The sequence below is a fragment of the Dasypus novemcinctus genome, chromosome 12 (genome assembly GCF_030445035.2).
Source record: "Dasypus novemcinctus isolate mDasNov1 chromosome 12, mDasNov1.1.hap2, whole genome shotgun sequence".
Taxonomy (NCBI): Eukaryota; Metazoa; Chordata; class Mammalia; order Cingulata; family Dasypodidae; genus Dasypus; species Dasypus novemcinctus.
Genome location: NC_080684.1, coordinates 34,013,684 through 34,077,705, shown reverse-complemented (window position 1 = coordinate 34,077,705; position 64,022 = coordinate 34,013,684). Strand labels below are relative to the sequence as shown.

At 51.4% G+C, this 64,022-nt stretch overlaps 3 protein-coding genes across 3 annotated transcripts; 1 reads left to right on the top strand and 2 right to left on the bottom strand.

Annotated features, from left to right (window-relative positions):
* Window positions 1–15,895: 15,895 nt before the first annotated feature.
* Window positions 15,896–21,144, bottom strand: LOC101417294 (keratin, type II cuticular Hb1). The gene is made up of 9 exons (XM_004460949.1): window positions 20,776–21,144; window positions 19,532–19,740; window positions 18,794–18,854; window positions 17,954–18,049; window positions 17,597–17,761; window positions 17,177–17,302; window positions 16,684–16,904; window positions 16,393–16,424; window positions 15,896–16,098 (listed from the first exon to the last, which is right to left on the bottom strand). Exons 1-9 carry the CDS (start codon window positions 21,142–21,144, stop codon window positions 15,896–15,898), a joined length of 1,482 nt encoding a protein of 493 aa, XP_004461006.1.
* A 12,494-nt stretch (window positions 21,145–33,638) lies between these two features.
* LOC101426858 (keratin, type II cuticular Hb6) lies at window positions 33,639–40,303 on the top strand. Its single transcript, XM_023589513.1, has 9 exons — window positions 33,639–34,007; window positions 35,055–35,263; window positions 35,952–36,012; window positions 36,757–36,852; window positions 37,054–37,218; window positions 37,511–37,636; window positions 37,903–38,123; window positions 39,951–39,982; window positions 40,122–40,303. Exons 1-9 carry the CDS (start codon window positions 33,639–33,641, stop codon window positions 40,301–40,303), a joined length of 1,461 nt encoding a protein of 486 aa, XP_023445281.1.
* Window positions 40,304–50,284: 9,981 nt separating this feature from the next.
* On the bottom strand, window positions 50,285–57,584 carry LOC101417720 (keratin, type II cuticular Hb1-like). The gene is made up of 9 exons (XM_004460950.1): window positions 57,216–57,584; window positions 54,889–55,097; window positions 54,200–54,260; window positions 52,998–53,093; window positions 52,525–52,689; window positions 52,107–52,232; window positions 51,619–51,839; window positions 50,942–50,973; window positions 50,285–50,466 (listed from the first exon to the last, which is right to left on the bottom strand). Exons 1-9 carry the CDS (start codon window positions 57,582–57,584, stop codon window positions 50,285–50,287), a joined length of 1,461 nt encoding a protein of 486 aa, XP_004461007.1.
* Between the last annotated feature and the right edge of the window lie 6,438 nt (window positions 57,585–64,022).

Genomic DNA, 64,022 nt, shown 5'->3' with positions numbered 1-64,022 from the left:
CAATGTTAACTCTAAATAGACTTTGATAAATTAAGGATGCATATTGTTAGTTCCACAGTAACCCCTAAAAATATAACAAAAGGAGGTAATATGAGAAAGCCAATAGAATAAATTAAATGAAATATTAAAAGAACAACAAAGAACGAAATACAAGAAAGGATGAATGGGAAACCAAGAGCAAGGTAGTTTGTTTAAACCCAACCATACCAATAATTGCATTAAATGTAAATGTAAAGAACTCTTATTCCTCAATAAGACAACTGGATTTTGCCCATTTTAGGGCAAAATACTTGAATAGACTTCTTACAAAATAAGATATACAAAGGCAAAAAAAGCACATGAAAAGTCAGTCATCATTATTAGTCACTGGGGAAATCCAAATTAAAACCACAATGAAAAAATACCTGACACCCACAAGAACGCTAAAATTTAAGAGACCCAGTGTGGAACAGCTGAAACTTTCATGGAGTGTAAAATGGTATAACCACTTTGAAAAGTAATTTGGCAAATTCTTATAAAGTTAAATATATGCTTATTATATGACACATCAATTCCACACTTAGATAACAAGAAAAACGAAAGCAGGCCTATACAAAGACTTGTACATGAATAGTCATAGTGGCTTTATTCATAATAGTTCCAAATGTTTATCGACAGGTTAATGGATAAACAAACTGAGGTGTATTCACTTAATAATAAAAAAAGAATGAACTAGTGATTCATGAACAAAAATGGATGGATCTCAAAAACATTATGCTAAGTGAAAAAAGTCAGACACAAAAGAATATATACTGTATTTTCCATTCATAAGAAGTTCTAGAACTGGCAATACTCATCTGCACTGACAGAAGTCAGAGCAGTGATTGCCTGGGATTGCAGGGGGGTGTTGACTGCAAAGGGGCATGAGAGAACTTTCTGAGGTGATGGAAATGTTCCAGAGCTTCTGATTTGGTGGCGTTTAAATGGGAACATACATCCTGTTGAACTGTACACTCAAAATATTTTAATGTATGTATGTTATACCTCAATGAAGTTGATAAAATAATGATTAAAAACCCAAGGGATACCTATAAATAGGTCAAACAAATATATGAAAGACCTATACCTAGGGAACTCTAAATATTACATGTAATTTGACAGGCAATGAAAAACAATAAAGAAGGCCTAGCTAAATGAAGAAATATACCATGTTCATCAATAGGAAGTTTTATCTGATAATGCTATTAATTCTCCTTGAAATGTTAAACAGAGTCAGGCAATCAAATTCCAAACAAGGATTTATATAAATCTCAACAAGTTGATTCTAAAATTTATGAGGAAGGACAAAGGTTAAGAATAGCCATGTTACCTATGAGAAATAAAAAGTGGATACTTGCCCTTTCAGAAATTAAAACTTATTATAAAGCTATAGTAAATAAGAAGGTATAGTAACCACAGAAGATTAGACAAACTGACCAATGGAAGAAAATAGATAGTCCCTACACTGCCGTGCATGTGTGTGTATGACTTTGATATAAAATAGCAGTGGTTTTGCAGACCAGCAGGGAAAGAAGGGACTATACATTGATTTCCACCCGGGAAAAGATGAAATTGGATCCCTGCCTTCTATTATACATAAAATCAACTCCAATCGGATTAAAAACAAATACATCAAGAGGAAAACTTTAAAACTTTCAGAAGGAAAGAGTAGGAGAATGTTTTTCTGACATCAGAGTAGGTAGGGAATTTTAAACAAGGCATAAAAAATACTAAATATAAAAGATTAATAAATTAGACTACATTAAAATTATGAACTTTTATTTATCAAAATATGCCATAAAGCAAGTTAAAAGACAAGCTATAAACTTGAAGATGATATTTGTGATACATATAAATGACAAAGTAGTAATATCCAGAAATATAAAGAACACTTACTACCTAATAGGAATAAGGCAAATAACCTAATGGAAAAAGTGGAACAAAAGACACCAACAGACATTTCCCAGGAAGGAAAAACATATGCGTAAAAATCATTTAAGGAGCTATTCACCTTCAATAGTAATCATGGCAAGGCAAAGCAAAACAAGACAAAAAAATGAGACTATTCAGACTATCTGATTGTTGAAAATTAAGATATGTTGGAAAGGATATGTGTCAGTGAGGTCTTTTGCTGATTCAAGTGTACATTGTTATAATGACTTTGGAAAATAATTTTGCATGATCCTGTAAAGTTGAACATTTTACTTTCCTATGACCCAGCAATTCCACTCTTAGAAATATACCAAAGAGACAGTTGCACACATGTGCATCAGTGGATATGCTGAAATAATGTTCCTAACATCACCTTTCTAATAGAAAAAACAAAACAATAATAGAACTATGGAAAGTATGATCTATTTGCACCATAGAATACTTTGGGGAAGCAGATGTGACTTAAGTGATAAGACCTCCACTTACTGTATGGGAGGACCCAGGTTTGATCCCTGGGGCCTCCTGGTTTAAAAGAAGAGAAAGCATGCCTGGGTGGTGAGCCAGTGCCCGCATGGCGAGCCGAGAGTCTGTGCTGTGAGCCGAGTGCCTGCATGGAGAGCCAGGTGCCCGTGTGGTGGCCAAGTGCTCGTGTGAGTGCCCGTGTGGTGAGCTGAGTGTCCACGTGGTGAACTAGTGCCCCTGCAAGTAAGTCACGCAGCAAGATGATGACACAGCAAAAGAGAGATGAAGGGGAGAGTCACGGTGAAGCACAGCAGAGACCAGGACTGAGGTGGCACAAGTGACAGGGAACCTCTCTCCACATCAGATCCCGGTGAATCCTAGAGGAGAAAGACAAGAAGAGAGGACAAAAAGAGAAATAGATACAAAAGATCACACAGTGAATGGACACAGACAGCAAAAACAGCAGGGAGGGGGAGGGGAAAAGGAGGGGGAAGGGGAGGAGTAGGGAGGGAAAAAAAGAATACTGTGAATGCTAGTGGGTGCCTCCTTGTTATATAATGTTGAATTATAAAAATAGGTCCTTTGTAAAAAAATACCCTTTATAAAGGAAAAAAGAACAAGAAAAACGAAACAATAAAAATGCAAGTTAAAACAAAAAAAACATACAAAGAAATGATAACATGATTCGGGGAAGTGGCTACTTCTGTAGGGAGAAGAAGAGCCAGGATGGGGAAGGAGAGTATAAATAGATGTAAATTATTAACAGTGTTTTTGTTCTCGGGGTTCATGGGTATTTCATTTTCATTATATAGTTAAATAAGTAACACAGGTGATGTACTATGTATAAGAAATGAACCTAACGCATAAGGACATAAATTGAAAGTGAACGATTGTATTAAGGTAGTTGGTTAGAAGATCACTGTAAGGGAAGCAGACTTGGCCCAGTGGTTAGGGCGTCCATCTACCACATGGGAGGTCCGCGGTTCAAGCCCCGGGCCTCCTTGACCCGTGTGAAGCTGGCCCATGCGCAGTGCTGATGCGTGCAAGGAGTACTATGCCACGCAGGGGTGTCCTTCGTGTAGGGGAGCCCCATGTGCAAGGAGTGCGCCCATAAGAAGAGCCACCCAGTGCAAAAGAAAGTGCAGCCTGCCCAGGAATGGCGCCGCACTCATGGAGAGCTGATGCAACAAGATGACACAACAAAACGAGACACAGATTCCTAGTGCCGCTGAGGAGGATGGGAGTGGTCACAGAGGAGCACACAGTGAATGGACACAGCAGACGACTGGGGTAGGGGGTAAGGGGAGAGAACTAAATAAAAAATAAATCTTTAAAAAAAAAAAGATCATTTGTAAATAGTAGGGGTGAGTCATTTTTCATGAAACTTATCACGGTTTATGTGTGTGAATGAATGATTCACACTGACTAATGTGATTGCGTTAATCAGTACCGATTAATGATATAAAATATATTTCCGATTTTGAGTTGTGGTTAAAAAGAAAAAAAAGACAACCACATCATCCAAAAAACCTGCTGCATATACCAACAGATAGGTACAAAAACGTTCATAGCAGTGCCATCGTAACAAAAACAAAATACAAATATAAATTACACAAAGGAGAATGGATATTCATATGCAGGAATACCACGCTGCACTGAGAAATAAACAAAGCTACGTGCATCGAAATGGATGAGTCTCATGACTAGAATGTTGAAGAAAAAGCAACTCATAGAAGTGCCATTCTATTTGTATAAACTTAAAGGCAGCCAAAACTAAACAATCGTGTGGGGGTATATACATACATGATGAAATTATTAAAAAATGTGAAGGAATGATTAACACAAACACTCAGGATATGGTTACTTTGGGAATTGGAGGGGTCAGTCGTGGAGGGTGCTGTAATCAGAGTAAGGAAGGGTCCAAGCAGGGGCTTCTAACGTATTGGTGGAAACATAAGGCTTTGTTTTATTATTCTATTTAAATTACTAAGCGTATGCTACGTATCCTCTTTTGCTAGCTTGAGAAATACATAAAACAAAAAGAAAATGCTGACAGTAGGTTGTGTTCTCCAGTCCCTTGGTCACTTGTCCAGTTTAGGATCAGCACCTCACCTCAGATTTCCTCCCAAGATTCGGAACCGGCATTCCCAACCCCGGTCTCCCGCTCTTGGCCATCGTCTGCACTTCCTAAATCACACCTCTTCTCAGGCCACTCACCTGCTCAAGAACCTTCTGTGGTTCCCGAGTGCCTACTCCCTAAGCCCCAACTCCTCAGCTCCACACAGACCCTGCCCCCTCAAACACGCTCCTGCTTCCTCCACTTTCCTTTACGGCCCACCCCAGCCCATCTGGGCTCACGGACCCCCCTCCCACTCGCTGCCTTTGCAGCCTTCTCGTCAGAACTCTGCGATGGTGACGGGGTGAAGTCACAAAGCCCTCGGGAAGGACAGGGCCTTGTGCTCAGAGACGAGGATTCTAGTTCTTGGACAGGAGCCCGGTCTTGATGCTCGGGCGAGGCTTGGAGAGCCTGCAGGCCTTCATCATGGTGAGCCTTGCACGCGGGGCTCCCCGGCTCCCACGGGGTGGGGGTCTTGGGCTCCGTGCAGACCTTGGGCCTGGCCGGGCCCAAGCTGGCCTGCCGGGTCTATAGCTTTAGGGAATAAGAGCAGGAAACGATGGGGCGGTGGAAATAGGGCAGAGATATGTGGGAGATGATGTTCTTTCCACACCCCATCTGCCCTGGAGAGAAATTTGCCCTGGACTGGGTCCTCCTGTCTGGGATGAGGGGCAGGGTGGCCTTATCTGCCCCTCAGGGTGTAGAGCGAAGAGCAGGGGCTCAAAGTGCCAACTGACGAGCTCACTGGCGGCCCGGTCTGTCTCTTGGTCACCCCGGGGTCCTTCCTTCCTTGCGCGGGGTGGATGTAAGAAGATAACAGAGACAGTAGCTTCTACCTGGCCTGCTGCACAGGTGGTCGTGAGATCCCAGGGACATAACGAGGGTGAAAGGCTTTGAAAAGTACCAGGCACTGCGCAGCCTGGGTGACTGTTTCCAGGCTTATCGCGCATCGGCCCGCGGAGGCAGGGCGAAGAAACGGACAAGGTCCACGGGTTTCCTTCCTTGTGGGCAGCGCTGCCCACGGTGCCTGTGGTTTGGGAACTGGGAAGCTGGAATTCTTTTTTTAAAAAAAAAATTGTAGTAAAACGCATATGACCTAAGACTCGCCATTTTAACCATTTTTAAGTGCGCCATTACTTTCAGAAGGTTGCACTACCATGCCACTGATTTCTGGTTAACGGCATTTCTCAAGTTTAAGGGATTGCGTTATGTTCCCAGATTCTTTAAAAGCATTTTTAAAAATAAGAAATGATTGCTGAATTTTATCGAACGCTTTTTGTAGTTATTTTGGGGCAAACTACGTCAGTCACTCTAGCTCTGCCTGAGATAAATGCTACGGGGCTTCCAGTCCAGTGGCTCAACTCAACAGCTCGCTGGCCTTCGTGCCCGAGCTCGCGCCACCCACGGCCGCCCAGGCCTGGTGGCATCTCGATTCGTTCTCCCAGTCACCCATGGAATTAGGAAAGACTATCATGGCCATGTGACAGACAGGTAACGAACACCCAGAGAAGTGAAATGGCTTTCCGCTCCAGCAGATGGCTGGCCGGCTCCTGGAAATGCTTTCCGGGTTGCCCTCGCCTGCTCTCCTCACTTCCCTAATCGCCCACCCCCCTGTGCTGCCCCCACCCCACAGTGTGAAGAGATAGGGGCGAGCACGCGGAAACAGGCACGCAGCCTGGGCGCCAGCAAGGAGGAGCTGAACAGGCTCAATCAGGCCATCCAGAGACTGAGCGTGGAGACGGACGGCGCTGCGGCCCAGGTGGGTGGGTGCGGCCGAGCGGTGTGGCGGGAGGGGTCCCGTATTATCAATTAGACCCCCGCAATCTTTCAGAATAGGTGGATAGAGGAGTGGGGCTGTATAGGTGTATCATGCTTGTACTTGCCTAGGACTAAGCATTTCATGGATGTAGGTAATTAACATGTAGGTAGATACGTATGAACAGATGCTTGTCCGCAGGTCACTATCTTCTATATGCATATGTCATTTTTATGTATGTGTGCTTTGTTGGTCCTACATAGCATTAAATATGAGCCTATCTTCAGAAACGGCAAAATTTTACTTAGAAATTCAGTTTTCTGAGTTCTCTTTTAAAAAACCTGCAGCTCTGGCAATATAAGTATGATTCCCACATGGTAACACTTTGGCCAGAGAAGAGAGGCCTCTATCTTCTTCACACAGGGTATACACTCCCTGGTGTGCCACAGTCCCGCTACTCCCAATTGCATCCTTTGACACCAAGGCAGAGGGTCCTTGGCCATATATCATCACCCTGGCTAGCACTGTCATTCTTCTTGTAGAAGAGAGAAATCTCTGAACTTTGTCTCTTTCTAGAGTAGAAAAATGGGAGACTGAAAAAAAAAATGAAAGTGGTCCTGATGATTTCAGGAAAAAGGGAGAGAGCATATTTCTCTGTGGAAGTGAATACTATTGATAAATGCTTAACATATGGCCTGCCCCTGTCTGGACTTCCATGTGAGTTGGGGACTCTTGGGCCTAGCCTTGGAAAGGAGAGGTTTCCACATGATGCTTTCTTTCTCCCAAGCCCTCTCCCTCTCAACCTCCCCTCCTTTCCCCTGCAGGTCTCTCTTTCAAGCCTCCTGGCTCATGCCCCACCCCAAGGGGGGAAGCTCCCTGGTCTTTTCTTGCTTTCTGCAGGTGCAAGTGCCTCAGACTCTAGGGACATGCAGGGGGCTCTCGCTCGCCCAGCACGGAGGGCTCTGAGGAGGGCTGAGCAGTTCAGTTCCAGGGGCAGCGGAGGGGGTGGGCGGTGCCAGTCTGGTTCAATCTCCCACCAGCCCCAGCTGCTCTGATGCCCCCCACTGGCCCCCTAAGCGGCCAGCACCCCTCACCAAGGCAAGCGTTTATTTTTCTCCAGAGACTACAAACTCTAGTTTCCTATGGGAAAGAATATTCTTCCTTTCAGCACGACTTTGGCCTCGTCCTTAAGAAGCAAGAACCCCGGCGTTACACGATAGAGAATTTGCGGTCTCCCGCATGCTGGCTCGTATCTGAAGCGGCCCTGTACTAGACAGAAAAGGGTCTCTCTCTGTATTCCCAGCCGGCTGGCTCCAAATCCCCACCCTGAGAGCCGGGGGCTGGGAGGTTTCATTTCATCTTGCAGTATAGACACGCCAACTTGTTTCTGAGCAGACGTGCTCATTCTTCCCAACCACGGACCATCTCCAGTCCCTCCTCCTGGGCTCTCCGGCCTCTGAGAAATGCCTGGGGCCTTGAGGGTGGAGGGGTGGGGGGGTCAAGAACGCCCTTCCACCTTTCGTCTTCCCGTCACCCCAGTCCTGTGAACTAGAGAGAGCCAAGGACCCACCAGCTCTGCTGCCTGAGGCCGCCCCTGACAGTGCCAAGGCCAAGTTGGCCCGGCTGGAGGCCGCGCTGCAGCAGGCCAAGCAGGACATGGCGCGGCAGCTGCGCGAGTACCAGGAGCTGATGATCGTCAAGCTGGGCCTGGACTTTGAGATCGCCACCTACCGCAGGCTGCTGGAGGAGAACAGGTGAGGGCTGGGCAGTGCTTCGGGACGGCCCCGGGGTGAGAGTGCGGGTTCCGGTCGGCCTCCGGGTTGGTCCTCATCAGCCTGGGAGGAGTGGGAAAGATGATCCGGCTCTCCAGAAACCTGTCCTGGAGCCGGATTTGCAGCCCTTGACACCTAGGAGGGCGTGTCTCAGGAATCCGTTTGCCCCCAGGATCAGGGAGCAGGGGTCAGTTTGTCCACCAAGACAGCTGCGGGAGTGAGGTCCCCGGCGTGGAGTAAACAGGGAGGGCTGGCTTTTCCCTTTAGACAGTGAGAGCCAAGGGGGGCCGGCAGGAGCTGGGAATACCAGGCTGCGGGGGGGGGGGGGGGGGGTAGTGGGAACCGGGCACCGCCATGCGACAGGCAAGCTGCATTTACTTCTGTCTCCAAACCCCACAAAAAGCCTATGAGGGAGGTATTATTATGCCCATTTTGCAGATGGGGAAACTGAGTCTTCGAGAGGGTCAGTGACAACCTCGAAGACACACAGGTAAACAGTGACCGGGTGAGACTTGAACAATATTCTTGAGATAACTGAGCTATCCCTCAGGGATCGCTTTAAGGTTTAAAATGCCTGTATCAGGACTCTCTTTCCAAGGTAAGCATATGTTACCGGATTTCGTTTAGGTTCTTTGACTATGTTGGAGAAATGAATTTCAAGAGCACGTCGGGTGAGTTAGGCCAGTAATTTATTCAGGTGGCCAGTAATTTATTCAGGTAGGGAGAGAAGAGAAATGGGAGAAAATAACAGCTCAGGGGTCCCAGGTAGAGAGGAAGGGGCTGAAAAGTGATAAAGAGGGCTGATTTACAGACTACCATTCCCCATTATAGGTTATAAATGCCCAGGTTTTATTGCGTGGCCACATGGCAGAGGAAAAATGGCGAGAGCAGTGCGCAGAGGGTAGAAACGGGTCCAGAGGCAAGAGAGCAGGGCAAGAGCCTTCAAGCCTCACCATCTGCTTTATACACTCTTAATTATTCCACCCCTTTGCTAAGGGCAGGGGAGGGGTTCTGGCTGTTTGCTGTTTTGATTGATCACCCCACCCATCAATCCCCTGGCGAGGACCCAATGATAAAATTTTTGGGGGACTATCTGGGGCTTTTCCCTGCTTCCAGAAAAAGTCTTTGTTCTGGATAGCAGAATCTTGGGGGAGGGGGTCTTCTAGCAGCCGTCTTGGGGGTCCGATGTCCGCATGGATGCTCTGCCAGGTTCCAGATCCGTCTATTAACTCCCTATCTTACTAGCCTGCGTCACATAGGCCAAAGAAAGTATAGATCTTTTGCCTTTTCCCTCCTCCAAGAAGTCACCAACACAAGTGTTATCTGAACTTAAGGCAGGAGGGACTGAGTTTAAAGATCCCGAAGGACTAATCGACTCAGCCAGCTGCATGGACTCCAGGGAACCAAGGGGCCAGCAGAACGGAAAGCTTTCTGCCTGTCTGCAGAGGGCCAGGCTTGTTTGCTTGAACGGAGAATACTACATCCAGTCGGCAGCTTCACTCACCTGCTTCCTTCTTTTCCCTCCCCCAGGCTCGGTCTGGGATTTGGGGCAGGGAGCAGCAGTAAGTGAACAATAGGTCTCACCTGGGGATAGGGACCAGGTTTCCCACCCCCCGCCCCACCCCCTTCTGCTGTGAGTGGCCTTCACTCCTGAGGAGGGGCAAGGGGCTGTTTCTGTGCGGAAGGGATGCCTGTGACTGCTTCCTCTTTGTGCCTCCCCTTTGCCCGGACTGTCTCTTCTCTTGGGGTCTGCGTGTGTGTTAGGGGTGGGAGATCCTGCGGGCTATTCTTTGGGGGGGGGGGGGGTTTGTGGGTCTGTCCTAGTGGGAGAGACTTTTTCAGGGGCGCGTGGGGGGGGGGCACCTCTGTATGTCTGTTTCCAGGAAGGGGGATTTCTAGAGTCTGTCTTTGGGAGGGGGCGCCGGCGCATCTATTCCTTTGAGGAGTTTTGCGCCTTGTCTCCTGCCGAGGGTGGGGTGCTCTGTGTGTGCGTGGGGGGATCTGTATGTTTGTCTTCTGGGCCCGGGTAGCGGGGTGCTTCCTCCCTCCACCAGCCTCTCTCCCTAGGCCTGGGCGGCTCCGCCTCGCGCCCCGCGCCCCCGCTCGCGCCCGGAGCCGGCTCCCGCGCCCCGCAGACGAGCGCCCCTGGCGGCGGCTCCCCGCGCGGTGTGGGCAGCGGCAGCGGCAGCGGCCTCGGCGGGTGTTGAACCCTTCCTGCCCGACCCTGGACAAGTCGAGGACCCCCAACTTCCGCCCCAGACACGTGGCCCTCTGTTTCGGACGCCCTGTCCCCGCCTCTCCCTCCTCCTCGCAGGAAGCTGGCCCTCCCCTCCCCGTCTTGTTCCTCACCCCGGAGCTTCAGGTCTTGGAGCACTGATCACCGAATGGTGACAGACCCGTGCCCAGTGCGGAGGTAGCCTGGTCGCTGGTGCCATTAGGCAGGCATGGCCTGAGCCTGATTTGGACCCGGCACCCTGCCCCTCTGAACTGCCCCCACCCTTTTTCCTAGGACTCCTCGTTTGCAATAAAAAGTCTGTTGGTGGACTGAGCTGTCCCAGGACGTAGGGTGTGTGTTTGTGCGTGTGTTTGTGTGTGTGTGTGTTTCCCTTTCCAGAGCAAAGACAAAGGAGCTAGTACATGTGGAGGAGGGGGAGGGAAGGGAGGGAGCTACAGGGAAAGAGCCAGGAAGCAACCCTTCCCTTGTGGTGTGCGGGTCTTTGTGACTTAAATTTATAGTGATTTGATATTACAGAATCAGGTTCCCTAGGGGGCCGGTGGGGTGGTGGTGGTCAGAGGGCCCCTTGGAATGTGAGAGAAAGGGTTAATCCTTGGGACGGTCTGACTCTTGCTTAGGCCGGGGTCCTCCAATCAGCTCTCTTCTCGTCCAGGAGCTGGGACCTCTGTTCATGCCCTCGCTAATACTTACTGCATGGCCCCCTGGGGTCAGACATCTGGAGATGATGTTCTAGGCGGTGACTCAGACCATAAACAAGGAATCAGAGCAGAAAGAGAACAGAGTGGGATGAGGAGAAGGGATAAGCCGTCTTCTACTGCCCTGGCAGTGGCACTGGAGGAGCTCGAGCTCGGGGAAGACGGTCCTCACAGATTGGGGCTGGTGGGATCTGAGCACGGCTGGTGACCCAGGCCCCGGGTTCTAGTTTAAAAAATCGTCTTGTAGCTGGAAACAACAGACTGGGGACGGGGCGGGGGGGGGGGGGGGGCAGAGAAGCATGGGCTTTGGAATCAAAACTCTGCCTGCCTCTACTTCCAGATGTATAGTGTGATTTGGTCCAAGTTTTCTCAAGGCAATCTGACTTTGGGGGGCAGAAGACAGACCGGTTTGGGGAATGGGGTGCCAGAGAAGAACTGAGTTTCTTGGCTCTTTCCTTGCCACATAGACGAAAGAGCAGACTCACATTCAGTGTGCTCACATTCTTTTCTACTGCACGAAGGATTACTCCATCACTACTTGGGAACAATGGTTCCTGCTTTCTGTGTCCCTGGGTGGGGCTAAGATGCGTCATTGGCCAAAGGCCCTGGCTTTGCCTTTTAAGGTGCTCTAGTGCCAGGGTGTCTGCTGCCTTCTCCTGGGTCCCTGCCCAGAGAACAGGCATCTAAAAGGCCCCTTCCTGGACAAACAGAACAGTCTCATGCAATAGGAATGGGACCTACTTTTGACTGGCAGGTTGCCACCCACCGGAGGGCTAGAAGAAAGCGCCCACTGGGCTCATGCATCAACTCCATTTGGTCACTACTGAACACCACCACAATATAAACAAACATTCTCACTGACATTCCCAGTGCTGCCAGAAACAGCTGCCGGAAAGCAGAGCTGCCCTTCTCCGAGATTCTTTAGTTGTTCCCTGCCTTTTTCTAGGAAGCAATAATGCGCTGCGATTTTCAAGGTCAGGTTTTTCCAGCTCCTGCTGGGTTGATCGTGTCAATTAAGGAACTTTGTGGGAAGTGCACAGAGAAATCTCACCCAGGGCTTGTAAGCAGGATTTGTGATGTGCATTCTGCAGCACACATCACTGAGGACTGGCTGCCCATGCCTTCCCTTTCCAGATCCCAAGCCTGACCTTGCCCCCTATCAGTTCGGGAGATCCCAAGTGCTTTGAGGTCAAGTTGGAGTCTCTTCCTGGGCCAGAGCCGCGTGGGCCACCAGCAATGGCTGTGGTTTAGGGAGGCTTCTCTGAGAGTCTCCCCTGGTTGTGGGCCACATTCCAGCCTGGGGTGGGAGAGAACCGCCTGGTGCGTTTATGGCGAGTCGTGGGCCATGCGTTTACGAGCTTTGTGAGTCGGGTGGCTTCTGCGGGGAGGCGGGTCGTCACTGGTTCAGTCATCGCTTCTCAGCCGAAGGGGACCACAAAGAGCATGCCTACCTCCCGCCCAATAGCACTTAAACATGCCTGATGCTAACGTAGCTGTGTTCGTGTCTCTGTTTGGGTCCCGGAGGGCAGGGCCTGCTTCCTCCATCTCCAAGGCCTGCCACGTAGTGGAGTGAGTGGGCTGGGGCTCTCCGGGGCTGGTTGGTTTGTTCTATCCCTAGAGGTCTCGGGACCTGCCTCTCCATCATTAATGTGATTCACCCTACGGAACCCCTTGAAAGTCTCTTGAGTCCAAAGGCAGTCCTTCCTGTGCGCGTTCAGCTGCGATATGCTGACCAGAGCAGCCTGGCCTAAGGAAGGACGGGCCTGAATTCTGTTCCCAATACTGCTACTACCTTGGCCAAAGTCTCCTTCTGTGGGTCTCAGACTCCCTTCCCCAGATCTATATGGTAAAGAGTCCCTTATCCCTTTTACTTTTCCTTCCTAACAACTCTGTGCCACGGTTTTTCTTTAAACTAAAGAATAGTTCCTATCATAGAGTTGTTTGAGAATCACATGTATTACCATTCGCAAAATGCTTAAAACACGGTAAGAGATAAACGCAACCACTCATTTCTTGATGCTCTTGGGAAGTGTTTTGAGCACACCTAAAGGTCTACTCCCAAATCCAAGGCCAGCTGACCCCCACCTGCCCCAGCCGGAACTAGTGTGACCACTGGGCAGGAGGAGGCGGCGGGAGGGAACCCCAAGGGATAGAGCCGGGGCTCCCTAGCCAGAGGGTGCCTCGCCAGTCTGGCTCCCAGCGGCACCTGCCCATCACTCCTCCTCGGCCATTCCTGCCTCGCCAGCACACAAAGGTCCACCTGCACGCGCACACCAAACCCACGGGCAGCCGCACTCACAGAAGCCCACTCTGTGGCGCACGTACACGTCCATTCAGAAATTCACACATCTAACCACATCCAGCTGCAGAAACCATCACAGTCGCATGCACGAACACACACCTGTTGCCGCACAGGTGCCGGCAGGTGTGCCTGTACCCGGATGCAGTCATGCTGCTCCATTTAAGGACTGCTCCATGTGACAAGAAGCTTTGTGGAATGAGTGTGCAGACAGCTCACATATACACAGCACGGCTGGGGTGCCCTATTTCCCTCTAGCCATTCACACCCTTGGTTTCCCCAGCAGCTGCCTTCTGTCTCTAGTTAGTTGCCTTGGGTCTTTTTTTTTTTTTTTATCCCCACAGGCTCCTTTTTTCTTTTGGGACACCTCACCAAGTTGTCTTCCTTCTCTCCTAAGGAATAACAGGGCTTTAGATTGATAAGGGACCTTGGCAGCCATTGAGCCCAAATGTTTTATTTCACATGTGAGCATACTGAGGGCGAGAGAGGGGAGGTGACTGGCTCGGGGCAGCTCAGTGAGTAATACTATTTTCTCCACATTCTGCATCATGGATATTACTTAACCTGTGTTGCCTGAGTCTGTACAGAAGCGGGAACCTAGACAGAAGGTCTCCGGGAGACAAGGCTGGAGTGGGAAGGAGGAAGGGGCCAGAGACGGGGTGGGCAGGTGACAGAGTGAAGCTCAGCAGGCCACCGGGGTCCAGCTGGGTTGCTGAGAGCAGTGAGAAGGGGAGGGAGGAGCCGTGGCTGGGGTGAGAAGCCACCTGGCCTGCAGGAGCTGTGGGTTTCTGCACTGGGGAAGGAAGGCGGCATGGCACTGGATTTCTGACAGGGTCTTCTTTTGAGCTGTGTGATGTCAACAGTGTAGAGGGCTGGTGAAAACAATCACCCTCTGGAACTCTCCCAGGGCTCTGTCCTGCTCCAAATTCCATGAGGGAGGTGGAGGGGCCATGTCGGGGACAGGGAGACCGCTGCGGCTTGTTCCTGTCCCGTACAAGAGCCTTTTTCTTTTCAGACTCTGAACACCTGTGGCCCTTGCCACCCCCTGCTTTGAGTCTCTCAATTTGCTCAATTATTTCGACTGTCCTGAGGGGTGGTGGAGTGTAGGGACTTCCATTTCTGCTATTGTTTTCTGGGCCGTGAGGCGGACGCCTAGAGATTCACCCTGTTGTAAACCTGTGGGCTCAGGGCCTCACCTTGGTCCCTGGTGAAATGGAGCTCCTGTGTTCTTTCCCTGCTCTCGCTTGTAAGACTCCACCCATGTCAGGGGGCCGCTTCCCTGAAGGAGTTGCTAAGGAGTCCTTGCTGACGTGGAACTTTCTCTCTATACTTGCAACCTCTGATCACAGAGGTAAGTGTTATGGGACGCTGACCCTGGCCCCAGTCCCTGGAGGTTCTTCCACTCTACCTTCTGCAAGAGAATAATACGAATCATAAACATGCACAATGACTATTTTGTGGCAGGTACTGTCTAAGGATCTTATGTTATACTAAGCCACTTCTCCTAACAACTCCATGAGGGAGGTGGTCTTTTAAAGAGTCGTCCTCTGTTTAGACTGGAAACTGAGGCACAGAGAGGGTTAGTAAATTGCCCAAGGCCACTCCACCAGGAAAGCCCAGGGCGCAGTTTTGGACCCAGGCAGTCTGGCTCCAGACTCTATGCTCTCACCTCTTATCCACATCCTTTTCTTTCTCTGTGCTGTTTTCTGCCTTGGAAGCAATGTATCGACTCTGACAGATCTCCAAACTCAAAAGTGACTCCATTTAGAAAAATAGCCATGTCAAAGGCTTTTTGGAAGCTTAAATCATGTTCATGTAGTTCCCCTTTAAAAATTCCAATAAATTACTCAGGCATGAGTCTCCTTAGGTTGAAGAATCCAATTTTCATCATCCATTTCTAGACATGCTCGGGATGTTTTCTGGGAGGCAACAGTGGCTTAGGGAAATGAGCAGAGAGTCATGGAGGCTCAAACCCCAGGTGTACCCTAGAAGTAAGTGTGGGCCCCTGCCCAAGTTACTGTGTCTGAGCTTCGGTTTTGTCATCTGCAAGGTAGAAGCTGATCATCATTAAGGCTGTGTGGATAAAATTACACTGTGTTGGGCCTAGCACAACTCCCGGCTAAATCTGAGACTGCTGTGAGCCCAGGGATAGGGGACTGTACTTGGGGCACCAGGCCTGGGCCTTTCTCTGTTCCATGGGACTTTGGGGACCCTCCATTTCCCTGACCCCTGAGGAGGTTAACAGAGATGAGACAAGGTCCGAGGTTAGCTACATTGATTTATTGGACACACAGATCAAGACAGAGGGACAGGGCAGAGGAGAAAGGAGAGAGGCTGGGGGGTGGGGCGGGACTGAGCCTGGCTCTGCCTGCCCCGAGTCCCCTCTGTGGGTACCCAGGGGACGTCTCTCTTTGGTAGCCTTTCTCAGTACAGTGTGGCAGAGCCAAAGAGGAGGGGCTCACCCAGAGCAGTGAGAAGTGGGGAGTGGAACAGACGTTTCAAAGTGCAAGACAAGCCACTGAGTGCTCACCCCAGTCCTGGGAGCTGGGTGGGGCCTGGCGGGCCAGGCAGGAAAAGAAGCCTGGGGCCCTGGGCTTGGATTGGGGCGCTTAACATTTCCGGCAGCTGATGCTACAGGAGCTCATGCCGACGGTTCTCATGCTACAAGACGTGGAATTGCAGGGGGCACACATGCCAGTGCTCACAGCCAGGTTCCCGCTGTAGGGGGCGCTGCAGACGCTGCCCGTCACAGGCCGGGAGCCGGACACGCAGAGGTCACCACAGGCCACCCCGCCGCGGGAGCTGCTGACGCCTGTAAACCACAAAGGCCAAGTCAAAATTCTGGGGTGGGGGGCGTCATCCTGCCTCCCCCGCTACTATCCCTCCCCAAGCAATGAGCTCTGGGGATTTAAGTCAGGAGCTTGTTTAATTGACAACTTCAGGTCCTTTCATCCCCAAACTGTGGTCTCTCCTCTGTGTGACCAGGAATCTCTCCAGCTGTATGGGCAGCCCACTCTTTTCTAGAAGTAACTCTAGAGAATGGCCTCTTCCAGGCTCTGCCTTCCCTCCCAGCTCTGCCTTCCCTCCATAGGCCCTAGTTACTTACTGACATTCACGGCCCCAACGCCTTCGCACAACCTGGAAAGGGAGGAAGAGAAGGGCAGCATGAGTGGCTGGGCTGGGGTTCCTGGTGGAGCTCCTGAAGTCTTGTCCACAGTGGTCAGGGAGGTGGGGGCAGAGGGCCTGCGGGGAAGGGCAGCCCCAGCCACTACCTCCCGCACTTGGCTCCTCTTGAAGAGAGAAATGACTAGATTCCTTCGGGAGCCCTGGCCATTGCCCAGCTGAGGACAAATGTAGGGCTTGTTCTAGGCATGGGAGTGGGCAGTGCTGGACGCACCTGTGCTCCTCGCCCTCCAGCAGGCGCCGGTAGGTGGCGATCTCGATGTCCAGGCCCAGCTTGGAGTTCATCACCTCCTGGTACTCCCTGAGCAGGCAGGCCATGTCCTGCTTGGCCTTCTGCAGGGCGCCCTCCAGCCCCGCCAGCTTGGCCTTGGCGTCGGCGAGGGCCGCCTCGCCCTGCTGCTCAGACTGGGCCACCGCGGCCTCCAGCTTGGCATTCTGGGAACCCGGAAAGAATAAAGAAGGTAATGGTCTTAGGGCTTCTATCTGGCCTCTGGACTTGTCCAGTCTCTCCCACCTGGCTGGGAAGACCCCAGCAAAAGGGTCTACTTGCCTATGTCTCCTGGGTTGCCCGGAGTTACCAGAACCAGGGACTCAAGTTAGGTAAATGGGCTGGAGAATGAATGGGATTTCCAGATTGTGCACACACTGGTTGTGTGGCCCTGGGTAAGCCCCCAGCCACTCTGGTCGTGGACACAACAGACCCATACCTGGCACTTGGCATTCTCCACCTCGGCCGTCAGCCTCTGGATCATGCGGTTCAGCTCGTTGATCTCCTCCTTGGTGCGGCGCAGGGTCTCCCCGTGGCGGATCACCGTGGCCTTCATCTCCTCGCACTGGAGAGAAGCAGAGATGCTCATGGGGCACAGGATGGGACATCCTACCCATGCAGGACACCACACATAATTGTGCAGGTTGTGCAGTGCTCAGCTTGCTCAACCACGCGTAGCAGCCCTGCTCAGGCCAACCCACCCTGCTGTCTGCCTTTACCTACACATCCCTAGGGAAGGACACTCCACAATCGTCTTTGGCATCAGTATCTCCAGACTACAGAAGCCCTTCCTAGTACATACCCTGCCTCCCTCCCAGTGCCGTGTTTAGAAAGCAGGTGTCTCGGGCCACTCACTCACCTTGCTGCGGTACCAGGACTCGGCCTCAGCCCGGCTGCGGCTGGCAATGTCGTCATAATGAGCCTTGATCTCGGCCACGATAGAGTCCATGTTCAGGTCCCGGCTGTTGTCCATCTTGACGATGACCGAGGTGTCTGAGATGTGGGAGTTGAGAACACGGATCTCCTGCAGGAGGAGGAAGTTGGCAGAAGCCTGGTCAGACCACAGGCTGGCCTACAGAGCCTTTACCCCTTCCTGGGCCCTTCCTGAGCCCAGACCCTGCCCCCATAGACAGCCTGCAGCCCCAGCCAGAGTGAAGCATCGCAGCTCTGAGCTGGAGCCCTCTCTGCCTCCAGCCGCTGCATCATGCCCTCTCACCTCCTCATACAATTGCCGCAGGAAGCTGATCTCCTGGGTCAGAGCCTCCACGTTGGCCTCCAAGTCAGACTTGCGGATGTAGGCACAGTCCACGTCCTGTGAAAGAACAACCTCAGAAGGCCGTTTCCTCCATCCCTCGTGCTGCGCAGGATTGTCCCTGACCAGCTCAGACAACCACGAGACCCGTGTCCTGACATGCCACGGCCCCGTCCACCCACCCACCACGTGGGGCTCACTTTCCTGACAGCACCTTCGGATGAGTTTGCCTCCACTTTGCCATGACCTAGCCAGTCAGAAAAGGCCAGAAAAGGAGAACCTGAATCCTCCCTAAACCCTCCTCTTCTCCAGGGCCTGGATGCCCTCTTCACAGGTCCCCAGGAGTCCACTCAACGTGGAAGTTGAGTTCACAAGAAACATGCCCTTGTTCTCCAGGTGCTGGTCCTCTGCTCTCCAGTGGTACCCTTAGGCTCCCTTGTTTGTGCTTCCTGTTTGGAGGTCCAGCTCAGGCCTTTGTGGCTCCACTCTGAGCCACACATTGGGCATCTGTGCCTTGGGATATCCTCTCCTCTTGCCCACCAGCTCATTCCCTCACTCATGACCGGCCCTCTCCTGATCTCCAGGAAGCCTGTCCAACTCAGGCTCGGCTCTGCTACCCACTCTCCCACATCTTGTTGCTTCTCCTAGCTCTGCCCTTGGCTCCACAGCTCTGTGTCCTGGGCCCAAGTGCCCCTTCAGCCTGGGAGCACCTGCGAGCAAAGCCCTGTCCGCTTCCCTTGGGGACTTTCCCCTCCCATGGTGCCCAGCTCAGCCTCCAAACCAGAATCAAAGGTGGACACCCACCTTCTTGAGAACCACAAATTCATTCTCAGCAGTCGCCCTCAGGGCCACCTCCTCCTCGTACCTGAGATTGGGGGCAAGGGAAGAAGGTGGCATTAGGAGACGGCAGGGACATGGTCCTGAGTGAGAGCCCTGCCCCAGAGCAGGATGGGTCCTGCCCCAGGAGGGATCCTCTCCATGTTGTGCTCCCTGGAAGGAGCCCAGGGAGCACATTTCACAGCCTCAGGGAAACCTCCAAGCCCTGCAGCCTTGGGTCCACGTGGGGGATCAGCCTGGATTAGACCATATGCTTCTGAAGGCCGCGTGCGCGTGACATGCTCCCTAAATATTGGTGCAATTGCCCAGACCTTGTCCAGTCTCTCTGGGGTGTGCTTGCAAGGATTCCTGATCATTCAAGCTCACCCTCACTCATCTCACCCCTCCAGTTACCAGGGTTTAAATTTCAGCACCGTAAATGCTTTCAATCATAGAAATCCACACCGGAGGAAAGGCCAAAAAGATGAGTTTGGGGGAGGTCTGGATAATCCAAATGATGGCCTTTACCCCAGGAAGCTGTCTGTTCACACCCAAATTCCTCACCTGCTTACTAGATACGGCTCTGGGAAATTAACCAAGCCCCATTATTTCTGCACTCAGTCTCTCTGTTTCTACTGGTCTTAATGGGCAAGAGGTATTTGCAGAGTGGCTTAGCTGGCCCTGAGGACAGATGCCAAAGCAGAGCCGCCATCCTCCTTCACTCACCTCTTCTTGTAGCCCTCCAGGGTCTCTTGCACGTGGTTCAGCTCGGAGGCCAGCCTCCCGCTGTCAGCCTCTACGCACTCGGCCTCGCGCCTCAGCGTCTCGATGTAGCCATTGAAGAGCGGCTCCAGGTTGCTCTCGCAGCACTTGCGGTTCTGGTAGAACTGCCACTTGGTCTCCAGGAGCTTGTTCTGCTGCTCCAGGAAGCGCACCTGCCATGGGAAGGGGGCACAGGGTCAGGAGGCCTGGGCAGTTTCCAGTGGTGGCAGCTTGCACGTGCTGGTAAGTCACAGCCCAGGGGCTCAGTGGCAGATGGGAAGTGGGTGGAAGCTGATCATGTGGGCGCTGGATGTGACCCTGGTTTTCTCATTAAGAAGAACTCAGTCCACTAGTGAGTAGCATCTGGTCTCAAATTCAGAAATTCTCCCACGAGCCATGGTGCAGGATGGACTTCCCAGGAAGGATAGTGGACAACGTACATATGAGAGCCAGATCGCAGTGCCGAGCCACTAGAGCATACTCCGATTTTCAAGGAAAGAGGAGCCTCTCAGTGTTGCTCTGTGCAGCTGATTCGGCCGGACCTTGGGTTCTCGGTGCCCAGATAACGTTGGGTCTGAGACCCGCCCCAGCTCCCTGAGGCCAGGACAAGTCAGGGCTTCTGCTCCGGCTTAACCGTTCCCCTTGGGCCAGACCGCGTCCCTCCAGCTGGGGAGAGACGATTGTCCTAGGCGGTGGGACCAGACAAAGGGAAGGCGGTGCCCCTGCTTCTCCCCTCCCTGCTGGGGGTCTCACAGGAGAGCCACCTTCCCGGGGCCCTGCTTGCTCCCTTGGGGCTGAAGCCACCCTGTCCTGACTCAGCCCCTAGAACCACACGCTCAGCTTCAGGGCGGCCTGCGGGAGAATCAGGGCTGGCGCGGGGCTGTCCTGGTCTGGGGACCGTGCGCTGCGTGGGTAAATGACACTCTTATCGCCCCGGCATCTCTCGGCTGGCCCTGGCTCTGTCTGTCCATCAGCCTGGGCAGCGAGAGGTGGCGGGGTCAGGCCTCTCTGACATTCTCTCTGTGCTGTCTGCCTGCCGGCTGCTCTGCCCCAGCTTGGTAATCATGCCTCCACGCTCAGAATCGGCGTTTCTGGAGTTTGTTTCTTCTACCTCCGTCTCCTCCATCCGACTGGGAGCTGTGTGGGCAGTTTCCAGCCTCCGACCCTCCCCTCAGCACCCAGCTGGTCCCCGCGCAGGGGCCACCCACCTTGTCGATGAAGGCAGCAAACCTGCTGTTGAGGCCCTTGATCTGCTCCTTCTCCTGGTGCTTCACGCTCTGTGCGCTGGGGTCGATCTCCAGGTTGAGGGGCGTCAGCAGGCTCTCGTTGACCGACACGCTGGTGATGCAGGGCGCGCTGGGCCCGCACACGCCGCCCGAGCGGTAGCCGAAGCTGCGGCCGCACGAGCCGGCGCGGAAGCCCCCGCAGACGCTGCGGCTGCCGAAGGCCCCGGTGAGGCCGCGGTAGCAGGAGACGCCGCGGTAGGGGGCGGCGGTGACGCAGCAGCGGCCAGGCCGGGGCCCGCAGGCCGAGGCGCAGGTGAACGTGCGGCCGCAGAATCCTGATCCACAGGTCATGGTGCTTCTGGTTGGCTGGGATGCGGAGTGGAGGATAGGTGGTCTGGATCCTGGTGAAGAGCCCAATGTGCATGCCCAGGTGCCCCGGCCCTATTTATGCTCGGAGCCTAAGGGGCTTGGCTATGCAGATGGAGTTTGGACAATTTTCTGCTTTATGGGCTTGGGCAGTTAGTCGGGCCCAACGCGTCTCCAGAATATGCTTTCATGGTGGAGTGGCCCGCGCCCGCCTCTGTGTAAAGGCTGCCAGCTCCTGGGCCCTAGGGGCCCCAGCACGTTTCATCTACAAAGTGCCTCGCCAGCAGGACACGCACTTGTGCGCAAGGGGGAGGAGAGAGATCAGGAAGGGAAGAGAAGGGTACTGCTGAGGGCAGGTGCCAGGAGAAGGGGGTGCAGGGAAGAAGGAAGCTCTGTGAGTGTGAGTGTGTGTGAGTGTGAGTGTGTGTGTGTGTGTGTGTGTAGGGGATGGCACCCAAGGAAGACGGAGGGTTTAGCCAATTACGTCCAGGTGTTTCCATTTCAGATGTGGCTAAGGTACTACTAAAACACAATCTGGGTTTTCACCAAACACCTGAGTTTTCCTACCACAGCAGCGTTCAGCAGACTATTTAAAGTTTATCTTTTACCCCTTTTTCAACTTTAATATGAGAGTTTTCTAACATAATGAAAACTTGAAAATATGGTCCAGCAAACCTCCATAGATCCTCCACCTCTAGATACTTAGATTTAACAATTATTAGTATTATGACATTTGCTTTCACCATTTGCCCAACCATTTACCAGCTAAGTGGCAGAAAGCGTGGCATGTCACCCTAAATTCTTCAGCATGCGTTTCTTAATAGTGGGAACAGTACCCTTTTCATGTGCAAGAAGATGAAGAATTCCAAAGAGTCATTTACCATCCATTCTATAACTCAGTTTTCCCCAAATGTCCCAAGACTGTTTTATAGGTTTTGTGATTTAACTTGCTGCTTTATCCCTTCTATTTTCTGTAAACTGGAATTTACATCTAGAGCTGGGCTCTCCAATATGGTAGCTAATTGGCATGTTTGCCTATTTAAGTTAATTAAAAGTAACTATATTAAAAATCTAGTTCCTCAGTTGCTTGAGAAATCTTTTAAGTTCAATAGTCACATGTATCCAGTGGTTACCTTATTGGACATAGAAGATACAGAAAGCCTAGAGGCTTGATTAGGTTAATTTTTTATTTTTTTTTTGAACTCTTAAAAAAATCATTTATTGATCCTTTACTATACAGAGTTTATTCAAATTACATCCATTTGAAGTGAACTAGAGAACAGGTCATCCTGTAACAAATCTATTTACAAAATCCATCATAAAAGCTTTTTATTTTTTACATTATATTACATATTGTCTTTTTTTTTTTAAGATTTATTTATTATTTATTTAATTCCCCCCCTCCCCTGGTTGTCTGTTCTCTGTGTCTATTTGCTGCGTCTTGTTTCTTTGTCCGCTTCTGTTGTTGTCAGCGGCATGGGAAGTGTGGGCGGCGCCATTCCTGGGCAGGCTGCACTTTCTTTCGCGCTGGGCGGCTCTCCTCCCGGGAGCACTCCTTGCGCGTGGGGCTCCCCTACGCGGGGGACACCCCTGCGGGGCGCGGCACTCCTTGCACGCATCAGCACTGCGCATGGGCCAGCTCCACACGGATCAAGGAGGCCCGGAGCTTGAACTGCGGACCTCCCATGTGGTAAACGGACGCCCTAACCACTGGGCCAAGTCCGTTTCCCTACATATTTTCTTTTTTAAACTAGCATATAACACAAAGCTAAATTTTTTTCATTAGCAGTTGTATTTATTTTTTTACACTTTTTTTGTTTAAAGTTAATAGATCACACAGAATGTTACATTAAAAAACATAAGTTACCATATAACCCACTCCCCACCCACCCCCATCATTTTTGTAAATTATATTTTTTGAAGATATATACATCACAAAAAAAGTTACATTAAAAAACACGAGGTTCCTGTATACCCCCATCCCTCCACCCCACTCCTCCCCCACCAACAACCTCCTCCATCATTGTGGCACACTCATCGCACTTGGCGAACATATTTTGGAGCACTGCTGCACCACATGGATAATAGTTTACCCTGTAGTTCACACTCTCCCCCAGTACATTCAATGGGCTATGGCAGGATATATAAAGTATAGCATCTTACCCTGCAATATCATTTAGGACAACTCCAAGTCCCAAAAATGCCCCCGTATCATATCTCTTCTTCCCTCTCCCTGCCCTCAGCAACTACTGCGGCCACTTTTTCCACCTCAATGCTACATCTTCTATTACTAGTCCCAATAGTTTTATAGTAGAATATCAGTAAGTCCAATCTAATCCACATTTTATTCCTCCATTCTGTAGACCCTGGGATGGTGATGTCCACTCCACCTCTATATCAAGAGGGGGCTTAGATTCCATATGGATGATGGAAGCTATTCTTCTGTTCACAGTCGCAAGCACTCTTTTTTTTTTATTTTTATTTTTTACGGGAATCTGTGTTTCTTTTGTGGCGTCATCTTGTGTCAGCTCTCTGTACATGCGGTGCCATTCCTGGGCAGGCTGCACTTTCTTTCATGCTGGGTGGCTCTCCTTACGGGTGCACTCCTTGCGCATGGGGCTCCCTTATGCGGGGGACACCCCTGCGTGGCAGGGCACTCCTTGCGTGCATCAGCACTGCGCATGGGCCAGCTCCACCCGGGTCAAGGTGGCCTGGGGTTTGAACTGCGGACCTCCCATGTGGTAAGCGGATGCCCTAACCACTGGGCCAATTCCACTTCCCTGCAGGCACTCTTGATTCCCTGGTGTGATGGTTGACCATCTTTACCTCCCTGTTAGCTGACATGGATAAGTCCAACAAACCAGAGAGTAGGAGTTGCAACTCTACTGAGGCTCAGGGCCCAACTGGCACATGGTCAGTCCAGAGATTCAAGTCCCCTGAGTGTACACCATCCCTAGCACCAATCACAGGTTCAGTAAAAGTAACAGAAGAGGCATGTATAGAAAGGTCATATTCACACTCAAGAACACAAATTCCAAAATAGGGCCCACTGACATTGCACAGAACTCCAAATCCATCTGCCGTGACCATATACCCTGTGGATCTCCGTAGCCTTCAGGAGAACCAGTACCTAGGTTTTATCTACCTTGGCTTTTTCTGGGGTCCGGCTGAGGCGTGCATAAGCGTGACCTCTCTGATGACCTCCTGACTCCTTTTGAAAACTTGTAGCTATATAAACTCATTTGTCTTTGCCATTTCCCCCATTTATTCAAGGTCAAAAAGCAGTTTTATCACATGATCCTACATGTAGTCTGAGATATTCTGCTGGTCATAGTTGACTCAGGTAATGCATTTATATGGTGAGTTTGGCTTAGAGAGTGGCCACATTTGAGCAATGTGGAGGCTCTCACTTAGGAGGTAACTCTTAGGCACCTTGTAGCTCTAGGCCTAGTTCAAATTTCAGGCACACAGGCTCATAAGCATAGTCATCAGTATCAAGGGCTCATCATTGAGCTACGCTTCCTTGTTGGTCTTTGCCTTTGCATTTGGGAGATTATTGCTGCTCATTGAGGAACGTGACAGAGCTCTCCTTGGTAGGAACTCAGCACTCTCTCAGTTGTTGTTTGTAACTGTAACTACTAGGAAAATACCCAACATATATCAGAACACTTTTATGTCCCCTAATACATGCTCTGGAGAACTCCCAACCATGTGTCCCCCATCAATAACACCCCATACCAGTGTTCCTCCCCAACCATAGTGGAACCTCTCTGTGGTCCAAAACTTCAACATTTATTGGTGATGAAATACTTCATAAGGGGATATTGCATGTCTTATTTATTTATTTAATTAATTGGGGGAGTTGTAGATTTACAGAACAATCATGTATAAAAGACAGGGTTCTCCTGTACCACCCTATTATTAACACCTTGCATTGGTGTGGAACATTTGTTACAAATTGATGACAGCACATTTTTATAATTGCACTATTAACTCTAGTTCATGGCTTAACTTAAGGGTTCATTGTTTGTGTTGTGCAGTTCCGTGGGTTCATTATTTATTTATTTATTTTTAAAAGATTTATTTATTTTTATTTATTTCTCTCCCCTTCCCCCCTCCCGCCCCAGTTGTCTGTTCTCTGTGTCTATTTGCTGCATGTTCTTCTTTATCCACTTCTGTTGTTGTCAGTGGCATGGGAATCTGTGTTTCTTTTTGTTGTGTCAGTTCTCCATGTGTGCGGTGCCATTCCTGGGCAGGCTGTATTTTCTTTCGTGCTGGGTGGCTCTCCTTATGGGGCGCACTCCTTGTGCGTGGGGCTCCCCTATGCGGGGGACACCCCTGTGTGGCATGGCACCCCTTCCATGCATCAGCACTGTGCATGGGCCAGCTCCACACGGGTCAAGGAGGCCCGGGGTTTGAACTGCGGACCTCCCATGTGGTAGGCGGATGCCCTAACCACTGGGCCAAGTTCACTTCCCTCCATGGGTTCTTTAAAAAAAATTTACTAGTAACGTATATACAACATAAAATTTCCCATTTTAACAACTTTCAAGGATATAATTCAGTGGTATTCATTACATTCACAATGTTGTGCTACCATCACCACCATGTATAACACTTATTGTGTCATACCAGGAAGACAAGATGTCCTGTTGCCCTCCTATTGGTGATGCTAAATTTGATCAATTGAATACATCGTTTCCTTTGCAACTGGAAAGAACAATGTAGGGAAACTTACGTCCTTTTGTGATAAGAGGGCATTTCCCTTTTACTGGTCACCTATTAAGTGCTCATCATTACATGCCACAAACCGTCTCTGAATCTTACATCAACCATATGAAGGATGCTCCATTATCCTCATATTATAGGTGAGGAAACTAAGGCTCAGAGAGGTTAAATAACTTGCCCACAGTCTCCCAGCTGGCAAGTGGTAGAGCACAAAGGGTGCCTTGCCTTCTCACCTGCAAATTATGACAACCCTTGGATCTCCTAATTCCTAGAAAAGATCAAGAGGGTAGAGAAAAGTGCTTAGGAGGAGATATCTGAATGTATGGTTGGAAAGAGTCAGTCTAAGGAAATGCACAGTCAGTGGAGGTTGGGATGGCGAGAAACAGGAGGAGCCAATTAGGTGAGAAATATGAGGCTATTCTGAGGTTGGAAGAGGAGGATGGTCTTGATCTGCCAGACTTGCAGGAAGGGGATGGAAAAATGTCAGCTTTTTTGTATACCTCTTCGGTATATTGTTATTACCTTGATGTGCTGTCCTATGTCTTACTTACTAATTACCCATCCCCACTCCAGTAAAGGGGGTCCTAGAGAAGTTTTCTCATAAAGTACAAAGGTTTGAATTAAATTGAAGAGAAGAAAAGAGAAGTAAAATGACTTGGCTGGCAACTCCGGGTAGCTGCTGCAAAGACCGGTGGAGGGGAAGATGGCTGGTGATGGGAAAAGAGAAGGAAGGGAAGGCTTAGAGTAGGACTCTGCGTGTCCATGCAGAACATTCAAAAGTGGGGCCCTATGACAGTACAGACATGGAGGCCAGGGCTGTGTCAGCCATCTGGCCATCCCAGAGGAGGGTGTGGTGCCTGCTGTCACTTTATGTGTTTGGGGCAGCCAGGCCAGCACTTCTGAGGCAATTTGTACCCTCACCTGCAATTCTGGGCACTGCCTACCCAAACCGGCTGGCTGGGTGTCCCAATGAGGAGCACAGTGAGTCAAGGTGCATCTCACACATGCTTCACCTTTTCTACCAGTATAACTCCTTATAAAAACGACATGCTTAAACTCAAGATAATTACTCATGGCTGGTCCTTGCTAAGCAATTTTGAAGAAGTCAGAAGCAATTTAAAGCAAGATATAAGGAAATGCAAATTTCACTGAACTTCAGGCATTGTTCATTGCTGCTATTTTTTTTTTTTTTTAAGGAGGTACCGGAGATTGTGAAGCAGGCACTCAACCACTGAGCAACACCTGCTCCTGCTCCTGCTAATTTTTGAAGGCCTAAAAGGGAATTCAACCTGTAGGTTTTCTTAGAGAGAAAACGCTTGTGGTGGGGAGAGGGACAAACAGGAAGACAGTTGGCAAATCACCACTCTATGGCCTGGGCTCTGGCAATGTGGGCTTTAGGGCAGTTGCAATGGTTTTCATTGTGAAAGGTGTCATATACACAAAAGAATGTAGAGGTGGGGTACCTACCATCTACAGCAAGAAATAGTATTTAGGTGTAAGTTAGGGGCTTCCTATGTGCCCTGTTCTGATTGCACCCCCCCTTCTTGGCCTAGCGATGACCCCTCCCCTGGATTTTGTGTTGATCATTCCTTCACAGTTTTATAAGTGATGTATGTGACCCTAAATGATGTAGTATTTAGTTTTTTAGTTTTGAACTTGAGATAAATGGAATCACATCATATGTATTCTTTTGTGTCTAGCTTCTTTTGTTCATAGTGGTCTCCTGTCAATGCAGTGTGTTCACTGTCACTGTGGATTATACTCAATTGTATATATAGACCAGTTTATTCACCTTTCTACCCTGATGACCACATGGTTGTTTCCAGAGTTCCATATTATTATCTTTTTAAATTAAATTAAATTTTTTTTACCTTTTTAAAAGTTAATAGATGACACAGAACATTACATTAAAAACCATAAGAGTGGGAAGCAGACTTGGCCCAGTGGTTAGGGCATCCGTCTACCACATGGGAGGTCCGCGGTTCAAACCCCGGGCCTCCATGACCCGTGTGGAGCTGGCCCATGCGCAGTGCTGATGCGTGCAAGGAGTGCCCTGCCACGCAGGGGTGTCCCCTGAGTAGGGGAGCCCCATGCACAAGGAGTGCACCCCGTAAAGAGAGCTGCTTAGCGTGAAAGAAAGTGCAGCCTGCCCAAGAATGGCGCTGCACACACAGAGAACTGACACAACAAGATGATGCAACAAAAAGAAACACAGATTCCTGATGCCACTGATAAGGATAGAAGTGGTCACAGAAGGACACACAGCAAATGGACACAGAGCGCAGACAACTTGGGGGGGGGGAGGGGAGAGAAATAAAAAAAAAATAAATCTTTTAAAAAAATAAAAAATAAAAAAATAAAAATCATAAGAGGTTCCCATATACCCTACTCTCCACCCCTTGTCCCCATCATTTTTGTTAATTATATATTTTTTGAAGATACATAGATCACAAAAAATGTTACATTAAAAAATATAAAAGGTTCCCATATACCCCCCACCCCACCCTCACCCCACTCCTCCCACATCAACAACCTCTTTCATCATTGTGGCACATTTATTACATTTGGTGAATACATATTGGAGCACTGTTGCACCACATAGATTATAGTTTACATTGTAGTTTACACTCTCCCCCAGTCCATTCAGTGGGGTATGGCAAGCTATATAATGTCCAGCATCTGTCCCAGCAATATCATTTAGGTCAACTCCAAGTCCTGAAAATGACCCCACATCACATCTCTTCATCCCTCTCTCTGCCCTCAGCAACTACTATGGCCACTTTCTCCACATCAATGCTACATTTTTTTCTATTACTAGTCTCAGTGCTTTTATACTAGAATATCAGTAAGTCCACTCTAATCCACATTTTATTTCTCCATTCTGTGGACCCTGGGATGGTGATGTCCACTCCACCTCTATATCGAGAAGGGGCTTAGATTCCACATGGATGATGGATGCAATTCTCCTGCTTGCAGTTAAGGCACTCTTGATTCCCTGGTGTGGTGGTTGACCATCTTCACCTCCCTGTTAGCTGACCTGGGTAAACCCAGTGCACCAGAGAGTAGTAGTTGCCACTCTGCTGAGGCTCAGGGCCCAGCTGGCACACGGGCAGTCCAGAGATTCAAGTCTCCTGAGTGTACACCATTCCTAGCACCAACCACAGGGTCAGTAAAAGTGACGGAAGACGTATGTGTAGAAAGGTCACCACTGAGTCCATCTCCATCACACTCAGGCAGAGTTCCATACTATGAACAAAGCTGCTGTAAACATTTTTTTCCATGTCTTCAGTGCTTTTGTGAAAGAGTTTTTTTAGGGTATGTGGTTATTTTTAAAAAATTATGTAAGTAGTGCATATTTAGTGTAGAACACTATTTTATGAGTGTTTCTCCAAACTTAAAAAAAAAATAAATCTCTTGAGTAGTTACTTCATACTAAATATATACTAAAAGCCAAACATACAAGAACTGATTTAATTTTCACAACTTTCCTCTGAGGTTGGTGTGATTTTTCTTGTTTTACATATAAGGACACTGAGGTTAAGAGAGTTGCTCAGGTTGGGCAGTTAAGGTGCAGAATGGGCTCTCAGAGCCTGATATGTTTGACCCCAATAAAAGGGATGATTTTGTCTCATTGCACTCCCATCTATCTCTGTCCGCCAGCAGTAAGGGTATATCACAGTTATGGTGTTTGTATAGACACATAAGCACACACACTCACTTATACTAACCCTTTTTTCCCAGGTAACCTCTTCAAGGCCCTTGGGGGTGCTCTTTGAGTTCAAGGTTACAGGATGGTGGAGAATTCACCCTTGTCCTTAGGGAGCTTTCATTTTAAACAAAAAAGCTGGACATATACCCAGATCATAAACAAGAAGGCAAAACCCACAGTATACCAATGAATACAAATGATTCATTCATGTATATATCCCAAGGACTTGGCATATAGTAGGTGCTCAATAAATACTTGTGGAATGAATGAAATGAATACCAGCTACAGGGTAAACGCTGAGTAATGGAGCATCAGAGCTTTGTGGTTAATTGTGCAAAGCTTTCTGGTAGGGTGGGTTAGGAAAGGTGGAGGGGAACAGCTGAAGCAGGCTGAAGGGGGCCATTCCTGGGGGTGGAGTGGGGAGATACTCCTGGCTGGGGCTTGAAGGAGGGAAGAGGAGAGTGAGATATGACTTGAGCAACAACAGGATGGTGGGAAAAGCCGGTCAATGAGGGGTAGAATCCTGAAGGCCTTGGGGCAGCGTAGACCCTGGAGTTAAAGATGGGGAAGAAAAGAGAAGTGGATGGGAAAAAATGGGCGATGACCCAGGGGAGAAGGATCGGGGAGCACTTTGGGGTTGAAAAGCAGTGGAAGAGGAGGCTGATGGGGGAAGGGGTGCTGCTCTGAAGGCAAGTTACAGACCAACCCAAAGAGGTGGGCAGCCTCAGCTCCCAGGTCTCCACTTCCCGAAACTGCAAGCCCAGCCTGGATCATGGGATGTGCCTCACCAGGGGTGGGGTTCTGGGGTAAGGCCCCAGTCCCACCCAGGCTCCCCTAAAAGGGCTTTGGGCGCTTCGTCCAATAGCACTCCCCTCTGGTGGGTTCTGGTGGACATTTGGCTGGCAGCGGCTGAGGAGGTGGGCCTCTGACTTGGGCCTCTCTCCATTTACCAACTCACCAGCGCGGTGGCTGGACGGAGGCCCCCTTTATCGACAGCCTGGGTGCCGTGTGAATAGCTACTCCCCCACCTCCTTGGTGTCTGTCACTGGAAGCTGGCCTGCGCCTACTTTCTGTAAACAGGAAGCCGAGCTTCGAGGTTAGAAAGGGCACGGCCCTCTCTTGGATATCTGCGTGCAGACGTTTTGGTATCCACCAGATAAAGAGCTGCCTCCTAGCCCTCAGCCTCGGAGCTGAGAAGGGCACAGTCCCAGGGATGGCACTGCCCTGCTTCCGAAGGATCTGCCTTGACAGGCTTCCCCTCTCCCTCCCTGCCCTCTCGTGTTCTTCTCCCCACCCTCTCAACTTCTCATGACCCCTTCCTCTTGCGCAAGGGCCCTCAGATGCTCCTGGTGTCTGTCCCCCTCGCCTTGTCCCATCCTCTCCCACACTCTGAAATACATCTGTGCACCTCTTTTCACCAACAGTGCCCCACCCGTCTAAAGTCTGTCCTCACTCTTTCCAGAAAGCCCGCCCTGCCTTTCCTGCCAGGCTAGCTGCATTTCACATCACCTTAGAATGGACACTGTCAGCAGACCCTGCCTTCCTGAGCATCTCATGAGCATCCCCACAGAAGCTTTCTTTAGACTTCTGGCCTTTCTCAAGTAGGTAGGTCTGTCTTCCCTGTCAGACTGGGAGCTCTTCTTGGTGCCTCTCACCTTCCAAAATTGAGGGAGGAAAAACAAACAAAAACAAAATTGAGGCAGGGTTCAGCTTATGGCAGGGGCACATCAGCCACAGAATATCTGAATCTCACAACTGGGAGATGTTATCTAGTTTAGCTGATTAGCATCTTGGGGGAACCTGCCTTACATCCTCTATAGCAGTAGGATGACGGAAGTGAGCCTTGAACAAGAACTTCCTGATGTTAAAACTACTTGATTTGCCCTTAATTTCCAGGTACCCCTTGAAACAAGATCCACTTGGGCCAAAAGAATACACTTTCATCTCCTATCTGAAGTCCTTTTCTCCCCCGTCTTCCCACACGTGGTGGCCCCTCCAGAATATTTATTTTTATACGAAGCTTCCCTACGTGGGAGAGATGCCCCAAACTCTTTCAGGAAGCCATTACTACACTAACTGACCCTTTTTCTGGGAAGTGCTCCTGAACTCCAACCTCTCCCTGTCCTGCTGCAGTGAAAATTTGCCTTATCTTGCTTTCTTTGGGGCTTCATTTATACAGATGGATTACCGGGGGCTTTCCCCCCTCGCTCCCATGGTATCTCCATCACTGCACTGACCAGTCAGGAGACTTCATGGTGAGGCAAGAAGTGAGAAGAGTGAGCACATCATTGTTTGATTTGTGGCTGAGGATTTCTGATGGTCTGTTAAGGCCAAGGAAGAAATAAAAATTTAGGAATTAACACAGATTCCAGACTTTTTGGATTATCAGAGCTACTTTTCTCATCCAGTAGTATGGTTGGTTGCCCAAGGATTCGATTAGCCTTTATGAAAGAAGTGGTTCTGGGTGGGCCTTCCCGGGAGGCGGTTGGCTTGGAGGAGGGCTTGAGGGAGGGGCATTTGTTTTGGGGCTCTTTTCTAGGATAAGAGAGGTTAACGATAGCCAAAGCTCCCAGTTCCCACCTGCCCATTGGCCTGGGCCCCATGGTGAGATAAGAGTAGATAACATTTATGAAGCACTTGCTGTGTGTCAGGTGCTGCGTTAAGCATCATCCTTAAATTATTTAATTTTAATCCTTCTATTAGTCCTTTAGGGGGAATTGAATTTAGGTTGTTTCGGAGTGTGGGTAGACATATCCCTGTCTACCCATCAAATCTGCCAATATATATCCACAGCCAACAGGGGCAATAACACATCTCTCCATCTCCCCTTCAAACACGCCAGTGTATCTACAGCAGCAGCAGCAGCAACAACAAATACGATTCCATATTACAGTGTGTCAGGCTCTGTTCTAAGTGCTTTACATAGATAAATTCTTTTAATCCTTACACAGCTTTATGAGGCAGGTACTATTTTTATCTTCATTTTACAAGCCATGACATGAAGCACAGAGAGGTTAAGTAGCTTGCCTGAGGTCACACTGCTATTATATATAGTATAGAAAGTAACAGAACTGGAATTTGAAACCAGTTTGGAATCTGAGTCTGAGCTCTGAATCACCATGCCACGTATTTAAGCACTTTTTAAGTCGCAACCATGAGAAATAATTGTATATAGTGACTGAGCACATATGTACACGCAACATATGATTGCCACGAAAGGTCATGAAACAAGATATTCTTCCTGCATATGATGCACTCTGTATTTTTCTATTATACTCGGTTTGACTTTTGTTCTATTCCATTTCATTAACATGAAATTCCAGTTGCTTCCATTAGTGGATCACAAACTAAAGTTTAAAAAAGTTCTCCTCACAGCCTAGTGACCCTAGTAAGAACACAATATCTGCACAGTGCTCTGGAATTTATCGAGGACTAGTACACCTCTGTGAGTCTTCACAGCAGCACTGGGTGGGTGCAGAAAGAGGCCTTTTGGGTCGGGGGAAACCACCAAGCACACCCCAAGGGCCGCGTTATCTTCTGTGGCTCGCACGTTCCCCCAGCATGCTCGGCCCGCTGGATCAGCACCACGGACAGCGGCGCGCCCCCTTCAAAGCCCGAGGCGCCGGAGGCCGCGCGGCCCCGCCTTCTCCTCGCTCGGGTCCGGCCTGAGTCACCGCCAACCCCAGCCTGAGCGCTCCTTTTCCCCAGGGTGTATGGAGGTGCGAGGGGCAGGTGGCGAGGTGAGCTGGCCCTTTGAAGATGAAAATTGTGCAGTTTAAGGCAAAGAGTTATGAACATCTGGCCGCATCTGGCAATGTGGCCCCCAATTAAGCACATTAAGGGAGGAGCTTCAGCAGCTGAAACAACCCAAGCCCATAAAGGCCACTAATTGCTCCTGAGCATGTGGTCTCGCCGCAGCCCGGCTCCTCACGTGTATAAAAGGCCCTCTGAGGTCCAAGGCAGAAACACTTGAAAGCTCCTCCACTGTGCCCTGCGTTAGGACGTCTCCCTCCTGAAAGCCTCCCACCCCTAAAGAAGCACCATGACCTGTGGATCTTACTGTGCTGGCAGCGCCTTCAGCTGCGCCTCGGCCTGCGGGCCCCGGCCCGGCCGCTGCTGCGTCACCGCCGCCCCCTACCGCGGCGTCTCCTGCTACCGCGGCCTCGCCGGGGCCTTCGGCAGCCGCAGCGTCTGCGGGGGCTTCCGCGCCGGCTCGTGCGGCCGCAGCTTCGGCTACCGCTCGGGCGGCGTGTGCGGGCCCAGCGCGCCCTGCATCACCAGCGTGTCGGTCAACGAGAGCCTGCTGACGCCCCTCAACCTGGAGATCGACCCCAGCGCACAGAGCGTGAAGCACCAGGAGAAGGAGCAGATCAAGGGCCTCAACAGCAGGTTTGCTGCCTTCATCGACAAGGTGGGTGGCCCCTGCGCGGGGACCAGCTGGGTGCTGAGGGGAGGGTCGGAGGCTGGAAACTGCCCACACAGCTCCCAGTCGGATGGAGGAGACGGAGGTAGAAGAAACAAACTCCAGAAATGCTGATTCTGAGCGTGGAGGCATGATAACCAAGTTGGGGCAGAGCAGCCGGCAGGCAGACAGCACAGAGAGAATGTCAGAGAGGCCTGACCCCGCCACCTCTCGCTGCCCAGGCTGAAGGACAGACAGAGCCAGGGCCAGCCGAGAGATGCTGGGGTCAGAAGAGTGTCGTTTATCCATTGCAGCATTGCAGCACACGGTCTCCAGACCAGGACAGCCCCGCGCCAGCCCTGATTCTCCCGCAGGCCGCCCTGCAGCTGAGCGCGTGGTTCTAGGGGCTGAGTCAGGACAGGGCAGCTTCAGCCCTGAGGGAGCACGCAGGGCCCCGGGAAGGTGGCTCTCCTCTGAGACCCCCAGCAGGGAGGGGAGAAGCAGGGGCACCACCTTCCCTATGTCTGATCCCACCGCCTAGGAGAATTGTTGCTTCACAGCTGGAGGGACGTGGTCTGGCCCGAGGGGGACAGTCAAGCCAGAGCAGAAGCCCTGACTTGTCCTGGCGTCAGGGAGCTGGGGCGGGTCTTGACCCAACGTTATCTGGACCCCGAGCACCCAAGGTCTGGCCGAATCAGCTGCACAGAGCAACACTGAGAGGCTCCTCTTTCCTTGAAAATCGGAGTATGCTCTAGTGGCTCGGCACTGCGATCTGGCTCTCATATGTACGTTGTCCACTATCCTTCTTCCTGGGAAGTCCATGCTGCGCCATGGCTCATGGGAGAATTTCTGAATTTGAGACCAGATGCTGCTCACTAGTGGACTGAGTTCTCCTTAATGAGAAAACCAGGGTCACATCCAGCGCCCACGTGATCAGCTTCCACCCACTTCCCATCTGCCACTGAGCCCCTGGGCTGTGACTTACCAGCACGTGCAAGCTGCCACCTCTGGAAACTGCCCAGGGCCCCCTGACCCCGTGCCCCCTTCCCATGGCAGGTGCGCTTCCTGGAGCAGCAGAACAAGCTCCTGGAGACCAAGTGGCAGTTCTACCAGAACCGCAAGTGCTGCGAGAGCAACCTGGAGCCGCTCTTCAACGGCTACATCGAGACGCTGAGGCGCGAGGCCGAGTGCGTGGAGGCCGACAGCGGGAGGCTGGCTTCCGAGCTGAACCACGTGCAGGAGACCCTGGAGGGCTACAAGAAGAAGTGAGTGAAAGCAGATGGCGGCTGTGCTTTGGCATCTATCCTCAGGGCCGGCTAAGCCACTCTGCAAATACCTCTTGCCCATTAGCTGAAGACTGGTAGCAACAGAGAGACAGAGACTGAGTGCAGAAATCATGGGGCTTGGTTAATTTCCCAGGGCCATATCTAGTAAGCAGGTGAGGGATTTGGGTGTGAACAGACAGCTTCCTGGGGTAAAGGCCATCATTTGGATTATCCAGACCTCCCCCAAACTCATCTTTTTGGCCTTTCCTCCGGCGTGGATTTCTATGATTGAAAGCATTTACGGTGCTGAAATTTAAACCCTGGTAACTGGAGGGGTGAGATGAGTGAGGGTGAGCTTCAGTGATCAGGAATCCTTGCAAGCACACCCCGGAGAGACTGGACAAGGTCTGGGCAATTGCACCAATATTTAGGGAGCATGTCACGCGCACGCGGCCTTCAGAAGCATATGGTCTAATCCAGGCTGATCCCCCACGTGGACCCGAGGCTGCAGGGCTTGGAGGTTTCCCTGAGGCTGTGAAACGTGCTCCCTGGGCTCCTTCCAGGGAGAACAACATGGAGAGGATCCCTCCTGGGGCAGGACCCATCCTGCTCTGGGGCAGGGCTCTCACTCAGGACCATGTCCCTGCCGTCTCCTAATGCCACCTTCTCCCCTTGCCCCCAATCTCAGGTACGAGGAGGAGGTGGCCCTGAGAGCGACTGCTGAGAATGAATTTGTGGTTCTCAAGAAGGTGGGTGTCCACCTTTGATTCTAGTTTGGAGGCTGAGCTGGGCACTCTGGGAATGGAAAGTCCCCAAGGGAAGTGTACAGGGCTCTGCTCACAGGTGCTCCCATGCTGATGGGGCACTTGGGCCCAGGACACCGAGCTGCGGAGCCAAGGGCAGAGCTAGGAGAAGCAACAAGATGTGGGAGAGTGGGTAGCAGAGCCGAGCCTGAGTTGGACAGGCTTCCTGGAGATCAGGAGAGGGCCGGTCATGAGTGAGGGAATGAGCTGGTGGGGAAGAGGAGAGGATATCCCAGGGCACAGATGCCCGATGTGTGGCTCAGAGTGGAGCCACAAAGGCCTGAGCTGGACCTCCAAACAGGAAGCACAAACAAGGGAGCCTAAGGGTACCACTGGAGAGCAGAGGACCAGCACCTGGAGAACAAGGGCATGTTTCTTGTGAACTCAACTCCCACGTTGTGTGGACTCCTGGGGACCTGTGAAGAGGGCGTCCAGGCCCTGGAGAAGAGGAGGGTTTAGGGAGGATTCAGGTTCTCCTTTTCTGGCCTTTTCTGACTGGCTAGGTCATGCCAAAGTGGAGGCAAACTCATCCGAAGGTGCTGTCAGGAAAGTGAGCCCCGCGTGGTGGGTGGGTGGATGGGGCCGTGGCAGGTCAGGACACGGGTCTCGTGGTTGTCTGAGCTGGTCAGGGACAATCCTGCGCAGCACGAGGGATGGAGGAAACGGCCTTCTGAGGTTGTTCTTTCACAGGACGTGGACTGTGCCTACATCCGCAAGTCTGACTTGGAGGCCAACGTGGAGGCTCTGACCCAGGAGATCAGCTTCCTGCGGCAATTGTATGAGGAGGTGAGAGGGCATGATGCAGCGGCTGGAGGCAGAGAGGGCTCCAGCTCAGAGCTGCGATGCTGGACTCTGGCCAGGGGCTGCAGTCCATGAGGCTGTCTATGAGGGCAGGGTCTGGGCTCAGGAAGGGCCCAGGAAGGGGTAAATGCTCTGTAGGCCAGCCTGTGGTCTGACCAGGCTTCTGCCAACTTCCTCCTCCTGCAGGAGATCCGTGTTCTCAACTCCCACATCTCAGACACCTCGGTCATCGTCAAGATGGACAACAGCCGGGACCTGAACATGGACTGCATCGTGGCCGAGATCAAGGCTCAGTACGACGACATCGCCAGCCGCAGCCGGGCTGAGGCCGAGTCCTGGTACCGCAGCAAGGTGAGCGAGTGGCCCAGGACACGTTTTTTCCTAGATATGGAGCTGGGAGCAAGGCAGAGTACATACTAGAAATGGCTTCTGTTGTCTGGGGATTCTGTTGCTGAAGATGATTGTGCAGAGTCCTTTTAGGGATGTGTAGGTAAAGGCAGACAGCAGGTTGTTTGGCCTGAGCAGGACTGCTACGTGTCGTTGAGCAGGCTGAGCACTGCATAACCTGCACAATTATGTGTGGTGTCCTGCATGGTTGGGATGTTCCATCCTGTGCCCCACGAGCATCTCTGCCTCTCCCCAGTGCGAGGAGATGAAGGCCACGGTGATCCGCCACGGGGAGACCCTGCGCCGCACCAAGGAGGAGATCAACGAGCTGAACCGCATGATCCAGAGGCTGACGGCCGAGGTGGAGAACGCCAAGTGCCAGGTATGCATCTGTTGTGTCCAAGACCAGAGTGGCTGGGGGCTTACCCAGGGTCACACAACCGGTGTGTGCACAATCTGGAAATCCCATTCATTCTCCAGCCTATTTACCTGACTTGAGTCCCTGGTTTTCTCAGGGCAACCTGGAAGACCTAGGCAAGTAGGCCCTTTTGCTGGGGTCTTCCTGCCAGGTGGGAGAGACTGGACAAGTCCAGAGGCCAGATAGAAGCCCTAAGACCATTACCTTCTTTATTCTTTCCGGGTTCCCAGAATGCCAAGCTGGAGGCCGCGGTGACCCAGTCTGAGCAGCAGGGCGAGGCGGCCCTCGCCGACGCCAAGGCCAAGCTGGCGGGGCTGGAGGGCGCCCTGCAGAAGGCCAAGCAGGACATGGCCTGCCTGCTCAAGGAGTACCAGGAGGTCATGAACTCCAAGCTGGGCCTGGACATCGAGATCGCCACCTACCGGCGCCTGCTGGAGGGCGAGGAGCACAGGTGCGTCCATTGCCAGGTTTTCTGAGTGCTCTGGGTTCTCACTGTGCCTTGTTCTTCAAGCTCCTGGCATCACTTGACTCTTGTTTCCAATTCCCCCATCCTGCAGATGGATAGGTAGTTTGAGTAAGACCTTTGTGTATGCTTTCTAGCACCGTTGAAGATCTCAGTTTACCTGTGTTCGATCTGGGGTTGGAGCTGTCTGTAAATCAGAGCCAGGAGTCAGGCCTCATTTACTCCTGAGCCTGTGAAGCCCCAGTCTATGCTTGGAACCACCTACTCTGGACAGTGATTGCTCATCCCTGGCCTTATTAGTACAAGTCTATCCTCACGAGTCCGTCTTTGTCCTCAGCCCTATGTGAGTTCAGATATATCCCCTAATGACAGCCTCGGTTGTGCGATTTCATCAACTCTTCCTCATCTAGTCTCATTCTAGTGAGCCTCCCCATTGGTCTTCCACTGCAGCAGGTGGAACTGAGATTAGGCAGCAGAGACTTGTCCCTTGCGAGGGTATGCCCTGTGCTAGGGACTTAGGCTTGCTTGCTTGTTTTGCAGGGGAGGCTGCTTCCTCCTCATTGGACTTTCAGCCCTCCTGTGGTTGAGGGCAGTCTAAGTGGCTGCTCCAGCTTCTACAAGGAGTAGGCGCTGGGATGTGGCCCGAGGCTCTTTCTCTGTCCTTGGTTCCTTCCCATAGTTGGTCAGTTGAGCCTCTCCACTTCTATTGTACAGCCAAGCCATGGGAGGAGGAGAGCGGCTGGTGAGGGAGCACCTAGGGGTCATCCTGGTGCTAGGGACTTGGAGACACAGGCTTGGTTCCTGGAGTCAGGTTGCACATGGAGACTCCCCACACACTCCAGGAAATGGACTGTAGAGCTCGGAAGCACTGGACCAGACTTGGCCTGGAGAATTTCATGAATAAAGAATTCTTGGAGGAGGAGTTTTTCAAGTTGAATTTGGAGGTTGGAGAGACCCATGGAGCTAGCTCTCGAAACTGGCTGGTCTACTCCCCCACCACAGAGAGCCCTGGGAGTGAACTCAGAAGCTTTGGGGTTGTTTACCCCAAAACCTGGGCATGGGACAACTGGATCGCAGGCTGCGGATTCTTCTCATATCTGAAGCTGATGTCCCCAACCCTTTGCCACTGTTTTCTCAGGGCACTCCATTTGCTTCCCTTAGGGGGAGAGCACTGTGTGGGAAGGAAATGCTGGCTGGAGCGAGGGGGCCTGAATTACAGCCCTGCCTCTGTCACTTCCATTTGCTCTCTCTTGGCCTCCGTTTCCTCATCTTTCAAATGAGGGACTCAGTGTAGCCTGCTCCTGTTCCAAAACTCCATTCATTCATCTACAATTATTTATTGAGCCAGGCATTGCTTCAGGTGTTTGGATTCGGCAGTACGGAAAAGAATAGACAAAACCTCTATCCTTCTGAGGCCTACATTTTAGTGACAGCAATCAGACCAGATATAGGAAGTTAAATCTGCTGCCCCTCTACTACATGTACAATTCACTCAGAACTTACATAGAAATAATAGCAGCTAACACAGGAGCTCACTATGCACCAGCCATTTAGCACTTTACATGTAGTATTTTATTTAATTCTCACAACAAAACAAGGAAGGAGATTCTCCCCACGAGGAAAACTAGGCTGAGAGAGGTTATGTCCCTAGCCTGAGGTCGCAGAGCTGATAAGAGATGGAGAGCTGGGCTACCCTGCTCCATCTCCTTTGGTGACTTCCGGGAAGGAGGGCCACGGATCTCACCTTCCACCCAGGCTGTGTGGTCCCTGCGACTTTTTCGCGGCACTGATGGCTCCTCTTTCCTCTCTCAACAGGCTGTGCCAGGGCGTTGGCGCCGTCAATGTCTGTAAGTAACAGGGGGTCCTCTCCCTTCTTTCGCTCGGGAGGTCCAAGCCCCTGTGGGGAGGAGGCCACGACCTCACCTTCCACCCAGGCTGCGCCTGACTCACGTCTCCCACTTCTGCCCCTCCCCGCCCCCCATTCAGGCGTCAGCAGCTCCCGCGGTGGCGTCGTCTGTGGCGATCTCAGCGCCTCCAGTACCGCCCCTATTGTCACCACCGGCGCCGGCAGCGTCCCGCGCAGCGGCAACGTGGTGGTAAGCGCCCCCAACGCCTGCACGCCCTGTGCCGGGGTCAGCGCCGGCAGCGCCTGCTGCAGGAAGTGCTAGGAGGTGCAGCCTCGGCCAGCGAGAGTTCCACTCACCCTGGGCCCAGCCAGGATCTCGCGCACCGGAACGCACCTCCCTCTGCCCACGCACAGCCAGCCACCCGCCACCCAAGACCCATTCATCCGACATAGACATGCTGCGTGCCGTCTCTACCTGCTCCCTCTGTGCGCCACCCAGCCCCCCGGAGCCTGTGGCGCCTGCGCTTCTTTCCACAGCCTTTCCTACTAGCCAGTTTGTTGTCCCGACACCTCATCACTTCTTCTGACTTCTGTTCTTTGCTGGATGGTTGGTTCTGCCTGACCTCTCAGCCCAAGCTTGGAGGAGCAAGGGGAACCCCAGAATCTCCCCATCTGCACTTCCTCTGCCAGCGTGCGCCTGCCTTTGGAACTGAGATGGTGAACACTGATGGTGGTTTTTCTGTAACTCTTGGGGGATTATGACCCATGGGAAGGGAGGGTGCCTCCCTTTCCCGGCTACCTGAAGAAACTTTGGAAAAGCCAACCACTCAACCACTTGGTGCCCTTGTTTCACTCTGTTTCAAATAAACTCCTTGTAGCTAATCAAACTGGGTGCCTCGGAGTCTTGAAATTGCCAGTGCCCTCTGGTGGTAAGTGCTCCTTGCTGGAGATTTCCCCAGGACCCCTCCATCCATCTATGTACTTTTCAGTAGGTGAAAATGGCTGCAGCCAATGCTGCCCATCTGGCTTTGAGCAAACCAGGTCTTGGGGTAAACAAAGGAAGACTCCAGGAGGCAGGGAAGCTGTGGTGTCACGAGAGTCTCTAGGCCAAGGGTTTCTCACCTTTGGTGCTATTGACATTTTGAGCCAGATGATTCTCTGTTGTGGGGGCCTGTCCTGGGGAGTGCAGGATGCTTAGCAGCACCCCTGGCTTCTACCAATAGCACCCCCCCCAACTGAGACAATGAACATTGCTAAATGTCCCTTAAGCGCATTTCTGGAGAGGGAGGTGTAGAGGTGGGAAGAAGGGAGGCCTGTGGGAAAAGCAGTGTGGGGGAGAAGAACAACACATCAAGAATCAGGAGAAGCGGGTATTTCTCTGCAGAGTCTGGACTCTGCCATTTACCTAAAGTGTGACCTTGGGCAGGTCCCTGGGCTATAGAATGAAGGGGGTTGGACAATCGCATTCCTAAGGTGCCTTCTAGCTCCCCAAGTGAGATTAAATGTTTGAAAGGGCATTGTGATACAGATGTATATTTGAATGCTGGTTCCGCCATTTGCCAGTTTTGTAATTATGGGAAAATCATGAGTCCTTCATGTGTAAAACAGGATAATGACACCTACTTGATTATAAGGATGTTTTATATATCTGTACCATGAAAGTGCCCCACCCCCCATGTTTAGAACACTTTACTATTCTTCACGAATCTGTGGGCCGACTGGGCTATTCTTTTGCTTTACATGATGTTGTTTGGGGGGGCTAGGATGGCTGAAAGAGCCAAAAACTGGCCTTATTTGCATGGCTGGATTTGGTACTGGCCAGCCGGGGAATTCACTTGGGGCTGTTGTATTTGTCAAGGTCCAATCAGGAGACAGTAATTTGAAAAGAGAAAAAATTAGTTATTGGAGTACCTTGGGGTGTCCTGTAAAAAACAAGAACTCTGAAGAATGTAGGAGAGAATGGATATGGCTCAAGCGTTGAGCACCTGCTTCCCACACAGGAGGTTCTGAGTTTGGTCCCTGGTGCCTCCTAAAAACACAAACACAAACAACAAGCAAACAAATGAGAAAAACCAACTCAGGGGAGCTGATGTGGCTCAATGGTTAAGTGCTGGCTTCCCACATATAAGGTTTGGGGTTCAATGCCTGGTACCTAAAAAAAAAAAATAAGAAGAATGTAGGAACTGCAGATTAAGGAGCAGCCTCTGCCTCTAGGACTGAGATGGAGCACCCAAGAAAGAGGACCTCCAAGGACTGAAGTCCAGGTCTTATTGGAAAAGACTCATGGCTCATGGCAGAGAACTCACTATGGTGTTGTATTGGCAGAAATTGCTAGAAATCCACCCTCTTGGCTGCTGGTCATGAGGGTGCGTCTCCACCTTGGGACCACCTGTAAAGGGTATTGGGAAGCTGCTGGCCATAGTATGCTCTTGACCATTGCACACTGCAGAAGTGCAGCTGCCTGCACTGTAGGAGCTGGGTGTTACAGACGCTTCTGCACCATAGAAGCCAAGTGCTGGAGAAGCTGTGGGCACCGCGGTAACCTGCCAAGAGAAAACACTGAAACAGGAAAGAAAACCCCTTCCTCCTGCAATGTTGCTCCAGCACCATATGTTGACAAAGCTTAACCCTGTGCCAAAAAAGAAAAAATACCTAAAGAGCCCATCGAAATTTTCACAGAGCAGGCAATGAAGGGTGAATTTCCAGCTGAGAGACAATAAATTGGTAACTGACATGCAGATACCCTGATTATCTTCCATATGTGCCTTTTTCTTATGATGGTTGTGCTTACAGCCTGCCTGCTGGATTCCAAGAGGAAGGAAGGAAGCAGAAGCTGCCAGGCACTAAGCCTGGGCTAGGAAGTCCTGGAAGTTCACTTGCATCACATTCTATTGGTCGAAGCAGTCACAGGGCCACCCCAGATTCAAGGGCAGGGGAAATAGGCTTGCATGTACAAAGAGGGAAAGAATTGTTGGGGGGCCTTTGGCGACTAGCTCCCACAGTCCCTTTCTGGCCATGACGATTCACGATCCTCCCACGAACAGCATGTACTTCTCTCTCTCAGAATTCCCCAAAGTTTCATTCCATTCTGCCATCATTCTGAAGTCTAGAATCTTGCTGTTTGGATCAGATCCAGGTATAGATGATTCTCTTTGGTGCAGCTCCTCCATCCTCCATTATGGCTCTACTCTATCTGAAGAACTGTGAATTCAAAAGACAATTTTTCTATGCCCCCTACATCCATTGTACAGTGGTGAAGTAGGGATAGGAAAATTTGGAGGCACAGAGCAATCACTGATTCATAACAACATACAGCCAGGCATACCTTTTTAATTCCTTCTGTTCTTGGAAGCAGAGAATACATTTGTTCCCTGAAAGTGGCTTTTCTCAGCTCTTGGATTTACCCTTTGGGATTCTGGCTCCTCTTTCTGAGTCATCCTTTCTTTCCCATGAGAAAGGGCTCATGTTTGCAGCTGAGGCATTCCTTTGCCTGTTTCCTGTCTGTAGGAGGTTAGGGGTCCAGAGCCTGTTTCCATTTTGAACTGTCTCTAATTATTTCAGTTCCAGCTGCTATAATTCCTTAAAAAACTTTGTGGGGTTCAGGTGTGTCAAATTTTAATAGACTCCCCCCCCCCCAGCATGGGACATGACTCCCGGGGATAAGCCTCCCTGGTGCTGAGGGATTACTACCAAGTACCAGCTGATGATGTAACTAGAAAATGACCTTGAATAAAAGGGTCAACTCAGACCAGTAGAATATCTCAGTCTACATATAATACCAGGAGTTAAAAATGCTTTTTGACATGAATAAAAGAGGGAAATGGAAAGGACAAATGAGTTTATATTGCTATGAGTCTCCAAAAAGAGCCTGGAGGTTATCAGAGGGGTTGCCTTTATGCATACTTCAGCAGAGTCCCAGAGACAGCTAAAGTAGATACAACCCCAGGTATTGGTTCTTCTGAGGGCTACAGAGACCCACAGGTTTTATGGTCATGGCAGATGGAGTTCAGTGCCATCTCAGTTGGCACTACTTTGGAGTTTGTGTTTCTGTGTGAGAGCTGGACTCAGATGTGATCTTTGTTCACAAGCCCTCTCCTGTTACTTTTACCGGATCTGTAGTTGGTGCTGGGGTTTAGTGTATACCCAGGGGACCTGAATCTCTGGACTGACCATGTGATAGCCAGGCCCTGAGCCTCAACAGACTTGCAACTCCTACACTCTGGTTTATTGGACTTACCCCACTCAGCTAACATGGAGGTGAAGAAGGTCAACCACCACACCAGGGAGCCAAGAGTGCCTACAACTGCAAGCAGGAGAATTGCATCCATCATCCATGTGGAAATCTAAGCCCCCTCTTGATGTAGATGTGGAGTGGACACAACCATTCCAGGGTCCACAGGATGGAGGAATAGAGTATGGATTAGAGTGGACTTACTGATATTCTATTCATGAAACTACTGTGATTAGTAATCGAAGAAAATGTGGCATTGGTGTGGAGAAAGTGGCCACGGTGGCTGCTGAGGGTAGGGAGTGGGAGGAAGAGATGAGATGTGGGGGCATTTTCGGGATTTGGAGTTGTCCGGGGTGGTGCTGTGGGCACAGTTACTGGACATTGTATGTCCTCCCATGGCCCACTGGGTGGACTGTGGGAGAGTGTGGGCTATGGTGTGGACCATTGACAATGAGGTGCAGCAGTGCTCAGAGATGTATTCACCAAATGCAATGAATGCCTCATGATGACGGAGGAGGTTATTGTTATGGGGGGAGGAGTGGGGTGAGGGGTGTGGGGGATTATGGACTTCATATTTTTTTGAATGTAACATTAAAAAAATAAATAAAGACAAAAAAAGGTAAAAAATTTTTTTAATAGACCCCATTACAGAAAAGTCATACCCACAAATTGCTTTGAGAAGGCCCCTCTCATTCTAGGGCTTAGGAGTCCCAGACGTTCACTTCTACCACATTGCATTGTTAAAGCAGTCACAGGGCAATCCCAGAGTCAAAGGGAGGGGAAATAAACTCTATTTCTTTTTTTTTTTTAATATGTTTTTAATTTATTTTAAAAGATTCATAGATCACACAAAATGTTACATTAAAAAATAGAAGAGTTTCCCATATACCCCATTTTTCCCACATTAACAACTTCTTTCATTAGTGTGGTACATTCATTGCAATTGATGAATACGTTTTAGAGCACTGCTATACAGCATGGATTGTAATTTACATTGTAGTTTACTCTCTCTCCCAGTCCATTCAGTGGGTTATGGCAGGATATATAACATCCTGCATCTGTCCCTGCAATATCATTGAGGACAACTCCAAGTACCGAAAATACCCTCATATCATACCTCCTTTTTCTCTCTCCCTGTCTTCAGCAACTCCTGTGGCCACTGTCTCAACATCAATGGTATAATTTCTTTCATTGCAGGTAGACTCCACTTCTTTTTTTTCCTCTATTAGTAGTCACAAAATTTTATAGTAGAATATCAGTAAGTCTGCTCTAATTCATATTTTATTCCTCCATTCTGTGGGCCCTGGGATATATTTTAGAGGGGGCTTAGATTCCAGATGGATGATGGATGCAATTCTGCTTGCAGTTGTAGGCACTCTCAGTTCCCTGGTGTGGTGGTTGACCATCTTCACCTCCCTGTTAGCTGGCCTGCGTAAGTCCAATGCACCAGAGAGTATAGACTCCAGTTCTTGATGTGAGGAGTGGCTTGCACAGAGAATGGAAGAATTGTTGGGGAATATTTCTGAAGATAATGACTACAGGAGTATGAAATGAGAGAATACAAATAAAAGTTTAGAATATAATGTGGCATATAATAGTAAAACATTACTACCTATTATTATTATAGTTGTTATTATTCATAACAGCACAGCACCCCTAGCCTCTGCATAGCAGGAGGCAGAGTGGGTGATAGATAAAGACTGGAAGCCTGGATGGAGTATTAGGTGCTTGTCTGGTTCCTTGAGTGTGTGTGTGGTTAACCAGTTCACCTTTTTTTTTTTAATTAAAGTTAATAGATCACAAGGAATGTTAAATTAAAAAACATAAAAAACAAGAAACATAAGAGGTTCCCATATAACCCACTCCCCACCCCCACCACATCATTTTTGTAAATTGTATTTTTTTGAAGATATATGCATCACACAAAAAAACATTACACTAAAAAATATAAGAGGTTCCTGTATACTCCCCTCCCCCCAGCTCACTTTTTTGAACTTCAGTTTGTTTACCTATGTGGTGGGGGATTCTACCTGCCCACTGAATGAGCACAGGTTTCGGCTGGTGTGAGGATCAGGGCAGGGGCTGAGGGTATTGTCACTTTGGATATTGCCATTTGTGGCAGTTTGGTACTATTTATAAATTCCAAAAGATAATTGATGATGTTTGTAAACTGGTCTGTTCTTCTGAATGGGAGACCCTTTGGTTGTATTGGATTCAGCTGAAAGCTTTGATTCAATTATATTAAGATTAGGGATTTGATTCAACCATGTCATTAGGCATGAGCCCCTGCCCACTTGGTGGGTGGATTAAACAGAGTCTTACATGGAAGAAGATGCAGGAGAAGGAGGCACACAGAGTAAGACATGGCAGAGGAGAGAACAAGTTTTGATGCTGGAGCCGGGGGAGAGCTGAGCCCTTTGCCTGATAGTTTACAGCTGACCTTGTGAAGAGACCAGAGCAGGCGAGCCCAGAAGGAATAAGGCCCAGGAAGAGAGACGAGCCTCATGCCACCCTACAGCTGAGACTGGAAGGAGCTGGGACCACGGAGCCTTAAGAGGAAGAGGGAAGGCTGAACCCTCGCAGACATTGTCCACCATCTCACTTCAATACAGGGCAAACGACTTTGGGAGAGAAACCAAACCTTGAGTTGGACTCTTTAGGTAGGGCTTTGCAACTGCGAGTGTTTACCCCAAATAAACACCCCTTTATAAAGCCAACAGATTTCTAGTCCCTTTGCATCAGCACCCTCTTGGCTGACTAATACCCCATCACTTCGGATATTGGCACTGCCACACTTGGGCTCATTGCAGGCCTGCCAGTCCATAGACGTCTGGTAACCACCTAGCTGGTGTTCGTCAGAGGCGGGCAGGAACCCTCCAGGAACAGGGCCTCCTGCTGAGGGAGGAGGGGCTCTCGGGGAAGGGTAGAAGGCCTGGTTAACGGGCCATCCCTTCTACCTCTGTAAGAGGACGGGAAGAGCGCTTGAGGGAAGCAGGCTAAGAAATGACCTTGGAAGAGAAGGTTTAATGGTGAAGAACTGGGGTTGGGGGAGAGTGTAGAAAGGAAGGATTTAAGCTTTTAAGGGCGCTGGAGAGCAGCTCCCTGTTTTCCCCCAGCCTTCCTGAACTTTGAGAGTTCCTGACGTTTCCATGCTCTTTCATCAAACCTCACCTTCTCATCGGCTACTTCCCATCTCTTTCTCTCTGGTTAACTTCTTCCTTAGGTTTGTTTTGTGCTGTAAAATGTAAGCTTCTCAGGAAACACACATTTGCAACTACTTTCTTCACTTATTTGAACCCAAGCTCCTGTAACAGTTTTGGTTCAGAGAAGGTGTTCAATAACGGCTTGCATGATTGAATAAATGAACTTCTCCTCTTCCTTCAGGTCTCAGTGTCAATATTACTTCCTCCAGAAAGCCTTCCTGGTCAATAATCCTCCAGCTATCCTCATTTTCTCCCAGCAGCAAGGGCCAGAGCTCTTTACAGCCACTCCTCTCCTTCATGGAGAGGTGGCAGAGAAAGTGGGGGCTCAGAGACTCAGCATAGCAGTTGCCAACAGATGGAGAATGTGCAACTTCAGTCTTGCCTGGTCCCTTGAGCTGACTGGGTGGAAGGTGTGTCACCTCCAGAGGCGTGGAGTCACCCTGGGGTCTCCCAGGCTGCACTCCAGTGGCCTTCCAAGGCTGGCAATCCTTAGGGTATCTGCCTTAAGTCCTTGGGAGGGGAGTGTTAATACCCCAGATTAGAGCCCAGACACTTCTCAAAAGGGTCAGAACTGAAAGGTCCCCTCAAGAACCTCTGGCCCAAAGACACCTGCCCCCTGCACCCCTCCCCCATTTTAGCAGGTGTTCAGTGGATCTTTTTTTTTGAGGTACTGGGGCCAGATATTGAACCCGGGAACTTGTCTGTGGGAAGTCAGTTCTCAATCACTGAGCCACATCAGCTTCCCTGAGTTTTTTTTTTCTTCCCATTTGTTTGTTTTTAGGAGGGTCCGAACCTCGGACCTCCCATGTGGGAAGCAGGTGCCCAACTGCTTGCCAACATCCCACTCCCTGTTCAGTGCATCTGGAACCAAAGTCAGGGAGGAAAGTGGGTGGGCAATGGGATGGGTTAATCATGTTTAAAAGCAGTGGGAACCCCTGAAAGAGCAGACTGGTGATTTACAAAGCGCTCTCTTGGAGCTGCTGTGGAGAGGACTGGAGGGAGAACTGCAGCTAAGACGGTGGAGGCCAGAGCGTGGGGAGGAGCAGTGGGGGGAGGAGGGAGAGATGGCTTGCGAAGGTGTTTAGGAGGTAGAGAAGGAAGGCACGTGGGTGAGCTGGTTTTGAGGGAGACGATGCAGGAACGTATACACGTAGGCTCTGGTTTGCCCAACACAGCCATGCCCACGGTGGGGTTGTGAGGGTGGGGGGCAGTGAGTGAAGCCTGGGGGTCTGGCGGGTGTGCAGGTCTCCAGGCCTCTCCGGTGGGGGTCCGCGGTAGGGCCTAAAGTTGGGGTGTGCGATCCTGGCCGGGGGAGAGGCACCAGGACGCTGCACATGGTGGGAGGCTCTTAACCAGGGGGTGGGGGGTCCCGACTTCCCAGGGAGACCTGCAGAGGCGGGAGAAGGGCCCCAGGGTTCTTCAGGGTAGGAGGGGAGGTCGTGTGGGGCAGGGGTTGAGCCGGGGAGCAGGACCCATGGGAGGTGCTCCGAGTTGCTGGGAGGCTGGCCTGGGGGAGCTGGTGTGAGGGACCCAAGACTCAGGGGCCAGGAAGTGGGAGGGAGAGCAGGTGACAGGGGACAGAGGGGACCTGGGTGTGGAGCCTGCAGGGCCCTAGGGGGCCTGGAGGCTCTGGGAGGGGCGAGGGAAAGGGGCGGGGTCCTCCCAGGAGAGCTGGGCGAGGTGGGGAGGGGCTGGAGGAGGGTGTTCAGCGAGGGCGCAGGGGTAGGGCTGGGCAGAGCGGGGAATGCGGAGGGCCAGGGAGGAGGGAGACGAGCTGCCCGGCCAGGAGCCGGGCTGGGGCCTCGGATGGACGAGCCCAGGCCTTGTTCTTTGAGAGTGGGGTCAGGGGCTTCTCACAGTCGGCCTCCCGAGAGTGCTCCAGAGCAGGGGAGCAGGAGGTGAGCCGTGGTGGGGGCACTGGAGCCATCTGAGCCTTGGGATTGAAGCTTGGAGGTGTGAGGGGATGAGGCAGCGTGCGGGGGAGCCAGGAGCGTGGACCGTGTCCTCTTACCAGCTCCAGGACTTTTGAGAAGGCTGTGTGTGCAGGGAGGTGGGGAGGAGGCTGGGGTGTGCGTGGGCAGCAAGGGCCTCATCTCCCCATGTTTGACAGACGGCAGGGCAGGACAACGGGAACGGGCGAGGCGGGGCCCAGACCCACACATGGGGCGCGTGTGGTGGGCGGGGGCAGAGCGAGCGAGTGCCGCAAATGCAAGTGGTGTGTGCGGGGCCAAACCACACACACACCATGTACACGTTGCCTTCCGGCAGATCTGGCCTCCCTCTGGTTCCCTGCAGAACCGCTTGGAGGAACAAGACCCCAGAATACCCCAGGCCAGCAGGTGCGACTTAGGTGGGGGGTGCCGTGAGCGCTGTCAGCCCTGCCCTGGCTGGGGGCAGAGGGTGCTATTTGGGGGCAGGGCCTGCAGGTGTCCAGGCTGAGGACAGGCCAGAGGGACCCTAGTCTCAGGCCATCTTGCCGGGCTGCGGTTCCCACTAGTCGGTGGACCTCGGGCTCACTTTAAGAAAGCAAGACATTGTAGCACAGAAAGCAGGTCCCCACTTTATTAGAAAATTGGGAGACAAGAGGCCAGCGAGGCGTGGGGGGTGGGAGAAGACAGGACAGGTGGGCAGTGCTCCTTTAGGGAAGGAGAGCCCTTCTTCCTGGGAGGGTCTCCAGGAGGGAAGGCATGGGGTCCATTCCCAGGCAGCAGGCCCCTTTCCAGGACAGGATGAGGGGCCGAAGGACAGGAGCTGGGTGGTGTATTCTCAGAACACGCGGGGAAAGCTACCGAGGCGCCGGGCTGCTCAGCTGGGGCGGGGTGGCGGTGTCTGGCAGGTTGGCGGGCTTCCCTGGCTCGGGCGGGGCAGCCTAACACCTCCTGGGGCGGCAGGAACCGCCGCGGGTGCTGAGCTGGCCGCAGGGAGCGCAGGCCCCGGTGCTCACTACCAGGTTCCCGCCGCAGGGGGCGCTGCAGACGCTGCCCGTCACAGGCCGGGAGCCCGACACGAAGAGGTCGCCGCAGGCCACCCCGCCGCGGGAGCTGCTGACGGCTGCGGGAGGAGGAGAGGGTCAGGAGGTCTGCTGGGGCCCACGTGTCCCGCCACCTCCCGGCGGCCGCTGACTCGTCCAGCCCTCCAGGGAAGGACGCGGAGGCTGCGGTTCTGGTTCTGAAGGCGCGGAGGGCGCGCCAGCCTGCGAGTCAGGAGACCTGGCTTCTGCTCCTGGTTCTCTCTCAAGCCTTGGGCCGCAGTTTCCTCGTCTACACGAGGTGGGGATTGTACGGAGCAACATCTGCCGTCCCTACCGGCCCAGACATTTGATTCTCCTTCCCTCTCCAACCCCAGTCACGCTATGAGGTTTCTCCTGCAAGCCAACCCCAGTCTCTCCTGCTGCACAAACGACCGACTCCCTTCTACTGGGGCAATTGTTGGAAACACCCCGCCCAGTGTCTCTATACGCTCATAGCCAGGAATCCTTGTTGTTGCCCCATCTAAATTTTTCCTTTTCAGGGCTCAAGCTACTTACAGACATTCACGGCTCCCACACCTTCACACAGCCTGAGTGGAGAGAAGGTGAGAAAGGAGAAAGAGAAGAAAGGTCAGAAAGAGATTCTCAAATTTCACCTGGCCACTGAAACGGGCCATCTCAAGGCTATTTCTGGTCTATGTTTATGCCATTGTGTGACTTAGAAAAAGGTGCCTTTTCAGGCAGCTGCAGCCATGCCAGGCCACACTATTCTGGCAAGCAGAGTATGGCTGGATTTCAGCTCGGTTTGCCCTCCAGCTGGCTGCCTTTTTAAGCAGTGCACAGACTGAACAACGATATCTGACAGACCTGGATGAGCTCAGCTTTAGGGAAGGGAAGGTGCTCTCGGGCAGTTGCGTGAGGCTAGGGTCAGAGTCTGGCCACCCTAGGCAGGGTGATTTCCTAGGAACCAAGTGGGGAGTGGATCTTGGAAGAGTGAGGATGTTTTGGACTGAGAGGCAGGATACCTAGGTTCAAATCCTGGCAGGGCCTATGCTCTCTGGGACTCTGGACACTGTAGTGGCACTGGCCTTGGTTTCTCCTCTGTCTGCGATCCAGTCCTCTGAGACTGGATCAACAAAATTAAGAGTCTAGATGGGGCCAGTTTTTAGACTGAGTTGGAGATATGCAGGGATCAAGGGAGCTGTGTCTGTGCAAGCAGCTGGCTTGCAGCCCACCTGTGCTCCTCGCCCTCCAGCAGGCGCCGGTAGGTGGCGATCTCGACGTCCAGGCCCAGCTTGGAGTTCATCACCTCCTGGTACTCCTTGAGCAGGCAGGCCATGTCCTGCTTGGCCTTCTGCAGGGCGCCCTCCAGCCCCGCCAGCTTGGCCTTGGCGTCGGCGAGGGCCGCCTCGCCCTGCTGCTCAGACTGGGTCACCGCGGCCTCCAGCTTGGCATTCTGGGGTCCCAGAAAGAATAAAGAAGGTAATGGTCTTAGGGCTTCTATCTGGCCTCTGGACTTGTCCAGTCTCTCCCACCTGGCTGGGAAGACCCCAGCAAAAGGGCCTACTTGCCTATGTCTTCCGGGTTGCCCTGAGAAAACCAGGGACTCAAGTCAGGTAAATGGGCTGGAGAATGAATGGGATTTCCAGATTGTGCACACACCGGTTGTGTGGCCCTGGGTAAGCCCCCAGCCACTCTGGTCGTGGACACAACAGACGCATACCTGGCACTTGGCATTCTCCACCTCGGCCGTCAGCCTCTGGATCATGCGGTTCAGCTCGTTGATCTCCTCCTTGGTGCGGCGCAGGGTCTCCCCGTGGCGGATCACCGTGGCCTTCATCTCCTCGCACTGGGGAGAGGCAGAGATGCTCGTGGGGCACAGGATGGAACATCCCAACCATGCAGGACACCACACATAATTGTGCAGGTTATGCAGTGCTCAGCCTGCTCAACGACACGTAGCAGTCCTGCTCAGGCCAACCCAACCTGCTGTCTGCCTTTACCTACACATCCCTAAAAGGACTCTGCACAATCATCTTCAGCAACAGAATCCCCAGACAACAGAAGCCGTTTCTAGTATACACTCTGCCTCGCTCCCAGCTCCACATCTAGAAAAAACGTGTCCTGGGCCACTCGCTCACCTTGCTGCGGTACCAGGCCTCGGCCTCAGCCCGGCTGCGGCTGGCGATGTCGTCGTACTGAGCCTTGATCTCGGCCACGATGGAGTCCATGTTCAGGTCCCGGCTGTTGTCCATCTTGACAATGACCGAGGTGTCTGAGATGTGGGAGTGGAGGACGCGCATCTCCTGGTGGGGGTGGAAGGGTGGCCGGAGCTTCCTTCAGACCAGAGCCCCCCGCCCTGAGCCCACCTCTCAGCCCTTCCCTGCTCGCTTCTCCAGTGCCCCCTGTTTTAATCCACGGGGGGGGTCCAGGACCAGAGTTGAGCTCTTGGTGATAACCGTCGTCATGGGAACCAAGAAGGGCCCTGGGCTCTGCGCTGCTGCCTGGGCTGCTCCCCTCGCCCACCCCCGGGAGCCCAGCAGCGGTGACGGCGGCCAGCCCTGCGGCGTGCGGCTCACACCCCCTCGTGGCCCCGCTGCCCCGTGCCCCTCACCTCCTCGTAGAGCCGGCGCAGGAAGTCGATCTCCTGGGTCAGGGCCTCTGCGTTGGCCTCCTGGTCTGACTTGTGCAGGTAGGCGCAGTCCACGTCCTAAAGGGACAGGGGGCCCAGGGTCTCACTGGGGGACAGCACACGCTCTCTTTCCCACCAGGGAGGGGCGCTCAGGCTGAGCAGCCTCCCCGGAAGCCCTCCTGAGCTGCTCCTTCCAGGGCCTGGTGGGGACCTTTAAGCAGTGCGAGAGCAAGAGGCAGGTCTGGGCAAGGGGGGACCCGGGGACCTGCAGGTTCTTCCCCAGCACCTGTGGGGTGACCCCTCTAGAACCCAAGTCTTAATCAGGGGTCCGTGGAAGGATTTCAGGTGGTCTGTGAGCCTGAATTGAAAAAAATCAACTTACTATCTTTATTTTCTCTGACCTCTAACTAAACTCTAGCATCTCCTTCACTTAGGAATGTCAGCAATAAATTATAGTAGTTCTCATTTCATATCACATTACAGTTGTTGCATATCTCAAAAATTCACTTACAGGAAGCGGATATGGCCCAATGGATAGGGCTTCCGCCTACCACATGGGAGGTCCAGGGTTTGATCTCCAGGGCCTCCTGACCCATGTGGTGAGCTGGTCCATGCACAGTGCTGATGGGCACAAGGAGTGCTGTGCCATGCAGGGGTGTCCCTCGTATAGGGGAACCCCACACACAAGGAGTGCACTCCGTAAGGAGAGCTTCCCAGCATGAAAAAGTGCAGCCTGCCCAGGAGTGGGGCCGCAAACACAGAGAGCTGATGCAGCAAGATGATGCAACAAAAAGACACAGATTCTGGGTGCCGCTGACAAGAATACAAGTGGACTCAGAAGAACACACAGCGAATGGGCAGAGAGAGCAGACAACTGGGGGGAGGGGCGAGGAAGGGGAGAGAGATTAATTAAAAATAAATCTTTAAAAAAAAAAATCGCTTACACTTATCTATACTTTGAAAGTATGGTAGCTGTCAGACCTGGCACGAGTTGAATGTCATAAAACGATCTGCTGCTACATTCTGAGAAGGGGTCTGTGGTTTTCACCTGACTGGCAAAGGAGTCCGTAGAATAAAAAAGGTTAAGAACCCCTGCCTTAGAGTCTCACTAAGACTTAGGATCTAGTGTAAAATGGGTCACTTTTAATGACGGCTTGGCACCTGAGTGTTCTTGGGTCACTCACCTTCTTCAGGGCCACAAATTCATTCTCAGCGGTGGCCCTTAGTGCCACCTCCTCTTCATACCTGGGGACAAAGGGGACGTGGCTCAGTGGCTACAACTTCAGTAGGCTGGGATTAGGGGAGAAAGGAGAGCAAGAAGGCCCGGACGAACAGGTTCCAGGGTTTGGTCTTTAAGAAGTGGTCGCAGAAGCAAGGAAGTGCTGGCCTAGAAGGGACCTTGGGGCCATCCCTTTCCTCTGGACACTCGAACTGACCGGTCACCCAGTGTGCTCCCTGTTTTTGGGGCTCTTGTTCCTGATGTGGTCCACTTTTGTGTAGGCGACCCCTCTGCTTCTGGGATGTACCTGCCCTGGTTCATGTGCCACCCAACCCCTTTCCCCACCTCCTTTCTTCTTCTTCTTTCCCAATCCCAGGGCCTAATGCCCATAGTAGATGCTATGTAGATGCTATAGTAGATGCTCAATGAAGGATAAATTATTGAAACAAACCCACTGTGATGAAGAGCATCTGGGACAGCTCAGAATCTCTCCAATGTTAATCCTTCCAGCCCAGAAAAGATCAGTTTTTCCATTTTCTCCTCCAAGCTGCTATTGCCCTTTTCTTCCTATTGGAGGTTCCTCCCTGGTCTACTCCATCCAACTTTAACTTAATCCCATTTGTTTTCTCCAAACATCATTCCCCACCCACTCACCTCTTCTTGTAGCCCTCCAGGGTCTCCTGCACGTGGTTCAGCTCGGAGGCCAGCCTCGCGCCGTCGGCCTCCACGCACTCGGCCTCGCGCCTCAGTGTCTCGATGTAGCCGTTGAAGAGCGGCTCCAGGTTGCTCTCGCAGCACTTGCGGTTCTGGTAGAACTGCCACTTGGTCTCCAGGAGCTTGTTCTGCTGCTCCAGGAAGCGCACCTGCCGCCCAGAGGCAGAGCCTGAGCATCTCTTTTTGCAAGACCGGAGGGCAGGAGGGAGCCCCCGCGCCAGGAACTGCGGGTCCCACACGCTCTGCCCAGTGTTCTCCCTGCCGAGCTCGGGTCACCTTTCTCAAAACCACCCCAGGCTCAGTCGTTTCACCCCTGGAAGCCACCTTCCATCTCTTCTAAAGCAAGCGCCACGGTGTCACAGAAAGCACGCCAAGCCAGCCTGCGTCTGGTCTCTGTTGCCACTTGTTACCAATGGGCGGTGGGCAGAGCGCTTAAAGTGGGGAGGTGACCGCTCACCTCCCAGGGTTCCTGTGAGCATCAAGGGAGCTTTGTACAGGAAAGCACCTGGCACTCCATGCCGTCGGGTGCTATTGTCAACACGAAAGCCAACAGTTTGATCTTTTTAGAGAGGACGACTATGAAAGTCGAAAAAGGAAGCATGCGCCAATTATTTAACTCCTACGACAGCAACGCAATTAGAGTAATAGTTGCCCTGCATTCCAATCCCCTCTTTTTTTACAGAGGAGGAAACGGAGGTTCAGGGAGGTTCCCTGACTGCCCAGGATTTAATAATGGCAGAGGAGGAACTCAGTCCCTGGCTGCTGCCCCACGGGGGTTTCCGCTTTCACTCTTTTTTTTTTATTTTTTATTTTTATTGACTTTGTAATAATATTACATTAAAAATATATATATGTGAGGTCCCATTCAACCCCACCCCCCCACCCCCCCTCTCCCCCCCAACAACACTCGTTCCCATCATCATGACACATCCATTGGATTTGGTAAGTACATCTTTGGGCACCTCTGCACCTCATAGACAATGGTCCACATCATGGCCCATACTCTCCTCCATTCCATCCAGTGGGCCCTGTGAGGATTCACAATGTCCAGTGATTACCTCTGAGGCACCATCCAGGGCAGCTCCATGTCCCAAAGACGCCTCCACCTCTCATCTCTTCCTGCCTTTCCCCATACCCATCGTCCACCATGTCCACTTTTCCCAATCCAATGCCACCTCTTCTATGTGGACCTTGGATTGGTTGTGTCCATTGCACCTCTATGTCAAGAGGAGGCTCAGATTCCACATGGATGCTGGATGCAATCCTCCCACTTTCAGTTGTAATCACTCTAGGCTCCATGGTGTGGTGGTTGTCCTTCTTCAACTCCATCTTAGCTGAGTGTGGTAATCGTAGACTTTCGGGCCTCCAGGAAGATTTCACATCCACCCCCCCTGCCGTGAGGTTGGTCTGCGCCCTGCCCCAGATCCCTTTGTTTAATAACTTTGCTCTGCCCCAGTTGGTCCTTTCTCATGGTAAGTTTGGCCTCTCATGCTGTTTGGAGTTTCAGACCGATTTTGTTTTTCAAAGGTTTTTAAATTGTTTTCTCTTTGTCCTTCTTGGTGGGTGTCTCTCCAGGTTGGCTCTGGCGGCCTCTCCCTCTGCCCTTGCCCCAGCCCCTCACACCTGGATCAGTGGGGGAGACAGCTGTGGACTTCAGCTGGACACTGACATCTGGCAACTCTGTCCAGACCACATACTTCCTGGCTCCCCAGGAGGCCCACAAGAATGGAGACGGTGTCGATTGCTCAGCCCTGGGTCCCAGCCTCCAGGACAGTGGCTTGGACAAACCGCAGTGGTCCCTGCTCCACCATCAGTGACCAAGTACCATATGGTATAGAAACTCCTCGGAGGGATCCACTAGATTCCCCGCCAGGAGTCGCTAGCTCACCAGCCCTGCCCTCGACGCAGGGAACACCTCCTTGCCATGTGAGCACTGCATTGGCTTCATTTAACACCTACTCGTCGGCGCTCGGCTCAGGAGGCTTCTTCTACCTTGTTCAAGCCAAGGATATTATCTCAAAGCACTAAAGGCTGTAGCTCTGCCCCAGCTCTGCTGAGGTTTTATTTTCATTTTTTCTTCCCCATCAAACTGGGAGCCTCTGATCCTATTCTTGTCCTTCTGTCTGTGTCCTAGATGGACAGGACTACTTTGTCTTTCAGACTGGGAGCTTCCATGGGCAAGTGCCCACCTCGGACTACCCCTTCAATGTCCAGCTCTGGCTGTGCATAGGGGTGGGGATTCAGGAAGGGTGTGATCAAGCACTCACCTTGTCGATGAAGGCAGCAAACCTGCTGTTGAGGCCCTTGATCTGCTCCTTCTCCTGGTGCTTCACGCCCTGCGCGCTGGGGTCGATCTCCAGGTTGAGGGGTGCCAGGAGGCTCTCGTTGACCGACACGCTGGTGATGCAGGGGGCGCTGGGCCCGCACACGCCGCCCGAGCGGTAGCCGAAGCTGCGGCCGCACGAGCCGGCGCGGAAGCCCCCGCAGACGCTGCGGCTGCCGAAGGCCCCAGTGAGGCCGCGGTAGCAGGAGACGCCGCGGTAGGGGGCGGCGGTGACGCAGCAGCGGCCAGGCCGGGGCCCGCAGGCCGAGGCGCAGCTGAAGGCGCTGCCAGCACAGTAAGATCCACAGGTCATGATGGAGGCGGGGAGGTCTCTAAACACCGGAGAAGTTGGCAGAGGAGAGAGCCAAAGGACTGTGCTCCCTGGGTGGTGGCAGGCCCTTTTATACACCAGGGACAGCTGGCCTTACAGGGGGGCAGCAGAGAGACAGACAATAGCTGCGTTTTATTGGCTTGGCATCACCCTGGCCTTTAAGAGCTAGCCTCTTCAGTATGGTTGGGTCAACAATTCCTGGCCACAGGCCCTGTTTCATCTTCAAAGCCCTTTATGGGCTTCATCATTACCTCTCCCAATGCCATTGTCACGGAAAATGGAGAAGGGAGAGGGGTTCTTGAACACATCAGCTGGATTCCAAGCTCTGGGTGCAGGACATGGGTGTGGTGACCTTGGGTCGAGCTTGTTCTCTGAAACTTTCTCTGGAAGGGACAGAGCTGGGATTCGAGGTTGTGGGGCTATGACCTGGCCTCAGGGTGGCCTGCGCCGAGGAAGGGGCTATGTCCTGAGCAGCCTCTTCCCGGCTTCCTTGCCTTCTCTCCATGTGCAAAGCATGTTCCGTTATTCACGGTCAAGGGCAACTTCTCTTATCTCATTCCTGCCCGGAAGTCTGGTCAGAGGTAGGAAGGAGTAGGGGTAGGGATTTGGGGGTGGGGCGGCATGGTCCCTGCACTTTGGGTATTCTTAGGATGACAGAAGCCATGGGATACCAGCTGGGACATGAGAGAAACTGAGTCACAGAGTTAGGTACAGAACCAGGGCAGTTCCTTGGAGCTCTGGGCATCATTGCCAGTGGGATAGGGAGTAGGGGTGGGGGTATGCAACACCCCCCAACCACAGGGCTTAACCAGGGAAGGCTTCTTAGAAGAAAGTGGTTTGAGGATTGGGGTGGCATGGGGACAGGGTTGGCAAGAGAGGCTATGTGCATTCATTTATTCATTCGTTCATTCCGTAAATGCTTATTAGAGCCCCTCTGGCTCTGGGGACCCAGCAGAGACGTGGGTGTGTGGAGGTGGGAGGGGGTGGCACGCACAAGGGGCTGCCGGCACTCGGCCCCTCGGGCAGGGAGAGAATCACAGGTAGAGGGGAGGCCCCCACAGTGCTCAGGCTGAGTGGGGGTCCCTCAGGGTCCCCGCAGGGAAGCTCAGTGACGGAATCTTGGTGTGTAGGTGCCCACTGGGGAAGAAGAAGGGTCCTGGGGGGGTGGGGGGGTGGGTGCCATCTGGAGCCCTGAAATGCCATCGCTCCCTCTCCTCTGAGACCCACCGCGTGAGAGAGGGGTGGGGACAGCACGGCTTCTTCCTAAAGCCAAGCTCTCCCAATGCGCCCCCTCACCCCTTTGGGCTGGGACGAGTCATGGTTCTGGTGGCTGCACGAGGGACGAGCGGGGGTCTTCCCTGGCCCACGGGCCCATAACCCCTTCCACGTCAGCACCCCACGCGTGCCTCCTGACGGCCTCTGCCTGAGGGTGACTCGCTGAGGACCTGCTTCCTGACCCGGCCACAGCCAAGCGCTGACCAGCCCTCCGTGCCTCCTGCCGGCACCCTCGCCTCTTGCCCTCCCCGTTCCTGCTCAGGGCGAGCAGACCAGTCGTCCAGGACAGTGGGGGTCTTGGGATATGGGGGAGGGGCCTGTTTGGTGGGGGGGCCTGAGGAAGGGCAGAGGACGGTGCTGTGCAAGTCTATGAGGGAGTCCCCACGGAAAGGGCTCCCGAGCCTTCCTCTCGGCCCTCGGGGCAGATTCCCACTGACTTCGGGCCCGGGGTGGGGTGTCTGAGGGGGTGGGCATAGGAGAGGACTTCTGGTGCGAGGGCCACGCAAGGGGCGAGGCTTGGGGTTCGGGTGTCTGATTGCTGAACGGCTGGTGGGGTTTTTGGAGCACCTCAGTGGGCGCCTTGGCTGGCCGGTACGCCCACAGGCTACGCCTCCGCTGGGTCAAACAGCGGCCAGGCATCCAAGAGACAAGCGTGTTTTTCTCTCGTCTCCTCTTAACCCTGGCACTGGCGAGCCCCTGGAAGGTTCTCAATACGTGCCCAATGATTACGTGAGATTTATTTTTTGGGAAAACGCGGAGAGACGCCAGGCAGTGAATCCTCCACGAAGCGTTTCTCTATCGGCGCCCCTGGTAACTGCTCCGCTGCCTTCTGTCTCGACCCAGAGTCCTCGGCGTCGCCCGGGACCCCTTCACTGAGGGCCTCTGTGTGGATGGGTGGGGGGAGCCAGGTTGTGCCCAGGTCTCTGTCCTGACGGGAGATGGTGGCAGTGCGGACTCTGGAGATAAAAAGACATCATCTGAAGCCCAGCTCTGCCACTTACTAGTTTTGTGATCTGGAGCAAGGTATGTTTCCTCCGTTCCCTTATTTGTAAAATACGAATGGCGACCCATGCCCTGCTGGGTTGTGGGGAGGGTGAAAGGAACGGGGAGCGTCTGGTGGCAGGAAGCCCCTCCCTTTCTCGGCCTCCCCCCATCCTCACCCCCACTCTGTACTGACAAGGTGGCCAGGTCGTGGTCACACGTCGCCGGCAGGGCCTCACAAAGGGGTAGGATGCGCTGGGCGGTGAGAGGCCAGGGGCTGCCTTGAAGAAGCAAGGCTGTCATCATCGCCACCTGCAAGAGCCTTAATTAAAACCCTCGTTGTAAACGGCCCAGAACAAAGAGAATTGCTGGCCTGGCTGGGAGGAGACCTGGTGACAAAGACAGGAAGCTGGTGAAGGGACAGCCGCAGCCCCAACACCTGTGCTCCAGGCTGAGATTGGTTCCTGCCCTGACCGGGGGCCTGGAAAGGCTCTGGCCGAGGCACAGGCTACTTTAGTTGCCAAGGCCTGTGCCCCAGGCTCTTCCTGGCTTGGACGGCCGCTGACTCGTGCCTGCTGTCTGGACAACCCGCTTGCCCCTTCGTCTGCTCTTCTAGGGGTGCCGCCACCTGGCCTTATTCATAACTGCGTTTCTCTGGTGGCTGCCTGCTTGTCTGCCTGGCTTACGACCCCATGGGTGCTCTGACTTTTGTTATTTCTTCTTGCCTTGATATTCATGGGCCTTTTAATTTTTGTTCCCTTTTGAAAAGTATATATATTTTGGAGCATATCATTCATACTTAAACATGCATAAATAATAAGTATATAGTAAATGTTGTGAAACAACAAAATAACATGCATAACATCCTACAGGGTCCCATACATCACCCCTCCATCAACACCTTGCATCGTTGTGAAGTATTTGTTACAAACTATGCAAGAGCATCATCAAAATATTACTACTAACTATAGTCCCTTTCTCACATTTGGTGTATTTTTCCCCCAACCCACCCTATTTTTTAAAAATAGATTTTTATTACAGAGAGGTTGTAAACTTACAAAACAATTAGGCACTTATGTAGAATTTCCATACAACACCACTTCACCAACAACACACCATTGTGGTGGAATATTTGTTACTAATTATGAGATAATATCATCAGACTGTTACCACCAAACATGGTTCATAGCGTACATTTGGCACACTTTTTCCATACCCCCTCATTATCAACACAGTACATCTTTGGCAGTGATGCAAGAATATTATAGCTTTGCTGCTAACCACAGTTCATAGGTCACTCCAGTTGTATTTTCCCCATGCTTCTCCACATTCCCAGTGCCTTGCCATAGTGATGTACATCCGCTCTAGCTCACAGAAGGACACCCTTGCATCTGTACCATCAACCACGATCCTCACCCACCTCTGGATTCACTATTATTCAGTCCCTAGATTATTCTCTAGCTTTCTTTCAATTCACATTTTCTTCCCCAGACTACCATTTCAGCCACAGTCCCATTTATAAACCAGTTGCTATTTACTATAATACATTACCATCAACTCTATCCATTTCCACACTTTTACAGTCAAGTTAATTAGAACTTCTAAATACATTAAGCATGAGTAGTTCTTCTCAACCCTCCTCTTATCTCCTAATAACCTATACTCTAGGTTTTTTTTTTTTTTTTAAAGATTTATTTATTTATTTAATTCCCCCCCTTCCCCTGGTTGTCTGTTCTCTGTGTCTATTTGCTGCGTCTTGTTTCTTTGTCTGCTTCTGTTGTCGTCAGCGGCATGGGAAGTGTGGGCAGCGCCATTCCTGGGCAGGCTGCACTTTCTTTCGCGCTGGGCGGCTCTCCTTAGGGGCGCACTCCTTGCGTGGGGCTCCCCTACGCGGGGGACACCCCTGCGTGGCACGGCACTCCTTGCGCGCATTAGCACTGCGCATGGGCCAGCTCCACACGGGTCAAGGAGGCCTGGGGTTTGAACCGCAGACCTCCCGTGTGGTAGACAGACGCCCTAACCACTGGGCCAAGTCCGTTTCCCTATACTCTAGGTTTTAACTCCTTGTGTTTATTCATCATATTTAGTTCATATTAATGAGAAATGTCTTTTTAAACCTTTTCCCATTTTTCATGTTTCTTTCATTATTATTTTTTTTAATTGTCTTTTTTTTAACATACAAAAGTCACACAAAAAAGTTATATTAAAAAATATAAGAGGTTCCCGTATACATCACATTCCCCCACTCCTCCCACATCAACAACCTCTTTCATCATTGTGGCACATTCATTGCATTTGGTGAATACATTTTGGAGCACTGCTGTATCACATGGATTATAGTTTACATTGTAGTTTATTCTTTCTCCAGGCTATTCAGTGGGTTATGGCAGGATATATAATGTCCAGCATCTGTCCCTGCAATGTCATTTAGAACAACTTCAAGTTCCGAAAATGCCCCCACATCACAGCTCTTCTTCCCTCTGTCTGCCCTCAGCAACTACTGTGGCCACTGTCTCCACATCAATGATATAATTTCTTCCATTGCTAGAATCACAATAGTTCTATAGTAGAATACTGGTAAGTCCACTCTAATCCATATTTTATTCCTCCATCCTGTGGACCCTGGGATGATGATGTCTACTCCACCGCTAAATCGAGACACTTTTGCCCGTTTTAAAATTGGACTCCTTGCTCTTTTATTGTTGAGTTTTATGATCTCTTTAAATAGCATGGAAATCAAACCTTTATCAGATATGTGGTTTCTGAATATTTTCTTCCATTGAGTGGGTTGCCTTTTCACCTTCTTGATGAAGTCCTTTAAATCACAGAAGTGTTTAAGTTTGAGGAGATCCCATTTATCCATGTTTTCTTTTGTTGCTTGTGCTTTCGGTGTAAGGTTTAAGAGTCTACAACCTACCATCAGGTCTTGAAGATGCTTCCCTACATTTTCTTCTAGGAGCTTTATGATTCTTGCTCTTACATTTAGGTCTTTGATCTATTTTGAGTTAATTTTTGTATAAGGTGTGAGATAGGGGTCTTCTTTCTTTCTTTTGGCTATGGATATCCACTTCTCTCAGCACCATTTATTGAATAGACTGTTCTGCCTTAGCTGGGTGGGTTTGACAGGCTTCTTAAAAATCACTTGGCCTGAAAGGACAAATGAGTTTATATGGTTATGAGTCTCCAAAAAAGAGCAGGGAGGTCATCGGAGGGGTCGCCCTTATGTACACCTCAGCAGAGTCCCAGAGATAGCTAAAGTAGATACAACCTAGGTATTGGTTCTTCTGAGGGCTACAGAGACCCACAGGTCCTATGGACATGGCAGATGGAGTTCAGTGCCATGTCAGTTGGCCCTACTTGGGAATTTGTGTTCCTGAGTGTGATGGAGTTGGACTCAGATGTGATCTTTGTTCACAAGCCTCTCCTGTTACTTTTGCCAGACCTGTGGTTGGTGCTAGGGTTTAAGGTATACTTAGGGGACCTGAATCTCTGAACTGTGCACGTGATAACCAGGCCCTGAGCCTTAATAGTCTTGCAACTCCTACACTCTGGTTTATTGGACTTACCCCAACCACCACACCAGGGAGCCAAGAGTGCCTACAACTGCTAGCAGGAGAATTGTATCCATCATCCATGTGGAATCTAAGACCCCTCTTGATATAGAGGTGGAATGGACAAAACCATCCCAGGGTCCACAGGATGGAGGAATAGAGTATGGATTAGAGTGGACTTACTGATACTCTATTCATGAACTATTGTGATTAGTAATAGAAGAAAATGTGGCATTGATGTGGAGAAAGTAACCATGGTAGCTGCTGAGGGTAGGAAGTGGGAAGAAGAGATGTGATATGGGGGCATTTTCAGGACTTGGAGTTGCCCTGGGTGGTACTCCAGGGACAGTTACTGGACATTGTATCTCCTCCCCTGGCCCACTGGTTGGACTGGGGGAGAGTGTAAACTATAATGTGGTCCATTGGCCATGTGGTACAGCAGTGCTCAGAGATGTATTCACCAAGTGCAATGAATGTCCCATCATAATGGAGAAGGTTGTTGTTATGGGAAGAGTGGGGTGAGGGGGGTGGGGGTACATGGAGACCTCATTTTTAAAAAATGTAACATTAAAAAGAAAAAAAAGACAAAAAGAAATCACTTGGCCAGAGATGT

Coding starts and splice junctions, on each gene's coding strand:
- LOC101417294 (XM_004460949.1), bottom strand. CDS start 21,144: ATGACCTGTGGATCAGGATTCTGCGGCCGCACGTTCACCTGCGCCTCG. Junction 18,855..19,531: donor CTGGAGGGCTACAAGAAGAG/GTGAGTGAAGGA, acceptor CCCCAATCTCAG/GTACGAGGAGGAGGTGGCCC. Junction 17,762..17,953: donor TGCGGCAATTGTATGAGGAG/GTGAGAGGGCAT, acceptor CTCCTCCTGCAG/GAGATCCGTGTTCTCAACTC.
- LOC101426858 (XM_023589513.1), top strand. CDS start 33,639: ATGACCTGTGGATCTTACTGTGCTGGCAGCGCCTTCAGCTGCGCCTCG. Junction 34,008..35,054: donor TTGCTGCCTTCATCGACAAG/GTGGGTGGCCCC, acceptor TTCCCATGGCAG/GTGCGCTTCCTGGAGCAGCA. Junction 36,853..37,053: donor TGCGGCAATTGTATGAGGAG/GTGAGAGGGCAT, acceptor CTCCTCCTGCAG/GAGATCCGTGTTCTCAACTC.
- LOC101417720 (XM_004460950.1), bottom strand. CDS start 57,584: ATGACCTGTGGATCTTACTGTGCTGGCAGCGCCTTCAGCTGCGCCTCG. Junction 51,840..52,106: donor TGGAGAATGCCAAGTGCCAG/GTATGCGTCTGT, acceptor CTGGGACCCCAG/AATGCCAAGCTGGAGGCCGC. Junction 50,974..51,618: donor CTGGAGGGCGAGGAGCACAG/GTGGGCTGCAAG, acceptor CTCTCCACTCAG/GCTGTGTGAAGGTGTGGGAG.